General features: G+C 35.0%; 6 protein-coding genes and 1 pseudogene across 8 annotated transcripts in view; 4 read left to right on the top strand and 3 right to left on the bottom strand.

Moving 5' to 3' along the window:
• Positions 1–217, top strand: part of LOC127791961 (cellulose synthase-like protein H1) — a 4,544-nt pseudogene extending 4,327 nt beyond the window's left edge.
• Positions 218–23,837: 23,620 nt separating this feature from the next.
• On the top strand, positions 23,838–26,762 carry LOC127792697 (probable WRKY transcription factor 31). The gene is made up of 5 exons (XM_052323322.1): positions 23,838–24,434; positions 24,543–24,641; positions 24,744–25,280; positions 25,376–25,489; positions 25,963–26,762. The coding sequence occupies exons 1-5, from the start codon at positions 24,072–24,074 to the stop codon at positions 26,638–26,640; spliced, it is 1,791 nt and encodes a 596-aa protein (XP_052179282.1). The 5' UTR covers positions 23,838–24,071; the 3' UTR covers positions 26,641–26,762.
• Positions 26,763–31,283: 4,521 nt separating this feature from the next.
• On the top strand, positions 31,284–38,427 carry LOC127792423 (cyprosin-like). Its single transcript, XM_052322907.1, has 14 exons — positions 31,284–31,407; positions 31,992–32,362; positions 32,453–32,513; positions 33,481–33,575; positions 33,665–33,777; positions 34,073–34,241; positions 34,334–34,373; positions 34,498–34,562; positions 34,765–34,878; positions 35,022–35,086; positions 35,446–35,602; positions 35,680–35,799; positions 36,718–36,806; positions 38,073–38,427. The coding sequence occupies exons 2-14, from the start codon at positions 32,000–32,002 to the stop codon at positions 38,155–38,157; spliced, it is 1,536 nt and encodes a 511-aa protein (XP_052178867.1). The 5' UTR covers positions 31,284–31,407; positions 31,992–31,999; the 3' UTR covers positions 38,158–38,427.
• Positions 38,428–43,722: 5,295 nt separating this feature from the next.
• Positions 43,723–45,343, top strand: LOC127792247 (mitogen-activated protein kinase kinase kinase 17-like). The gene has a single exon (XM_052322694.1). It carries the CDS (start codon positions 43,787–43,789, stop codon positions 44,780–44,782), a length of 996 nt encoding a protein of 331 aa, XP_052178654.1. The 5' UTR covers positions 43,723–43,786; the 3' UTR covers positions 44,783–45,343.
• Positions 45,344–47,000: 1,657 nt separating this feature from the next.
• On the bottom strand, positions 47,001–50,393 carry LOC127791469 (S-type anion channel SLAH4-like). 3 transcript variants are annotated; one of them, XM_052321366.1, is made up of 2 exons: positions 49,401–50,392; positions 47,001–47,500 (listed from the first exon to the last, which is right to left on the bottom strand). In XM_052321366.1, the coding sequence occupies exons 1-2, from the start codon at positions 50,265–50,267 to the stop codon at positions 47,195–47,197; spliced, it is 1,173 nt and encodes a 390-aa protein (XP_052177326.1). In that variant the 5' UTR covers positions 50,268–50,392; the 3' UTR covers positions 47,001–47,194. The 3 variants fall into 3 exon arrangements, 2 of the variants coding, with proteins under 2 accessions (XP_052177326.1, XP_052177327.1); XR_008020948.1 differs by having other exon boundaries at positions 47,352–47,500; positions 48,358–50,393; XM_052321367.1 differs by having other exon boundaries at positions 47,378–47,500; positions 49,296–50,393.
• Positions 50,394–57,748: 7,355 nt separating this feature from the next.
• Positions 57,749–65,058, bottom strand: LOC127792640 (uncharacterized). The gene is made up of 2 exons (XM_052323229.1): positions 64,663–65,058; positions 57,749–58,469 (listed from the first exon to the last, which is right to left on the bottom strand). The coding sequence occupies exons 1-2, from the start codon at positions 64,937–64,939 to the stop codon at positions 58,108–58,110; spliced, it is 639 nt and encodes a 212-aa protein (XP_052179189.1). The 5' UTR covers positions 64,940–65,058; the 3' UTR covers positions 57,749–58,107.
• Positions 65,059–66,293: 1,235 nt separating this feature from the next.
• The window catches only part of LOC127792442 (DNA repair protein RAD16), a 10,754-nt gene continuing 5,356 nt past the window's right edge, over positions 66,294–71,691 (bottom strand). Inside the window, exons 9-16 of the mRNA XM_052322930.1 lie at positions 71,476–71,545; positions 70,185–70,313; positions 68,763–68,987; positions 67,892–67,996; positions 67,637–67,789; positions 66,989–67,077; positions 66,799–66,879; positions 66,294–66,693 (exon numbers count right to left, since the gene is read on the bottom strand). Of these exons, the coding sequence (XP_052178890.1) occupies positions 66,621–66,693; positions 66,799–66,879; positions 66,989–67,077; positions 67,637–67,789; positions 67,892–67,996; positions 68,763–68,987; positions 70,185–70,313; positions 71,476–71,545 (925 nt within the window). The 3' untranslated portion in view covers positions 66,294–66,620. The remainder of the gene's footprint in view (positions 66,694–66,798; positions 66,880–66,988; positions 67,078–67,636; positions 67,790–67,891; positions 67,997–68,762; positions 68,988–70,184; positions 70,314–71,475; positions 71,546–71,691) is intronic.

The raw sequence follows: 71,691 nt of genomic DNA, 5'->3' as shown, positions 1-71,691 counted from the left end.
GGCTGAAATGTCGAACCTTAATTGAGGCCCATTAGTTCTAGCCCGGCCTCTAGTTCAATTCTCTAAAAAGAGAAACCGTCACAGTAGGTCAGCCCAAGCTTAAAGAAGCTTGAGCTTAGGTAGACCTATATTTCTAGGCCCAATCCAATTGAGCCCAATCTAGTATAGTTCTAGTTGTAATCGTATAATTTTAATTTACATGATTTCTACGTCTGTTTAATATTGATATCTACAACCATATTTCACTTAAGGATTTTCTTTTATGAAGCTCTTGGGCCATCTACTTCTTTAGTCATAAATTTATTTCAATCTCCATTACTGGCTTTACATATAGATTTAATGGTCTAATAAAATCTCTAACGGGTGTTACTTTAATATTAAATAAAAGGTAGGTAATGACTAATCTAATTTCTTACTATTTAGAGGAGAAATCACATAATTTAGTAATCTATAGTTTTTTTATTGTGTTTTTAATTATATATTAAATTTTTAAGATTTTCTAAATGAGGTACGTATTATTTTCAGTCTTGACATAATTTAAAAAAACAAATTGGTCAAATAAAATGTTAGCTCGCTTCCTTTATATATGCTAAACACGAAATAGATTGAGTTAGACATTTAAGTGATGTTAATTAAGAATTTGGTGCCATCAACAAGATGAATATATATAGCATTTAAAATAAATTGAAAGACTGCTCCAAATATTAAACAAATTAAAATTTTAGTATATACTTAAAAATACGATAAAAAGATAAGTATTTTTTTTAATAATTAACCTTAATTTATATACAAAATCAGAATTAATATTGTTACCAAATTTGAAGGAAAATTTAATTATTATTTTAAAAAGTTTTAACTTGAAAGCTAAGCGCTCAAAAATAAGATCGTTATAATATTTTTTTTAAACATTTTTCATAGCAAAATTATTTTTTGATTTTGACTTCCTAAAACGACGTCGATGTGGGAGCTGTAGTTGTTCACAAATTTTCTAAAAGCAATCTCAAGGTTTTTCTTCGCCGTTTCATGGCTCAAACTTTGTTTTAGCGGTGACGACGTAGTTATACTTTTAGGAAAATTCACTTTCATAGAGACGATTTTCAATCTCTTTGAAATCTATATTTAAAAGCATTTTCAATTCTACTATGAATGCGTTGTTTTCGTTTTATTCAATATCTAATGAAAAATTTGCTAACCAAAAAATAAAATAACAGGAATTTGCTGGGCAATGAAGAGTCTCCATGGATTGATGTTTTGGTTAACCATATGGTTGTAGATTATTGTAAAGGGATACAATTTGTCTCAAAATTTGCTCCTCTAACTTTTCTCCATGATTTTGTCTTCTTGTATGACTTTCTCCTTCGTTGAGAGATTGATTGTGTATAAATAGTCATCACCAAAAGTAATACAAATAGTAGAAGATAATTAAATCATTTTTTTTGTTTTCTTTTTACTCTAACATGGTATCAGAGTCTTGTTGGCCTGAGTTTTGGATCCCATATTTGTTCTAACATGTACTGATTATGTGCAAAACCTATTGTTGTACTTGAATAACATAGGATCCATTATGGGTTTTGCACATAATTAGTCTCATGCTTGAAGAAGCATGGGACTCACAACTCAGACTAACAAGGCTCTAATACCATGTTAGAATAAGAGAAACACAATAGAAAATGATTTGATTGCCTTTTATATTTTCTGTTACAATTGGTGATGACTGTTCATACACATTACAATGGATCAATTAAGGAGACAATTATAGAAGAAAGAAGACACAGTCATGGAGCAAAGTTAGGCGAGCAAATTATAGGATACTTTGTCTCCAATTACCAATAATCTAGAATCATGTCAGTAACAATTCTTTAGGAGTGGAGGAGTGCTGATTTTGAGATCAAGGACCATGGTTTGGAGATTTCTCAGTTTGATTCTGGCTATAAAACTTTTTCCCGAGTAAGAAAATAAGTCTTTTCTTCTTGCTGGAATTTTACTGATCCGCTACTGTACTAAAAATAGTGTTACGTGGAATCTGACTTAGGGATGTTGTCTAATTTTGTATCAGAGTTTGAATAAGAAGAAGAATATTAGCTCATGTTTGCATTTGATGGAAATCCTCGCCTATTGTATGAATGGGAGATAGAAATTTGCTGTTTTCCCCCGAGTATGCTTAATTGCAAAAGCATTCCCAGATACTAGCTTGCTACTTAGAATCCTCTCTCTCGCTCTCTCTCTCTCTGTCTCACACACACACATTATATCCAAGTGTTTGCAATGTACCTAGATGTGCATAACTAAGTTTTGAATATATATTTTAATGTTATTATATTTAAGGTTTAAGGAGGAGGTTTGACTCTTGAGCATTCTAGCAAGGTGCTCCGAAGGATATTCCTGCTTCAGTGAACTGGCTCCAAGCAAATTGTTCACAGATGCTTTGTTGTTTTCCACCTTTCTCTGCTGGATAAGATGAAAAATTTAATCCTCTCATGAAGCAGTACTGCTGTTTCAAGTGCAAATATTGCCCAAATTCATACCTTCCTGCTTCGCCTACTCCATAGCCAGATCAATTTGAGAGTCGGGTTAAAAGGAACAGCTTATGTACTGCCCTGCACCCCCCCTCTACCACCATATTTTTTCTAAAAGACAATAAATTAATGGAAAAATGTCACTAGGGGCAGTCTTCTTTCTTTTTTCCCCAAGTCTCTGGCTGGAAAAAGAAAAAAAAAAACTAATTTCTATGTTGTTGACATGTTTTTCTTTTACAAGGAAGTATACTGCAAACTTGTTACGAAGACTTGACCTTGAAGTCACCTATATTTTTGTATTCTTCATGCATCAAATACTATTCTAAGCTTAAAATTTGTGGACTGACACCAATACTGTGGCAATTCTTATGAATAACTGGGACTGGTCACTGGCATGTAATTCATTGTAATTTTCTCTGTTGGATGTATTTTTATTCTAAAGCTCAAAAAATTAATTAAGCTTGCTGCTTTTTCTTGGATCTGACAACCAGAATTAGCTTTAGAAAGTTTAAGAAGATGCTAGTATTCTAAACTGACTATCTATTTCAGTTATATAGAAGTGATAATAAAGTGAGTGCTTAAACCTGTATTTGTCAATGGCTTCGTAGAATTTAGAAATCATCAATATAATGAATTGAGTGGTTTGGGGTTTTCAAACTAATCTCTTGCTGATAAGGTTTAGAAAGTCATTTTGTCTTACAGTAAATAAACTAAGATGTTAGCTAATATTTTCTAGTAAGGACTGTTGCTGTGGCACTAGAGATATAGGATTAGGTCATGCTTTTGGTCAAGTTATATATAGGCTATAGCAGGTAATGACGGGGGGTGGAATACTCAACATTTTAGCCCATTGTCATTGGACTAGAAAGGGGAAGAAACTCTCTAATTTTAATTTGGTAATTCTTTTTCTTTTTTTAATTGTTTTCCAATATCATTATTTTCTTATTTTATATTCTAGTTTGTGTGTGTTTTGCTTCCATTTTAGAACTTGAGCTTCCAGGTTCGCAATGTAGTTTGAGCTTTAAGCATGATGATAGCTACTTCATGCAAATGAAGCAGGGGATTGTGTTTCATTTATGGCATCCCAAAACCTGCACCAATTCATGGGATTCTGACATTTTTCATAAATTTATTTCTTTTGAAACATCAAGTTTTAACTCTTAAATATGAAAATAAATTTCATAATGGTTAGATTTAACAATGACTTTGTTGTTGCCAAGATACAACATTAAATTTTTAGTACGGGAGAGTGTCTCGAGGTGATAGCGAGTGACCCTCTGTCATGTGACCTAAGAGAGCGTTCGGGTGATGAAATACCTACTAAGAAAGAAGCAAGTTAAGGGTGTGGGTGAAGTCATCCCACAAATTCTCTGATGTTTAAATCAGTCTCGTGTTCAGAATAGGAATTAGCGTTTTAGTGGTGTAGTAGACATACATGAATAAAGAGGACGGCTATCCTATTTATAGAAAGAGAGGAGAATGACAGGTGGCAAGACACTTGAAATTTTTAGCAGGCATCTCGGATTTGAGTTGTACCGATTCAAATATGGCCTGTCGCCTCATCAGATTGCATGGTCGCACATGGGCATAGGTCTCTTAGTGCCCTACAGGGATCTCTTGATGCTGTATAAGGGTCAAGCGGTCGTGCGAGGGTCTCTCGGGGATATGTGGGAATATGGACGCGCATGGGTCTATCGGTACTCCCACACTACCACATGACTGAGAAAGTCTCTAGGTCCGTACTTGGTCGCATGCCCTTACTACCTACTGCAATGCACCTGTTATTGCGACAAGCCTTCATGGGCCTAGCCTTGCATGTGCCAAGCCTTGCAATTGGCTACTACTTGCTTGATTTTGCAACTTCCTCCATCACTTTTTCTAAGCCATTTAGCCTCTTTTTTTTCTACTCGCTTGATTTTAGCTTGTAATGGGATTACCCAATGTATTGTGGGCCTATTATATCATACTTTGGGCATATCACATGCCCTCCACTATTTCCTCTGGGTTTTCCAATGGGAAGAATATTTGTCGACCCATCTTTTATTGGAGACTTTTCCCCAGGTTCTTCCTTAGTGCCATTTTTTTTCTATTGCATGGATTATTTACTTCTCTACTATGTGGTTGAAGGAACTGTGAGGTGACTCATTTGTGGAATACTTGCCCAATTGAATAAGCTTTTGGGTATCTTGCTTTGGTGTCATAAAATAATTTTCTCCCTCGTTTCTTCTTGTCTTTCCCTTCTTGAGTTGAGTCTTGCTCCCTAATCACTTGAGATGACTTCGTTATGTCAAAAGGTCCCTAAACTTGGTACTTTCAGAAGGTCTTTGCTTTATGTAACCCATCAGTCATTCTAACTCCTTTTGTCTTAGACGATGGTCTCTAAATCATGTTTGTGCACTCTCACACTTTTGATGAAGGGTTTGCCTCGGATCATTATTGCATTTTTGCGTTTTGGCTTTCTATGTGGTTCTCACACTTTGTGTACTTCTGATTCTAGGCTTATGTTTGTTTCTCTATGCAACATGTTAGTAACTCAAAAAGTATATAAAATTTTGTAGTTTAGCTTTTGAATTATAAATCTTTCAAAGCTTTTACCACTTATATATACTCCGCTTTTGCTTAGAAGAGGGGCATCGTGCTTGCGCACTCCCTAGTTCTTTGTGAATAATGGATGGGTATTATGCTTGCTCCCCAATTCTTTGTTGATGAATATGTACCCTAAATCATTCTTGCATTTTTGCATTTTTAGTTTTAACTTGTCTCATGCATTTTGCGCTTTTGACTTTAGGTTATTCTTACGCATTTATCAATTTTGATATTGGCTTGTTCTAGATCATCTTTATGCTTTTGTACTTTTGGTTTTTAATCCTATCTCACACATCTTGCACTTTTGATGCTATATTTTCCCTTTACTATTCTTGCAATTCTCATGTTTTTAATTTTTGGACTGTTCACATGCTTTTTGCACTTCGATTTTTTGACCATTCTCACATTTTATGCATTTCGATTTTTGGATTGTTATCACGCTTTCGTACTTTGATTTTTGAACCATTCTCACACTTTATGCACTTTAGTTTTTGTAATAATAAGTCCCTAGATTGTTCTCACACATTTCGCGCTTCGATACTAGGTGTTAAATAATGAGCCCTAGCAAATTCCATGCTTCAATACTAGGCTTCGCTTGTTTATTGGAATTTTAGTCTTTTCTTGTGCATTCATCTTCTTGAAAAACAAAATACACAAAAAGGGAATTGCAACAAGACAAAATGTCACTTTATTCATGCATTATTGAATGACATATATAAATGTTAAGACTTTTAATCTTGCCCATGATACTTCCCTAAAGTGCACATATGGATTAGGAATTCTTTTGTGAGATTTAGGCCTTTGAGCGATGAAACGTGCTTCTTAGAAAAACTTTTATTCTTTTATTATTTTTCTCGCCTTGAATTATGCCCCTAACCTCTAGGGTAGTCAGTCTACTTTTCATTCCAAGCTTCTATGTCTAGAAATTCTGTCAGTTCCCCTTCACTAATCAGAGCCTATAATTGATTTATTAATTAAATTTTGACATTTTTCAGTTAAGTGGTCACGAGTATTGTGAAATTGGAAAAAGACATCCCTTTTTCTTTCCATAGGCTTGTTAGTCTTTTTGAGGAATTTAATAAGGCCCGATCCTCAATGATTGCCAAAAATATTGAAGTGTGACTGTGTGAACAAGGTATATTTATTAAATTGGAGTTGAGGAGTATCATCATATCTTGTGGCTTTCTCTTTCCTCTAGCTTGTCCCTTTATCAGGGTCTTTTCCTTTTCTTTTCTTGTCTTTATCTTTGTTCCCTTTGACTATTCACATTACTTTAGCCTATAATATATACTTGTTGGCTCGAGTAAACAAGCTTACCAATGATGTAGGTTGATCCAGAGCTAGGGATTCTTGCATTGGTGTTGATGTCGTCCATTGGAGCATCACAACAATTGCCACACTCATTTATAAATCTTGTACTTCCAATGTTGCGTTTTTAAAACAATCAACATATTGTCTTGAGGGTTTCTTTGCCACTTTGTCAGACACGAAGCATATATGTGTAGTTCTTTTTTCTAAGGTTGTTAATAATGAAGGCCTTGACAAATTCTGCCCTTAATTAATCAAAATAATAGATGGATTTCTTAGTAAAGCCATTAAACAAGGCACGAGCATGATTTGTTAAGGTTAGACGAAAATCCCAACACATGATTGCATCCACCCATCCATGAAGCAATATCAGAGACTCATAACTTTGAATATGATCATGAGGGTCGCCTTTGCTCGAGTATGTAGAAAGTTGTGACAGATTAAATTTTCTTGCTAGGGGTCTATCTATTATGGCCGAGGAAAAAGAGATTCTTCTTGAAGGATGATCTTCTAAGGTAGGTAATAGCCTCTTATGTTCCAAGACCTTTTCAATCATTTTCCTCATATCAACTACTTCTCGGGCACTGACTGCTAAAGGATTTTTTGTTTCGATATTCCTCGGTAAGCCCCTTGGTGGAATTCAGTCTTTTTTTTTTTTTTTTTGTATGTGGACGTACTCACTAGGTTTTTGGGTGCTTTCCTTTTCAAGGGGTAAGCCTATATCATCTCTCAATCCTCGATGGTTTTCCTCTTTCTCTCGATTTGGAATTTGGTAAGAAGGGGAAGCTTAAGGACATGTCCTTCAAAGAGAGGACAACGATTGAGTCTCCAGGATAGCTGCCTAATAAAAGTTGTCTTTTAGCACTTCTTCAAGAACCCCCCCATGGGGGATCTAATTTAGGCAAAAAAAAAATTTCAAAGTAAGTGGCAATGTAATGTGAGGGACCATGTTTTGTAGTAGCCCTACGTACCATTTCCAAAAGTGTTTGCATTCCCTCTATATGTTGTTGTTGCAAGGCTTTATGTTCTACCCAAGGGACCATAGACGAAATTGGTTCAAATGACCCAGGGCTTTATGTTGGTGAATTTTTAGACAATTTTTATTTCTGTTTCTCTCAATTATCATCCCTAAAACTTTCCTAGCAGGTCCTAAATCTTTCATATCAAAATTTGTGTTCAACATTGATTTTAGTTCATTAATCTTAGACTTAGATTTGCTAATCAATAAAATGTCATCAACATACAGAAGTATACCATTGATGTGGGGATTGTTTCAGACCATACAAAAACTTTTTTAACAAACAAACAAAATCTGGATGTTTTTTGTTAACATAACCAACTAGTTGTTTCATATAGATAAGTTCTTCTAAATCTCCATGTAAGAAGGCAGTTTTAACATCAAGCTGTTCTAATTCTAGATTATACTGAACTACTATTGCAAGCATCATACGAATAGTTTTAAACTTAACAACAAGTGAAAAGATTTCAGTATAATCAATGCCTTCCCTCTGTGTAAAACCTTTAGCAACTAATCTAGCTTTAAATCTAAGGGGATCAGAGGGTAACATACCTTCTTTGATTTTGAACAGCCACTTACACTTCACCAGCTTTTGTTTCTGAGGTCTTAGGACCAATTCCCAAGTGTTGTTGGTTATCAAGGATGCCATTTCTTCATCCATAGCACACTGCCACTTTGAACTATCTTGAGAGCTGACAGCCTCCTCATAAGAGGTCTCACTGCCTCTCAATTCCATGCTTGCCACCAAGGCACAATAAACAAGGTCTGAATAGGTATACCTAGCAGGGGGTCTAACTGACCTCCTACTCCTATCTTGAGCTAACTGATAGTCCCTTAAGTTTTGTTGGGGGGAGTCATGATGCTCCACCTCAACCTCAGGGACTTCAGTTGATTCCTCCTAATCACTTTCATGATTAGAGGATGAGTCACTTCTAGGGTTGAGACTGACAAAGGTTGGGGCAACTGGCACATCAGGCATTCCTGATGGCTGCTCCACCTGAAAATGGGTATTAGTTCCTATCACAAAGTCTTATGGGATACTAGGTTTAGGATCTGTTTCTATATTCTCTAGTTTGCAAGGGAAAACAATTTCACTAAATATAACATCCCTGCTAATAATTATTTTTACTCCTCCAGAACTCTTATCCCATAACCTATAGCCTTTAGTTCCTTCTTGATATCCTACAAAGACACACTTTGAGGACCGAGGGTCTAGCTTTCCTATAGATTGATGAACATAGGCTTGACACCCAAAGACCTTTAAATGATTCAAATTCAATTTTCTGCCTAACCATTTTTCTTTAGGGCATATTAAATTTAAAACAGTTGAAGGGCTCCTATTAATCAGGTAGGCAGCAGTGGATAGGGCTTCTCCCCAAAGGGTTTTAGGCATACCAGCTGTAAACATTAGACATCTAACCTTTTCCAGGAGAGTCCTATTCATTCTTTCATCTACCCCATTTTGTTAGGGTGTGTTCCTAACAGTCTTGTGCCTAGTGATACCTTGTGAATTACAAAATTCATCGAAATCTCTATTACAGAATTTTAACCCATTATCTATTCTTAAAAATTTAACCTTTTTATCTGTCTGATTTTCGACTAAGGCCTTCCATACCTTAAATTTTTCTAATGTCTGGTCTTTAGTCCTAAGAGGGAATACCCACACTTTTTTAGTAAAGTTATCAACAATGGATAAGAAATACCTATTGCCACCAAGAGTTGGTGTTTGAGAGGAACCCCATAGGTCTGCATGCAAGTACTCTAGGCATATCTTCGCCAGATGAGTTCCTCTATGGAAACTCAGTCTGTGTTGCTTGCCAAGAGTACAAGGCTCACAAAAATTTAGGGACTCTGCAGTCACTACATCAAGATAGCCTTGAGAAGACAGTGCCTGCATACCTTTCTGGCTCATGTGACCAAGTCTCAAATGCCAGAGATTTGTCTTCTCAATTTTAACAGTACATGCAGAAGATACAGGGTAAAGAGAACAACCATCTAACACATATAAGCCATGCCTTTTGGTACCAGTTAGGATTAGGTTATTATTTTAAACACATGCATGAAACCATTTTCAGCAGTATAAGAATAGCCTAATTCATCCAGAGTACCAAGTGAAATTAAATTTCGTTTTAGACCAGGCACATATCTGACCTTAGTGAGCATTCTGACTTTGTTATCATGCATTTTAAGGGTTATGTCTCCTATTCCTTTTATACTACATGATTGATTATTGCCCATATAAACAATGCCAGATTCTTTGTCACTAAAGTTTTGAAACCATGCAATATTAGGACACATGTGGAAAAAACACCCAGAGTCCATAATTCATTCATTAGTTACAGTTTCATTAGAAACAGTCAGAACTTCAGCTAAAGTGTTAGAATTACTTGCAGCTATGGTTGCATTACCTCCTTGTTTTTGTTTTCGTAAAAGGTCATAAGAATATTTTTTAATATGCCCCTCTTTCCCACAATGATAACATTTCCATTTAGGTTTTTGTTTGCCCTTCTTTTCTTTGTTTTTACCCTTATTCCCAAAACCACCAGATTGATCTCCATTACCCGAGTTATTTTTCTTTTCAAATTTGCCTTTCACAAACAAGTTATTAGCAGGCTTCTTAGATGTATTTAATTCAAGTTCCCTAGCATTAATTCCAGATATGACTAAATCTAGACTAGGTACAATTCCAGTATATTGAAGAGCATGCTTGACTACATTATATTTTTCAGGCAATGAGTTTAAAAGAATCATAGCCTCACTGGTATCACCCAGGGTTTGATCTGTTCCTCTTAATAATAAAGCAAGCTTGGTGACCTTATCTATGTTTTCATCCATAGATTTAGAAACATTCATTTTAAAGTTGAATAACATTCCCTTTAAATAAACTAAGTTAGGAGTAGACAATACAGAATATAATGATTCTAGTTTGTTCCACAGTTCAATAGAAGAATTTATGCCATCAACTTTACGAATAACACTATCACTAAGGTGTAAAAAAAGAAGATTAAATGCTTCTTCTCTTACCTCATCAATTCTAGCCAACTGATCTGCTGACCACTTTCTGTCGTCAGGCTCAAGTGCAATAAGCACTTTGTGATGAGAAAGCAGAACTCTCATCTTCTTTTTTCAACTACCAAAGTCATTTTTCTCGTCAAATGTACCAATATCATATCGGGTTGATGTTATCTTCGCTTTGCACGAAGGAACCCTAAAACCCTAGACGCCGACAGAGACTCACACAGCAAACCTTTGACTGACAAAGACTCATAGCAAACCCTAGAGCCTTAGACCAACACAAGTAAAAGAAAAATATGACTCGACAGATGAAATAGCAAAAGCTTCGAAAACCCTAACGATGATTACCAGAGAAATGGCTCTGATACCACTGTTGTGCAAAGATAAGCCTCGACCAAACACTCAAAGCAGCAAACACATGATATTCAATACTGTAAGCATGCAATAATCAAAATAAATCAAACACAAAATGCCAAAAGATTTACTGTGGTTCACCCGTTAACGAGGGCTACATCCACATTGAGCTCTGACAAAGAGAGCTCACTCCACAATTGGAACAAAAACAATTACAACCTCAGTATACACAGATTCACTCTCAACCTTCACTGTACAAAACAATTCTCACATTTAGATCGGCCCCATAACCACAGAGCTAAAGGTTAGAGGCCAAACCCTAGAGAGAAAATAAATATTCGTAAACTGTACAGAGAGAGAAAGGAATTACAGAGAATGATTAGATCAAACCAAACAAGAGGAAGGTAATCGGAGGCTGTGCGCGCTACTGATCTTGAGGCCACCGTAGAGGATATAAAGAGAGCACCAGCGGTGGAGATCGGGTCGTATAAAGTCATAGCAGAACATCGACGATTAGGCAAGTAGCAGGCAAAGCGACAAGGTAAGTACGCCAAGCAAAACAGCATAGGGGGTTGCCGTTTTGGCCATCCACTCAGAGGCCCAAAACACAGCCATTTTGGGTGGTTCTGAGGGTTGCCAAAATGACCCTCCAGCCCCTCCGTTAAATGCTGCTTTTTGAAGCTTCATAAGAATACAATAGAGAGTTTAGAATGTAAACTAGGCAACATTTGTGGACTTCCGTGGCCAAGTCCGTGGATTTCAAAGAAATGGTTTTTAATCAACAGTTGGCTGCCAGCTTTCGCTTCTTATGTCCAACAAAATGCACAAGATACAGCCAATGCACCTTCCAAAGATTTCTAGTATGAAAGAAGATGTCAACTGTTGGTAGGAAGATTTATGTAAGCTTTCAACTAAAGAAAAATCAAAAACACACATGCTAAGCTTTCAACTGCGCTAGACAATATTCATTCAGGATGTGTGATAATTTTGTGAAAAAGCTATCTATATTCTTGCTTCTGCATTTGCTCCAGTTCTTCCTCCGTTAATCAGTTGTGTAGATTTAAATCTTTTGTAGCATTTTTTATCACCTGTTGCCTGTAAAGTTTAAGCTAGTAAGAATGAGAACAACACCCATGAAGCTTTATTACAAAGAAGAGGGACCAGAGAAAACTAACAAGGGCATTTTGCTTCGTTCACATGCTTTTTTGGGGAAACTTATAGAAGGGTAACGGGTTCCTCAATTACCCATTCCAATAAGGTAAGCATTTGTAGAATGTCCAATTCATTTCAACCTTATAAGTTAACAATTCATCAGAATCTGAAACTAGAATAGCCAATCTTGAAGCTAATGGAAGACTAATTGCCCCAAGAGATAACATGGGAGGATTTGAACAGAAATCAATAGGGCTTGATTCTCCTGAGGCCTTTCCATCAAATGTTGGCTGTAAGCTACAGACTGAAATATTACTCATATAGGCAGTGCTTCTATCAGCTTGCTTGTGCAAATAATTGGTTAAATCATTAAAATGTAAGTTAGTTCAGTTCTTTCTGTTGGGGTTAAATTTTCTTCATTATTTCAACTCATTAACCGAATCATGCTACCAAAAGCTATTTATCAATTATAAGCATTGTGTATGTTAGGGAGTCTGGACAAACTGAATGAAATAGAATCTTCTGGAAAATTCAAAAATCTAGAACATGATGCAAAAACTTAAATTAGATAAGATGAGTTTAGGAATGGAGCTTTTTTTTTTTTTTTTCCCTACTTTTGGGGGCTTGGATAGCAGGGTTTGGAATTTGGATTTCGAATGAGTTTGGGATCGATTGTTAGTTTTTATGGGAAATATAGTTTTGGGATTGTTAAGGATTAGTTTGAAAGGGAAGAATAATTGGCAAAAGCCTAGAAGATATAGAGCGATAGTGAAATAAATTGATAGTTGAAGACAATAGTTGTATTTGTAGAAAGATGGAGATTGATGTTTGCAATAGTTGAAGACAATAGTTGTATTTGTTCACTGACAGTGCAATGCTACCGTCATTGACCTGTGGCTCTCATTTTGCTGCTTCTAGTTTCCAGATCTTTCTTACTTTAATTTACATAAAGCTGCTTCCAGATTTTTCTTCCTTTATTACAACCTTTCGCTTGCTTCCTATAGAACTCTCAAGAGAGAGAGAGAGAGAGAATTAATTTCCACGGATTTTTCTTTTTTATACAAAATTGCACATCTTTCAGTCTAGGCCAAAGCCAAATGGATTTCAGAGACCAATTGGATCGGTATGTTGATATTGGTGCACAAGTAGCACCTTCTATACGTTCAAAGGAGCTATCTTGTTCCATGATGGATGGCAACAGTTCTGTCCCCTATAGCTTGCAGCATATGGACTGGCATCCAAATGGCCCAGAAGACTTAATTTAACATTGGACGTAAAATTCTGCCCAATATTAGTCGGCTACAGAGTAAACCGAAAATTTTCAGACATTAGCCGCTCGTGTGATTAGTGTTAATTATGATCTTGTGCGAACTGGATTTTTTGTTAAATTATTAGTGTAGTCCTGTTGAAAGTTGATCTGAAGGTGCATGAATTGGTAGACAATTTGAACAGTCCCTTGCTTCTTTTGAGACATAAAAGTTACATATTATTGATTTTCTTTTGGGCTTTCAGGCTGTTAATGCTTTAGAGGTGAGAACATAAGCTGAAGGTGTTAGGAGGTCCATATGAATTGAAGACGTTTATCCTGGCAACATGTTATCTTATATGAACAGATGCCTCAAATTTCAACAATTAGGCATGGTCGAAAGTTCTAGTTTTTTTACTGTCCCAGATTACTATGACCTGGATTGAGCTTGACTCAAGTATTTGTCCGAACCAAGATGACCAAAAAAAAAAAAAAAAAAGAAGGGAGAAAACATTTGGAGCTCGGGTAACTGGGAAATTTAGACGTGACTTCCAGAGAAATTTGTAGCGAAGCATAACCATCCGTGATCGAGGACCCCAGGGGATGAATGGCGATTGAGGAAACAGCAGCTCATCGGGGAGTCGGCCTTATCTGACTAATGCGTACTTCTTCTTCTTCTTCTTTCTTCTTCTCAGGGAGTGTCATTTTCATTTTGATGGAATGGGTTTCCTGGTGGGGTTTGAAGTTGTAAGCATGTTCTTGTTCAATTGAATTGGTTGTCTGTGAGTGGGGTTGCATCCGTGACCCCTAATCCATTTATTTTTCTCTTACCTGTCAATTCGACCAATTGTACTGTTATAATAGGTCTCTGTGTGTGGGGCAAGAATGCTATAAATATCCCAAGAAGAAGAATACGCTTTGTTTGAGCCCAGCTTCTGGGTCATGGCTGGGAAGAAAGCGTTGCATTGATGGTGAAGATGGTTGAAATCTTGGCAATAAGAGCCTGCATTTGACCCTGTAGAAGATGTGGGCAATTGAATGCTTAGCTGTGGAGCTTCTTTATCATACTTTTTTCCATCAAAACAAATTAAGACCCTTTCCACAATGTCTGTCTATGCTGAGTCTTATTTTGTTAATCCCAAGTGAACATTCAATTCAAACCTCTTTAATTTCCACAATTGCGTGGTAAAATTTTGGGCCGTTAGCTTGTTTTGGCTGCACTTGGAATTGCCAGGAAAGCTTTTTAGTTGATAAATATTGTTTTCTTTTTCCTTGTACTTTTTGTGCTGCTTGGTTAATAATAATAACTATAAAGTATTCTATATGTGTTATCATGGCATTTTACCGAAAGTCAAGGCTTGAACAAGAACTAAAATTTTGAGTTTGAATGTCGTTGTTTCGAACGAGACTTGGATGTTCAACTTCAACATCATCAACGCACCTTGATATCTGGAGGGGTTGTGTAGAAAGTGCCACAAAGGCAGGCATCTGGTTAACTTAAGGCAGATTTGGTGAGGAGTTGGTTTTGATTTTTAATTAAGCAGCCGCCTGCAATTACTCTGTGCATGTGTGATGTTACTGTTTAGGCATGCATGTCAACCTAGTTTTACTTTACGTCTCCACTTAATTAAACCACTTTCATTGATTTTAATCTTATGTTACTTGCATTATTAAGCTTCTAGACTTCAATTAAATGCTAAACCCATCACCTCTTTCTAGAGCTAGCGCTATACATGTGTGTACATACAATCATACATACATACATACATACATATATCTATATATGCATATCCTTTATTGACATTTTCCACCCTAGTTTAATACTTTGCACAAATTGGACCAAATCAAAATATTTAATGACATCTTGAATTATGATTTTTGTCTTTCTTTTCGTTAACTTCATGTAATTTTTCTTTTCGCATGAAAGCAATTTCAAATTTGAAAAAAAAAAAAAAATACTTTTCTTTTGTTGTTTTTCTAAACTAGAGGTGTTGAGAGAAACTTTTGAAAAATAGTTTGTGAAATCAGTTCATTTGCAGTAAACTATTAATTACAGGTCTCTTTTAAAAATTTAATTAATGGGAGGGTAAATTCTACCCGAATTCTCCTATAATTTAAGTTTTGTAACATTAAACTTGAACTTAACATATGGGGTAGTTTGAAAAAATCAAAAAGAAATAAGAATCAATAAGGTTAGAACCTAGTGACATTAAACGTTGCTTGCATCTATATGTAGTCTTCCTTCACTAGTTGGGATTAGAAGATGAAAGAGTTCATAATTCTACCACTGAAGTCAAGTAGATAGTTAATTTCTTAAATGATATATTATATAAGCACAGATTGATCAAGGAAAGATCTTGAGTTTAAATATTAAGCATAAATTGACCAGGGAAAAGTCTTTAAGTTTGAAACATCCTCTTAAGAGATGATCCTCACTTTACCTATTGAATCTTGCAAGATCCTTAGATATTGCCAGTGGAGTTTAAGAGATAATAAAATTTATGATGTTATTTGAATTATTAGAATTAACTCACCCAACACTAATAAGAATCTCTTAATATTATATTATCCCTTTTTACACAATCCAAAAAAATAAAAATTGTAATCACCTTAAGTATTAAATTTAAATTAAGTGTGTATATATATATATATATATCTCAAACTCATGACATTAAGGTGTAATTAGAGCTATTCTTTGTAGCTTAAAAAATCTAGCTAATTATGTGAGGGCAAAAGGCAGCCAAACCTATGGAAAAAGAGCATGTGCGAGACAAGAAAACAACACCCCCCAAACTAATAAAGAATTAATTGTTTGATGGCCCAACTAACACTCTTTGGACTGCTGCTTAGAACCAACTTTTTTAGGGTTGGGTCTACCCTCCTTCAAGTTTGTGACAAATATCAAATTCGCCCCACTATCTTCCCAAATTTTCATCTAACGGCTTCCTCATTTGCTGCCTTTTTGTGCGAAGCTTGGCCACGGCAACTCACACAATCACATGTTTCAGGAGACTTGCTCCCTGTTCTTTGATTAAATAATTATTGCATGTGATGAATTAATTGGGAAGACTTCACAAAATTCACAACTAGAGAAAATAAAAAATTCCGAGAATAGGAAAATGTCTTGTTGGCCAAAATTCATGTAATCATGAACTTCATCTAGTAAAATTAAGATTTGGTATTGTCATTTTTTTTTTGTTGTATAGTGTATGGTTTGATAACTCAAGTTTGATCAATTTTGACTGATCTAATATCAAAAGTTGAAGGCATTAGTGTTACCTATATATCATTTAGATGTTGGGATATAGTTGCTTGATCAAACACAAGGGAAGATTTATTAAGGTGGTAGTTTAATAAGAGTTAGGCTTGAACAGAGATTAGGCCTTGCCCTCTATGAAATTTAGGTGGTCGCTTGCTAGCTATACTTACATAAAGTCTAAGAAGAAAAGGGGGGTTGACAATCTAATCACTATAATTTATTAAATGTTAATTATCTATAATAACCTAGACAAGACTTATGTATAAACTGAGCGATGAAGTTTTAATTAGGCCATAATGTCCATTAATACTAGCTTAACAAGAAAAAGCGGAAAACACACACACACACACAAGTGTGAACATTTAAATATAAAAAATTCAAAAAAATTCATAAAATTGCAAAATTTTCTGTACAATAAATACATGCCTTAGATGATGCGCAAATATATTTTTGTTCATTAACTACGTTAATATATGGTAACGTATGTATTAGAAAAGAAAAAAAAAAAAAAAAAAAAAGGTCCCTTTCTGATCCTTATTGATATTTACATTATGGGGCTAACTTTTGAAGTGCCATGTCCATGAAGAAACCTTTGAATTCCCTAAAATCAGAGGCAAACAGTCCCTCTTTCAATGCTTGAATTAATTTTTGGAGTAAATACTGCACCTTACACACCCATGAAACCTAGGCAGATAAACTTTTCTATTATATATATATATATGTATTATGAGTATATATATAAATTAAATACACACACATATATAATTATATATATGATGTTGCCATTTTATCATGGGTTTGTTGGATCATTCATCAGATCTAAATCTTCTTGGAAATCAGTGATTCTCACGTGGTGGGTGAAGATTTGTCAACTTTGTATGCCTACTAACCATGAAACTGGTCGTCTGATCATCCAAAGCAATCCCAAATGTGAAATGAAACTAAGTTAGTAAGTGTTTTATAGAATATAAGATTATAAATAAAATTAAGAGATAAATTAAATTAATTAATATAATTAACTTGCATAGAGAGATAAAAGTTTGATAGCTAGGTTGTTAAACCCAACACATATACTTTTATAGAAGTTAATTTTTAAGTAGATTATAACTGAAATTAAAAGTCATTAACGGAGCCATATAATTAACTAGAGTTACAGTTTAATAGTAATATTAATACACTCAAAATCTTTAGTTTAAGTTCCTGATTCTCAATTATTTGTAATTAAGTTTGAATGACACAACCTTATTTAATAAATAAATAAAAAAACATAAATAGCTTGGCGTGGGATCTAAGTTGGCTGAATTGTCACCCACAAACTTACAGGAACTTTCCATCCCACAGTCGACGAAGACTCGATTATCCTAATTCATGACTACATTGACTAAAATGTAGCAGTGGCAGTGATCCAATCCTAAAGGGCTATTTTGGGAATAAAATTTCATTTTATTTTATTTTCTCTCAAGTTGTGAATGATCAAATGGTCTTCATTGATTAAGGTGACTTTGGAAACCCATTATTTTAACAAATATCCCATATGATCACCACATTAAACTATAAATAGAGTGTTGAAAACAATGCAAGAGCTTGAGATTGTAGGGTTACACGTCCATGCCTCATTCAAATCAACATTTAAATTAAATTAAACCAAATTCAAATCCGTGTGAAACTATCTGTGGGTTTCTCTTCTACTCTGTCAAGCTGTCCCCTAACTATGCATGTTATTAAATACGAAAATGATATTTATACTTAGAGTTTACATTTTAATGGGTTTTTTGTTTTAGTACACGGATGTTAATCTCTCACATCATTCTATATAAAAGTGTTGTTTATCATCATTGATCTTCTGCTATAACAAGTAATGTATATGATATTTGGCTTATTCTACACATTAAGTTATTTTGATAGAATTTTTGTTTTTGATAAATTACTAAAAAATTTATAAATTTTATTTTGTGTATCAATTATATAAAGAACTTTAATTTTTATTAAATATACACTTAAACTTTCATAATCATAATGATTATATAAAGCAATTATATTTAAGCTAACGGGACAACTTTTTATCCAAAACTAAATCTTTTATTTTTATAAAAGTTCATCAAAACATAGAAAGAAAAAAAAATAAAAAATGATAAATTTCACTCAAACCCCCTCAATTACTAACTTTGTGGCTTAAACCCTAATTAAGCTAAATTAAATTAATTAAACGATAATTAACAAAAAAAAATAAAAGAGTCGTCCACCACTTGTTAATGAAACAAAATTATTTTATAATGGACATGCGTGTGTATTTATTTTAAGAATAATATAAATTAATATATTCCTGACTTTGTAGTTAAGTGAATATGCTTTTCATACATGTTATCAAAGATCAAACCTTTCTGAAAGTATTAGTATGCATAAATTAGGGACCATTATGTGTATGGAAATTTACTGATTGGGACTGAAATACAATTTTAATAGAATAATGGGCAACGAACTAGTAACAATTGCGAGGGGTTGGTTTGGTTGATTTTTAAATTGATAGAGATCGGGTGGTCCTGTATGAATTCTGATTTTCCAACATTGTTTTCTTCAAGCTAAGTATAATATCATTTTGTGGACTTTGATACGCGTCTGTGCGTCACCAGTATCCCAGTCTTCTTCAACCACTTAATACTTAATTCTTAATTTAATTATCAACCAATATATGTTGTGTGCAGCCATGTCTGAGGGCATGGGTATTGAGTGGAAAAGCGACTGTTTCGTCTCACAGAAGTCTCCTCTGAGGACTGAAACTCCACCCACCATTCGCGCTGCGGAAGGCTGGCCATATTATGATAGAAGAAGAAGAAGAAAAGGATGATGATGATGATGATTTAGTCTATTGTACAAGTAAATAATTAACTTCAACCAGATCAAAGTAGACCAAAACAAATTTTTCTGTTCCATAAGCCTCATCTTCATTTAATATTAGTCTAGAAATAAATAAACATTGAACTAGTATAGTACAGAAAATGTCACCACAAGACAGAGTAGAATTATAGCTAGTATAGTACTAAAAAAATACATGGGCGGATATATAATAATTAATTAATAAGAGTAAAAAGTCTAATTGCCAACTCCTTAATTAGGTGGCCCTATTGAATAATTTTTGTGGTTATTAGTTAAGACTTCAATATACGTCGACTTATATGTAGAGAAACCATTTTGTACTTGCATCTCTAACTAATAAATTACATCAAATTACCCTCATTGGAGCTAATTATTATACTACTTGTATTCCTAACAATTTTATTGTAATTTTTGCCAAGTTCATTCATACAGTTGCTATTCTAAGCTAAAGTCAAGAAAAATTATATAGCGTAAAATATATACTGGCATTCTTAATTAAACAGATCTCCAAGGCATGCACCAAAATTAATTGAAGTCTTAGTTTGCGGCTAGTTAATATAAATTATATATATATATGAGCAAGAAATGCCTACAAGCACTGTACAGCTTTGATCAGCACCAAAACAAACAATTAATCTAAACATTCAAAGCAAGGCATTGCACGTTAGCATATGTTCCCATTTAATCCGATATGTCAGAATTTCCCCCCAAACTTTGTCAACAAAAGCTAGCAACCAACCCCCCCCCCCCCCCCCCCCCAAAAAAAAAAAAAAAAGAAAAAAAATCAAGGTAACGCTATGGATTGCTTATTTTTTAAACTAGTTTGATTTGAGTACTTTTATAAGATCATTTAATGAGTTATAACATAGGTTATAAAAAGTTACCAATTAAGTAGTCGAGAGTATATAATAAACTCAACTCTTAAAGAGGTTTAGCCATGCTTGGGAGGTAATAGATTATGAATTTCAATAGAGCAACTTAGACCTAAACTTCTTTAGAGCTTTTGTAAGGATGCTTTGCTTTCTTCTCCTCATTGTTTTCCTTCCTTTCCCTTGAGCGATAGTAGTGCATGCTTGAAAGCACACTTGCATGTCCCCATTATTGCTAGTTCCACAATTTGAACTTTACTTTCAATGGGGAGATGCATGTTCAAATGATGCCAAAGTTACACTTCATGTCTCCAATTATTACAAGTTATACTTACAACAAGTAAAAAAGAAAAAAAAAATCACCCACAAAATTAACGGAAAATAATATAAAATTAATAATAAAATTAATTATCAATACCTAAAATGGCCTAAACGATCTTCTCAAAAATAGAACATAGTATAAAATCTTCTTTCACAAAAGAAAAAAAAAATGGCACTACTTTCACGATATAATTAAGCGCTCATTTTAAATATATAGTCAAAACATTAAAACAACGTGACAGTGATATTTTTTACGAGAAAGAATGAATGTTTTGACGCAACAGAAAGAAAGGGGCAATTAATTAAGCTTCAATTCATGAATTTGGCCACTGAGATAAACATGAAAAGAGGAATAAAAGTTAATGACACATAGTTTGCATCTAATTATGTAGGTTTTTAGAAAGGAGTCGCAGATGAATTGAACCACGTTTTAAAATATTTCCTTCGTTCACACTTCACACCAAAAGGCTAGCTCTTCTGCAACTGCCTGGACAGCAAATATTGGGAATCATATCTCATTTAGTTCCTCCTCTGTCTGTAGGCTTTGGCAGACCCCACTTGTTGGAGCTTCTCTCCTCCTTTCCCAGACAAAACAAGCTTTTAATTTCCAGTCTCTTTTCACCATCTTTGGATATCTTATTTTTTTTTTACTTACTAAAAATCAAAAGTAATTAGATTCATTATATCAATTCTAACTTGTCCATTATCTTTATCGTTGAAAAGGTTGCGAGGCGGTTAGAAAATTCATACCAATATATATTTTGTTAACTATGAGTGGTGATTGATCAAGTCTTTATTCTCTTTTTATCCTTTTTCTTCTTTGAGTTAACCTAAGCATCCGAAATTGCTCTTCAATGCTTATTTCAGGTGAAAATTGTTTAGAAAGGTATGAACTATTGCTATCTCGTTAGAATATCTCTGTGTCAATGATTTTTTTTTTTTTTTTATCCTCACTTCAATTGTCAATGAAGATAATGAACAAGTTAGACTTTGCCGCCATAACATAGATCAACTGGTAAAGAAAGAACCACTGGAGTGTTGCTCTTTGGGGCCACAGCTTTCGTGTTTGAACCCTACCTAGGAGATAGTTCAGCAGACAATGAACAATCTTAAAAAATAAAAAATATTTACTGCCCTCACATTTGTGATTGTGTTAGGAGTCAAAATCTGTCTTGTGGGTTATCTGATTTACCTCTCCTGCTAAATTGTGAAGTTGAACAGCGAGAACGCTCGTGATTATGTGTTAATAAAAATAAATAAATAAAATAGACTTATATGCATTTTATATAAGCCGGTGATACTCATTTTTACCAATCTACTTTTTATACCTTATTATATTATATAACCCTTGAGTGATATGATCGGTATTCTATCACCACCCACCAAAGTTGTTATAAGACAATGACAATATACTAAAATTTTGTTTGTATGGTACGTACATAAAAAGAATTGAGGGGTTATAATGTAATTAAAGATTATTTTTTTTTTTTAAAAAAAAAAAGGGGCGGGGGGGAACAGAAATCAATTAGTGATAACTCTTTCTAAATTTACCCTTGGTCATACTAATAATGAGTAATGACAAAAGTCTTGTAGCTCATCATATATGACAAAATTGAAACCTTAGCATAAACATTAATTCTACGACAACAGTAACAGTTTGAAATTAAAGGTAACTTCTTCAGAAATCATGACGGCAAAATAATCTCTCTTCAAGAAAGTTGGTTTTGGAACCAATGAGACTTATTTGCTTATGATTTTAAAAAATTACTTTTTTAGTTCTGAGACCAAATAAATGTAAGCAACTAGCTCTAAGAATTACTTTTGGAGAATTAATTTTAAATGCCACGTCACGTCAGAGAGAGAACAATGAAGATATCCCAAGCTTGCTTTTGCCCTTTTTGGTGGATTTCAAAAGAAGCGACCAAACCTTCAATGAGTCCAACTGATATTTCTCATAGAGACTACAAAATTGATGAGAGCTGAATGTGGGCCCCTCCCCCCCTTCTCTCTCTCCCTCTGCCTCATTAATTACTTTTGGAGGTTTCTTTTATTTTTTTTCCAAAATAATTGATAACCGATCGAGACATTTTGAAATTTGGATAGTGAAAATAAATCATCAAATGACCGATTCAACGGGGCTATCATTTTTCCTATTGTTTCTATATTTTATTTTACATCTAAGTTATAGCAATCTTTATTTATTAACTAATTTTTCTAGAAATGATGTGTAGTTTAACAGATGAAGGCTTAATTTAATTTTTAAATTACAAAATTAATATATAAAATAAAAAATTATGTAAATATTAATTTCCTCGCATTATTTGGTGACAAATTTTGATTTCTAGAATTATGCTGGGCTAAGCTAATTCCTGCGCCATGCATAACGCGTGGCGTCCGACGTGGCCGGGTCAATCGGGTGGGACCCAGAGGCGGTCACACGTGTGGGCGGTGAGTCCGTTGACTCGGACAACCTAGCCAACGTGTAGTGTATTCTAGTCTACGGGCTAAAATAAATTTGCGAATTTGTTGAGCCAAAATAAATGCCATTCAAAAATAAAAAAAAATAGTATAATAATTAAATGCAAATAAAGACAAACATTAAAAAATAATTTAAATAGATATATATACTATGTTGATTTAATTAATTATTATTATATAAAAGGATAAAGTGGCCGGGAAAACGGGGCGGTGATGAACACGGGGAACGCGTCAATCTACTCCGTTTTGTGTGCTGGACAAAAGAAAAACGGTGTAAAAATATTAATCTTTATATAAATGTATAAAAAATAATTTATATAATAAAATTATAAAAATACAATTAACAACATTAATTTTTTATTTGACAAAGGGAAGACGCAATCAATTCATTTAGCGCCCCAACCTTGAGCCCGGGCCCACCCTATTACCTTGCACGGTCCCATCGTCTAGCTGTCCTCTTGACCATCACTCCCCCCCCCCCCCCCCCCCCCCCCAGTCGAATTTTATTGAATTCTATGTTGGCATAAAAATATTAAAAAAACTTAGAAAAAACATTTCAGTGTGATATAATATTATGTGTGACACTCAATATTAATAGCTTATATATTTATTTTTATGAATATAATTCTACATATATATATAGGTGTATCATCATTAATTAATATATGAAGTGGAATTCTCTAAGAATGAAATCAAAGCGGGCATCAAAAGAGAAGGCAAATGGAGGGAAGTTGACAAGGAAGCGGAAGGAGTAGTTGTGGTGGAAAGGAGACCATATATAAGAAAACAAAGAAAGAACGAAAAGAGAAAATGAGAGAGAGAGAAAGAGTCGGGAAAGCAAAGCACGGAATCAAATCCCTTCATTATCTGGATGGATGGATGGATGGATCAGTGAAATTGAATCAAATCTAATTAATCAGGAGGAAAATTAAAACACCTTTTTCAATTAGCTTGTAATTGGTCTTCTTCTCCCAGTCTCCACCTCCCTTTTTATTGCCGGGTCCATTGCCGTTTCAGACCCATCTCTCTCTCTCTCCTCTCTCCTCTCTCTCTAAATCCCTTTCTCTCTTGATTTATGGCCAAAGGCAGTGGACTCTCCATTGATTTAGATCGGATCGGATTCTTCCTCCACCGCCCCAACGTCATCAACTCGTTTCCCGACGATTCCCACCACCACAGCCGCCGCCGCCACCACCCTCCCAGGCTGAAGCTCGAGCCCATGGACTCCCCGCCCAGCCGCTCCCCCGCCACCATCCAGTTCCCGGTCAACCTCAACTGCACCGCCCACGACCATGACAGCTCCACCGCAGCGGACGACAGCAGAACAGTCATCGGCGAGATGGACTTCTTCGCCGACAAGAAACCCGCCGATCACGACCCCGCCGCCGTCCAGAAGCACGTCCCCGCTCGACCACCTGAGCTCGATTTCAACGTTAACGTAATTCATCCCACTCCAAATTCTCATAAATTCAATTACTTTACTTCACTGAAACACAAAGGGGATCGCTTTTCTGTGAAACCATAATTTGTCTGTCTTTTTTTGTAGACTGGATTGCACCTTCTGACAGCCAACACAAGTAGCGATCAATCAATGGTGGACGACGGAATATCGCAGAATTCTGATGATAAAAGAGCTAAAACTGAGGTAACAACCTATACTTCGGTATTATAGAAGTTACGGTTATAGATAGAAAAGAATGGAGTGGATAACGATTTGGTATGTTAATTAACTTCTTGTCGGTTTCAGCTGGCGGTTCTTCAGGCGGAGCTGGAGCGGATTAAGTCTGAGAACCAGCGGCTGAGAGATATGCTGAATCAGGTGACAGCCAATTACAACGCTCTTCAGATGCATCTGGTGAATCTGATGCAGCAGCAGCAGCAGCGAAATGATCAGAAATCGGACGATCAAATGAAAGAAAACGATCAGTTGGTGGAAGGGAGGATGATGGAAGATAGTAACAGCAACAAGCAAAGTGCACTGGCGGTGCCAAGGCAGTTCATGGACCTCGGCCTGGCGGCGACGGCGGAGGCCGACGAGCACTCGCCGACGCTGTCAGAGGGGAGAAGCCCCGACCGGCCGCGGTCGCCGGCCACCAATGTGGAGGCGGCGTCTAAGGAGTTTTTTGATCATGGAAGAGAGGACAGCCAGGAAAACGGATCCGGCCATGGATGGGGCCCCGGCAAGGTTCCGAGATTGAACCCTCCCAAGAATGTTGATCAGGCCGCCGAGGCCACCATGAGAAAGGCGCGCGTCTCCGTCCGAGCTCGATCTGAAGCTCCCATGGTAAATATATTTATTCTAATATAATATGCAAACACAGTATTTGGTGTTACAGACATGAAGAAAAATCACAATTGATCTGACTTTCTTGTTGATAGATCACGGATGGATGCCAATGGAGAAAGTACGGGCAGAAGATGGCGAAAGGAAACCCGTGCCCTCGGGCTTACTACCGGTGCACCATGGCTGCCGGCTGCCCTGTTCGGAAGCAAGTATGTAAAAATTAATTAAAATCTCTGTCAAACCACACTGAACACCTTATTAATTGCCAAATTAGTTGCTTGTTTCTTTCGCTGATTTTTCAATTTTATAGTTGAGAGTTATTTTCCAGGGATCATTAAATCAAGTCGCTAGCTACCAACTAAAGGGTTTCAATCAATAATTTATGGGGTCTTGCCAAATTTAGAGACTTCTTTTACTTTCTGACCCAAGAAAGCCGCAGAGAAAACCATTCTTCATGGAATCTTTATATGAAAATTCTGTTCATATTAACAAAGCCTTTGTTATGCAAACCCATCTTTAATTGCTAATAATTTTAACATAAGATGATATAATCTCCTATATTTAATCTTAATTTAGAAACTAAAAAATTTACTTCTTGTTCTCACGTAACCCTATGAACTTATCTAATACACATTTAAATAATAGCTTTCTCTGCCTAAATTGGATGATGGTGCATGAACAGGTACAAAGATGTGCAGAAGACAGAACCATCTTGATCACCACCTACGAAGGTAACCACAACCACCCGCTGCCGCCGGCTGCCTTGGCGATGGCGTCAACAACCTCCTCCGCTGCCCGAATGCTGCTTTCGGGATCAATGCCGAGCGCCGACGGGCTGATGAACTCCAACTTCCTGGCCAGGACCCTAATACCATGCTCCTCAAGCCTGGCCACCATCTCAGCTTCTGCACCATTTCCTACTGTTACATTAGACCTCACCCAAAACCCTAACCCGTTACAGTTCCAAAGGCCGCCGGGCCAATTCCATGTCCCCTTCTCAAGCCCTCCGGCCACTCTACTGCCCCAAATATTCGGCCAGGCGCTGTACAACCAGTCAAAATTCTCCGGCCTTCAAATGTCACAAGATGTAGAGACTGCGCCACCGCAGCCGGCCGGGCCGAGCTCGCTGGCTGAGACCGTCACCGCACTCACTGCCGACCCGAACTTCACCGCAGCCCTAGCCGCCGCCATCACTTCCCTAATTGGGGGTGGCCATCCGAGCAATATCGCTAGTAACAACAATATTGGCACCAATGCCACCACCAGCAACAATGGCAGCTTGTCTACTAGCAGCAACAACGCCGGCACCGGCGGCAACGACACCGGCAAGATCAAAAACCCTAGTTTCCCCGGGAATTAAGATCAGCAAAGTACTCGGTTTCCTTTTTTCATCTTATTTTTTTTCTTTTTCTTTTTTTAAATCTGACTTGTTAAAATGGGTCTGATACGATTTTTATTACATAGAATTTTCATTAATTATCACTATATTCTTTGTTTTATTGTTTGAATAAACGCCATGGAGAGCGTCTGTCAATAGGCAAGCAATGAAAGGAGAAAGAGATGATGAACAAGTTAGGCTGTTTTTGTACGGATCTGGAATTGATGAGATAGCGCGGTGAGATTTATTCTATCCTTTTGGATTCATTCGATTTTCTCTGCATGGAGCCAAATACCATGAAACAAACAAAGCGACACAGATGACGAGAATGATGAAGCGAAGGCAAAAGAAGAAGCCTTGAGGAAACAAGCTTGAGTTTTGCTTCCATTCTCTCTCGTGATTTTGAACTTTGGACTCCTTTTTCTGCCGAAAACTCTCCCTAAAATGACATTAAAATCGTGGAAAAGAGGTCAACAAATACGTCTCTCAAAGTGGTTGGAAATGGTGGGCATGGTTTGACACGCCAGGACGAAGTGATGATCAGAGAGAGATATGAGAGGGGGAGAGAGAGCGAGAGAGAGAGAGAAAGCTTGCTTGTCTCATTTGATCTCCCCGACCCACTTCACATAAGGACATGCAATGGCTCTTCATCTTTATCTTCCCCTTTTTCTTTTCTTCTTTTAATTGCTGTCAATGAAAGCTCGCAGCAATTATCTCACTGGTAAGGTACGAGCATCTCCTAAAAATAAAATTATATTAATATAAGATTAAAATATTTTTTAAATTAATATATAAAATAATCAAAATAAGCCTCAAAACCATTTAAAGATTTTGATAAGATTATTTGTTAAAGTTTTTGAAATGTATTAGAGAACATATAAGTTATTTTTTTTATTACAAAATAAATTTATTTAATTAGAAAAAGAGAGATAAATTTATCTGAACAATTCTAAATAAGAAATTATGTGACTTTTTTTTTTAAATATTATCAGATAAATTTAACAAAAAAAATGAAAAATATTTTTATTTAAAATATTTTCTATATCTTATTTTTTTAATTTATATTTTAACTAACAAACACTATCTAAATATATAAAAATTTACTTGAGAATTAATTCGATTCCAAAATTGTGTTCTCTCCCCATCAACCAAGTTTAATTTAATTAATTAGACTACGTCCCTTGAACTTCAGCCCATTAATTCCAAGTTGATTGAACCCTAAACAACCCTTTCATGCTACAGCCATTTCCTCTTTTTCACTTTGCTACCTGTGACCTTCTTTTTCTTTCCTCCTTTCTTTTCCTTTTCTCTTTCGCCAAACACGTGCTGAAATTGTCGAGAATGTGAAAGAGAGCTCGACAATCTTGCATAACTCATACAAAGAATAAGGGCACCATATCGTTTCTTCCATTAAAAGTGGGCCTTAATTATATATGCACACACATACATACATATGTCTATTTTTAATGCAATTTGAATGCATAATTAATTCAAATTATGAAAACCAATTAAGTAAATACGTAGCAATTTATGTGTTAGTTTATCTTAAAAGATTTAGATTTTGATGTCATATGACATTATTGTAATCTTTTATAACTAACTACTTTTTTTTCTTTCTTTTTGTTAGGTAATAAGGTAGAGGTGAGATGATTGGTGTAACAACCGCCACTAAGGATAATTATAAGGGTTACCTCCAATCAAGGAAATTTAAGTTTGAACTATATAGCTGTTATCGGAAAGACAAACTCGTTACCTTACTTACACCATATTGTATGGTATCGAGACTCACCCATACGTGCCTGTTGTTAGGTTTACTACCGTGAATGAGTTAGCATTGTAACGAGACAACATGAGACGGGTGAATTAGATTTTCGAAAAATTTTATTTTTTTTAAATAACAATGTAAATTATGTGTGTAGTGAAAAAAATACAAAAGCAATATAAATTGTTTGTCCGGCTAAAGAATATTTGTGGCTCTAAGAGTTATTTTGGTGACATTTTACTAATATAAATAAATATTTAAAATTATTTAAAATTTACTTTATTTTTTTTGAGTTGCAAAATTATTAATTAAATTTTTGTATTCAAATTTAGAAAGCCATTATCTTTCAATTAACAATATAGACAAGAGGAAAATATCTGGAAACGTAAAGAGTTAAATAAACAAAAAATGTGGAGAGTCCATCGATAGGTCCTATAAATTAAAAAGTCATTAATTTATTTTATTTTTTTCTTTAATGTCCAGATCAATGCGAATTCTCCAGATGAAATTTCACTGGCCAAATAATCATTTTATCAATTTTTTTCCTAAATTAAAGTCACTTCCTATCTTTTTTTTTTTTTTTTGCATTATTAGTTTATACCTTATTATTTATTACTTAATATTGAAAAATGATCCGTGGACATGGTAAGTTGAGTGGCCTCCTCATCTAAATGACACATCACTATTTATTGTCTAATATTAGAAAATGATCTATAAAATTAAGAAATTTGAGGGTTTTCTCATCTAAATAACACCTTACTATTCTTTGCCTAATATTTGAAAATGTTTGAAAATGATATGTGGACTTTGGGAGTTTGGACGCCTTCTCATCCAAATAAAATAACAAAATAAATAGAGTATGAATTCAAACAAAAAAACCATCATGAAATGGAATTAGCAAATATAAAACAAGTGTTGAAATTTAAACAATAAGGGAAGGAATAAGCAAACTCATAGATTTATAATAGTTTGATTCTTCCTTGGACCTACATCCACTCCTTAAACTCTACTTGAAATTTCAATTCACTAGTTTCAATCTTTTTGGTAATTGAAGATCATACTTTTACAACCATCATTTTGTGAGTTCAAGATCACAACTTAATTCTTTTTCCAGATAAAGAATCACAACTTTCAACCCATTAATTTTCTTTCACTGGGATAGCTAGTAAGCCTAATATCCGAGAGCTATATCTTAACCTTTTTAACACATCACTCAAAACAATGATAGAAGTTCAGCTCAAAATATTTGCAACCTTTTCCTTACAACAAATTCTCTCAAGGATAGATTTACAAATGAAGTTCTAAAATTGATGAGAAAGACACTTGAAGTTCACATAAATAATTTTTCAATGCATTCTTGCATCTCATTATCTTTTTAGAAGGCAAGAGTCTTGTATTTATAGTCTTCAATCTCTTTAAAAAAATTAGTCGTTGGAGATCAAAATAGAAAAAATACAGTCTATAGAAAAGTGATCGTTACTAATTTCCTAAACATATCTAGTCAACTGTTTTATAAAACAATTGACAATTTGTTTGAAATATTAAACACACAATCGATAGTTTTTTTGAAGTGTAAAAAGGCAATCGACAATTTTTCCAAATTCGTCAAAAGCAATCGACAGATTAAGAGAGACAATTGACAGTTTACCCTTTCAATATTCAAAATAGTTTAATTAGTTTAGGCTCAAAATTCAAGTAATATGTGATTAAATTTTATGAAAATACTCATCATCAGAACATTAGCAAAATTAAGCCGAGCAGCTTAAGTTTCAAACTCTTAACCTAAAGAAGGTAAGAAAGCTATAGATTTTGTCACCAATTCAATCCTTAAAAGATCTAGCTCTTGTGGTTATTGCCAGTTGTTACAGTAGATTTTCTATGCTTATCACATACGCAATTATTTTGTCATCTAATTAGAAGAGAGGTGAGGGGAAAGAGATATGTTAGGCTGTAGATGGCCTGCAAGTCAATTATGAAGTCCATATCCTGTCTATTTTAAAAGACCTATTCATTGACCCAAGTCCCAGTCCACGAACTGTCATGGATCAGACCCTTCTTTCGTCCTTGCCAGTGGTGTTGTAAGCATCCCCACTCAACTACTAAAACAATTCAATGATGCCCATTAGCGAGTGGTAGTCTTAGCCACAAAAGTCTGGATGCATTAATTGAAAAATGTTTTTAACTTGGAGTTTGTTACCAGCGGTTTTACTTAGTCACTTAGATTATGAAAAGGAAAATTTGTGATTTATTAATGGAAGTCTGGATTTGTTATCTAAGTGCGAATGGATTAAAAAATAAACATTAATTATATTAACAAAATTTGTACTCATGTCTAAATAATGACTAATTTATTGAATTAACTTTACCATTATACTAAAACTCATTTTGTTGCTTAAAAAATTAAAAAGTAAACTGAATTTGTCAATTACTACTTAATAGATTTTCATTTAAAATTTTTATGTTGGAAAATATAAAAATGTCAATGCTACATTCTTTTGTATTAATTTTTAAATAAAAGTTGTATATAATATTCTTAGTGAGGAAGTAACACAGTAACATGGGACTATGGGCTGTAATGAGCCAATGGAGATTGGACTCAGATTTTATATTGGGCCTGAGGAGACTGGACGGGGCCTAATATTGGACCCAGAGATAGTAATTTGGGCTACCAATTCTGCATATATAAAATTAAGGGAAAATGCCAAGACGGGTAGTTTTGTCACGTGCCTGGGCATGACCGGCAGTTGAGGTGGGAAAGGCATCCATGCTGGTACGCCTAGCGTAAAACCGTGGATATTCTTCCCAATTCGATGCTGTTAGAAAGTCCTCCAATCATAAGAAGACACGTTGCTTAAGCAGTGTATCTAGCGTATCCTTACGCCACGGAATAAAAACCCCTCTGTATATCTTTCAAGTTTCCCCTTCCTTTTCCCCGCTGGTCCATTTCCCTCGCAACGACTTCACCTCTTCTCGGTATCGATACTCAGGTGAGCAAACTGAATCTCTCTCTCTCTCTCTCTCCACACACACACACATATGTATGTATTTTGCAGAGATGTGTTTGTTCAATCTTTTTCCTCAATTTTCTATGTTACCAAATAGGATTCAAGTTTGTTTCACTGGCTAGGGCTGTTCACTAATGAAATCACGTGCTCGGATAAATAGAATGATTTTGGATTCAGTTAGAAAGTTGTCGATGCTTTACCTGGAGTGTAATCGTGGCAGCACAGATTAATATTGTGTGTTTTTACTTTTAATTATACTGAGTACAGTATTAGTTAGAATTTTGTATTTGTTCACTTCTTCATTTTGAATGTTAGATGATAACAATCTCTGTTATTGTGCTTGATCAATCGTATTATGCATGCCAATGAGATTCTGTATTTGAAGTCAATGTCTATTAGTTTCTGTTTCTGTGTTCATTGATTTTGCATTCGACGGGAGGAAACTAGACGTATTTAAGAGGTGAAACACTGTATTGAGAGAACAAGCAGCTGGATTAGATATTTTACCGAGTTTAATTTTTGTTAGTACGTTTCTGAACGCGGATTCTTCATAATGGATTTTACAGTTGTCAACATGGGAAACAAATTTGGAGCCATTTTTATTGTACTTCTGGCAACTTTTCTTTCGTTCCATACAAGCTTTTCTGCGTTGAGTGACGGAGTGATTAGAGTTGGACTGAAGAAGAGGAAGCTTGATCAAATAATCAGGGTTGGTAGGCAAATTGACACTAGGGAAGGACTTTCTGGTGCTTCAAGAAAGCCTCGTCATTGCGGTAACATGGGAGACTCTGAAGCTGATATTATTACACTAAAGAACTATATGAATGCCCAGTACTTCGGAGAAATTGGCATTGGCACTCCATCACAAAAATTCAGTGTCATATTTGATACTGGAAGTTCTAATCTTTGGGTGCCCTCTGCTAAGTGTTATTTCTCTGTGAGTTTTGTTCTACTAGTTCTTTCAATTCTTTAATCGTGTTTCTTCCCTCCGAAGTTTGGTAACTCTCACTGTTGTATATGGATGCAGGTTGCTTGCTATTTCCATTCCAAGTATAAGTCAAGCCACTCAAGCACCTATAAGAAGAATGGTGTGGTCACTTAACTCCTTAGTTGCACCACTGCCTTCTTTTTTCTTTTTTACTTCTGTTTCATGTTAGAATCCAATATTCGTAGGAATCTGGATTCTTATAAGTCAAGGTTAAAATAAATGACTCATGGTGGTTCCAAATTATAAAATGGATAAAATATGTAATTCTCAATTATATTAATGCAGATCACTACATTGAAGCCCAAACCATGCATGCCGAAAGAGCAATCTTGGAATTAGAATGAACCAGATCAAACACATTATTTGCTCAACCTGGGTTAAAATTATTTGCATCCATGATTTACTCACCAAGAGTTCATAATAAATTTTCATGCCTATGCTTTATTGTTGAGGCAATTTTTCCTAAAGCTTGAGTAATTTTTGCTTCTCTGGTGTTAACTTGCCTTGTATGTAAAAAGGATGTTTATCCATGGCTTCTTCTACTTTACAGTTAAAGTTATCATTCATTGCGGACAATCCATTTCACTAATTCTACTCAATCTCTCCTCCACTGTCTATGTAATAGATTGCACACTGTCATATGTGTGCAAGGATGCATCTGAAGACATCCATATATATATATATATATATATCATTTATAGCTTTCATGACATTAGTCGCTAGATTTCTCCCTTAGGAGAAGTGATAATATTTATGTTGAGGGTAATGCAAGGGGAGATGGGAGGCCAAAGACTAAGTTAAATTCAGACAACAAGACTAGATAGGACATACTTAGTTTGACTGAAATTGTGACTATTGATAGAGCAGAATGGAAAAAATAATCCATGTAGTTACCCTAAGTTCTTGGGTGAAAGAGTTAGCTAGGTTAGTGGAGTGAGTCATGATTACTTCTTTCCATAAAACAAACACATAGGATTTCACCAAACTTAGGAAACCTTGATTGGCCAATTCATGAAATTTTCTGTCTCTGGGAATATTTTGACGTTCTAACTGCATTCTTGATGCAGGGAAATCTGCTGAAATTCATTATGGAACCGGATCTATTTCAGGTTTCTTTAGCCAGGACCATGTCGAAATTGGTGATCTCGTTGTAAAGAACCAGGTATATTTGAAGGCAGAGAGCATTTTTTTTTTTATCTTCATTTCATCATTTATATAGTTTTTTCTCCCTCAATTCTTTGTGGACATTAGGATTTTATTGAAGCAACTAAAGAGCCTAGTATCACATTCTTGGCTGCTAAGTTCGATGGCATACTCGGACTTGGTTTTCAAGAGATTTCAGTTGGTAAAGCCGTGCCTCTCTGGTAAGTCTATTTTGTCTTTCTTATCAATATTGTTAACTGATTATTACTCAACTTAATATTGGAAAGAGGTGCTTCCATATCAGTGGTGATCCCAACAACTGCTTCGTGTTTTAATTTTTTTTAATTATCCAAGGAAGACGTCAAAATAATATTTGAAATCTGAGGAACATGCTTGATTATTGTGCATGTAACATTCCTCTTTTCAGTAGACCTTTCCCTTCATGTAGTTAATTTTACTTTTCATGTTTGTCTAGGTGAGGGCATTATATGATTAAGGTGTCTGTAACTTGTATAGGTACAACATGGTCAATCAAGGTCTTGTCATGGAACCAGTTTTTTCATTTTGGTTTAATCGCAATGCCAGAGAGAAAGAAGGGGGTGAAATTGTTTTTGGTGGGGTGGATCCTAATCATTTTAAGGGTGAGCACATTTATGTTCCTGTGACTCAGAAAGGCTACTGGCAGGTTGGCTATTTAGATTTCCCGTTATTGTTCACTGAGCAAAGTTTTCATATTATACTTCAATTTTGAGGCTAATTTTTGCCTGTCATTTGCAGTTTGATTTGGGTGATATCCTAATTGGCGAGGAAACAACTGGTAACTATATGCAACTTCTTCTCTTACCCTTGTATTGACTCTAGGTTTTTCTTTTCCACCTGTCTTCAGAGATTGTAGTTCCTCATGCTTAGTAGTATTGAAAGAGAAATGTTGCTGTTTTCAGGTTTCTGTGCTGGTGGTTGTTCAGCAATTGCTGACTCTGGGACTTCTTTGTTAGCAGGACCGACTGTATGTAATATAAACACCATATAGAGAGAAATTGAATATTTTCATACCTGCACTAATCCTTCTCCCTCTTAAGACTGAATAGATGGGTGGTACATTGTCTGAGATTTTTGTGCATCTTCACTTCACTGATAATCTGCTATCAGATCCTCTACATATGCAGTTACCTATCATTGATACATTCAATAATATTATAATTCTGCAGACCATAATTACTCAAATTAACCACGCCATTGGAGCTTCTGGAGTTATAAGCGAGGAATGCAAGGCAGTGGTTGCTGAATATGGCAAAACCATACTGGAAATGCTGTTGGCAGAGGTATACCTGTCCAATATTGCTTTTCCTATTTTATGCATGAGCACTGATAGACATGCTGATATTGTGAATATTGTTTGCTTCTTGTCTGCTTAGCATCTCCCCATCATAACTGATTTCTCCTTTTCTCCAATCGTCATTTGCAGGCAGAACCCCAAAAGATCTGCTCTCAAATTGGTTTGTGCTACTTTGATGGTTCTCGAGATGTCAGGTTAGATCAAATTTGCTTATGCTTTTGTGATGGCAGTTAAATATTCTAGCAGACAACCATTAGCTCATAATTTAATTTTCTTTTTGAAGATAAATATAAAAAATATGTTTCTTAAATTATTATCTTCGTATTTTGTCATCATTATGAACGTGGCATCATCTTATGATTTTCCTTATTAACTCTTCTATTATTGATTGACTAGCTGCTAATGAAAAGCTTCTAATTCACCAATGCTTGCTGTTAATCCTTTGTCAGTTATACTATTTCCAGAGAAACAGCAGTTACTCTTGATACTGTTAACCTGTCTTGATAATATTTGTCATCTAAACCTTGATTTTTTTTTCAAACTGTCCGTGCAGCATGGGCATTGAGAGTGTGCTAGACAAGAACAGTGATGAGACACCTAGTTCTCATGGTAGTGCTATGTGTACTGCATGCCAAATGATGATTGTATGGGTGCAAAATCAACTTAAGCGAAACCAGACAGAAGAACAAATCTTGGAGTACATTAATCAGGTTAGTAGCATCTTAATCCTATTTTTTTTTTTCTAGTAAAAGGTTCCTACTTAGTCTCATGCTTTATTTAATTGCAGCTTTGCGATCGATTACCAAGTCCAATGGGAGAATCAGCAGTTGACTGTAGTACTCTGCCTTCCATGCCCAGCATTTCATTTACTATTGGTGGTAAAGTGTTCGATCTCGCCCCAGAGCAGGTAAAATGTTACCAGATTACTTTTGGCCTTTGGATTTGTGCATCCTTAGATAATTGTTATTTTGTCAATAGATTTTACGTTCTTGCTTAGCCATAATTTTACCATATCCAAGTATTGTCTTTAAAAACCTCTTTGTTATGAAGCCCTAATAACCGAGAGCTTCAATCTTGTTTATAGTTCTCTTCTTTATTCTAATAAATCTTGGTTTGCCTTTCTGATAAACCTTTCCACTTAATGCTGAGAAACTGAAAGGAAGATGCAATGAGTGGGCATGAAAGACTAACAACAAAATTTTCCGGATGCTTAATAATAATGATAATAATAATAAATAGAGATTAAATATCAAGGCATGAGACCAGAAAGAAAAAGAGAACCAGTTTGTTTGGCTGATATATTTTCATCTAACATAACTGCTATAAGTTCTACTTGCATAAACCACAAGTCAAATGGTGTATCATACTGTATTAGTATTGCCGCACAATTGCTCATTTTCAATGTCTTAAACATCAGAAATGAACTAGTAGCAATCAACTAAAATCTAAATGCAATAAAATTCTAGGACGAACCATCTGATCTTTTAAACAAAACTGTAGACAAGGAAACTGGCTTTGGCTGCAAAATAAGAAGATAAAAACTGACAATTCGTCCTTTTTTTCCTTTCTTTCCTTTAGCTTCCTGTTGTTGGGTTTATGCCTTCAACCAATCTGGTTAGTAATCTAACAATGATGCAATCTTTCAATAATTGCTGAAAAAAGAAAAGAAAAGAAAAGAAATTAGCGTTTTTATACTAAATGTGGTTTTTGTTGTATTCTCGTTATGCAATAACAAATTTCATAGATACTTGCATATTGATGTCCCTGATCACCAAACTAATTTCCTTTCCTTCTGTTTGCTAAAATGGTAATGTTGACTCATCAGTACATCCTCCAAGTTGGCATGGGAGATTCAGCACAATGTATCAGCGGATTTACAGCTCTAGATGTGGCCCCACCTCGCGGACCTCTCTGGTAATTTTCACTTGTTGCCAATTCTTCTATGCCTAACTTGAACTATTCTTCCACTAAACCACAAATCAAATCCCCCTTCAAATGAGAGTAGGGACAGTCGGAATTCCTGACTTTCTGAGTTCTTGATGCAAATCTATTTGATCATTCTGACCTCTTAGCATTTGTAATTCATATGGCATTGTGATCTTATGGTATTACTGGCCCCTAGTTCAAACTTGGAATTTGTAGAGCACGAGATAGATTTTTGTTGGATATAACTGTACTCTACCCAACTGGTAGTCCAAGTGACATTAGAGTTGAAGTGCGTAGAGAAAGATTTCATGTTTCAGTTCCCCCGTGAGCAGCCTTTCTCTCTGCCCTTGGGGTCCTGGTTGGTCACCCAGGCCTCACCACGGTTCCGAAAACGTCAGTTTCGGTTCCACTTTCTGGTGGAATCAAAACCAAACAGTCTATAGATGGTTTTAATTCTAGCTCCCTGACAGTTCAATTTCGGTTTTCAACAGTTTCAGTTTCAGTTTTAATTCAAACCGATTTAATTAAAAAATAAAACTTAGATTTAATTTATATAAATTAAGTTACCTATGTATTCTTTTAGAGTTTAAAGGAATCGAATTTTACGTAGTTCATTTACCATTTGAATTTATAACCCCCTTATCTTACTTGGAATTATTTTTTAAAATATCAATTATTGTGCATTGTATTATATATTATATATTTATATTTATTTAATTTATTTTTTAACAATTTAAACTAGTTTTGGTTCCAATTCCAATTCTAGTTCTTGTTCTAATTCCAGTTTCAGTTCTAATTCCTTATTTTTAAGAACCAAAATTGAATCGTAAGTCTTCGATTTCAATTTTGATTTTTGAATCAAAATCAAAAGAACGATTTTGATTTGATTTTTAAAAGAAAGATTCCATTTTAATTAACGATTTGAACCGAATCGTGATCAAGCCCATGGTCATCTACTATGTGGTTATTCCCAGTTTAAATTTAAAGACCTGATGATATTATCACTAAAGTCTATCAAGAAGTGTTACTGATCCCATGAACTAACCCAACTGAGTCTAACCTAATGGTGGACTAGAGGCTAGGCCTGCACATAGATATCATTTGGAATCTAGACTAACCCATTTTAGTTCAACAAAATAAATAAATATCTGTACTTTCGAGGTAATCATTCGTGCTAGAGTATCCCTTGTGAACAGTGTTTATGATTTATGATTTGAAGTAATTTTGTCATTTGTTGCTAATTATATGATGCAGGATTCTTGGAGATGTTTTCATGGGACAGTATCATACAGTGTTCAACTACGGGAATATGACAGTTGGATTTGCAGAAGCAGCTTGAAAGGATGCCTTGTTCGCTCTCAAGTTTGCATGTCCACTCTATCAGCAGCTGTGAAAAGCTCTTCATCTGTGTGGTTATATTATTAGGTCTCTGTCCAAGTGATACCTTACTCTCTGACTGCTATATTTGCATCTGTAAATATTCCCATACATGACTGCTGTAGCTTTCTTGTATCCCTATGAGGCAAGCCAATAATTTCTGAACAAAAATATCCATAAGGATTATGTAAACTTGACATCTGTATTTATTTAAAAAAGTTTAGGACTTCAACTTGATGTTATTTAAGCCCCCAAAGACCAATGGAAGTTTAGTTGGGGAGAGTAGATGGAAACATTGGAATGGTAAAAATCTGTATTAACAGATATAGAGGAAAACTATGAAACATTTGACACAAAACTATTAGGCATGACATGAATTGTACTAATTTTACAGAATATCATCATAGACGAAAATCATTAACAAGCAAGAGATTGAAAAGTAAAATCATAGATAAAAAAAATTGGAAAGATGTAATTACATAGTTGAGTTCACATACTTGAGATAGTTTGATATAATATTATTGTTTGTTGTTTAAGCCTTGAAAGGTTCTTGTTGCAGTTTGTGAACCATTTTGATGGCCTAAAATACTTTACCCAAAGTGGGGACCAAATTGGGGGCAAAAGTCCAATGGAGGCAGTGTTGGCTTGCAAGTTTGGGGCTGCTGCCGCCATCTTGCCTTTGCTTATAATCAACATCAAATCAGTGCCCTATGATTTGATTGTAGGCTGTTGCCGTCCCTCCCGGGCCGAAAGAATAAAAGTACAGGTAAATAAGTGGAAAAACAATGGCAGACTAATAAACCCAACAGAATTGAAGTCTAAATCAGCCTAATCAGCGAACTCCCACTTATCAATGCCCAACTAAATACCGCCATCAATCCAATTCATTGACAATTGCTTCGTGTACAGCTTCCAATATCCCAACCTCCTTCCATTCTATTTGGTGCTACTTCTAGAGACTAATAATCTCCACTGCTACCACCTTATGTTGGAGTAAATTTCGTTCTGTTATAGAGTCCACCGTTAGGAGGGTTAAAACTTTTGTATATACAATAATATTTACTACATATCCTTATATTTTAGTCCAATATGAGGACCTAATTTTGGGATAGTTTGTTGGCAGTCTTGCCTTGTTTTCGTCTAGATATGCTCAGTGGTTTTTGTACATGATTTTTTGGTCTATTATATTTTTACCGTTCATAATAAAAAAAAAAATCCATTCTGTTGTAGATTTAAATCGTTTGTGCTGCCAATTCTACATATTTAAATTTAATGACTGAGGTTCATGTATTTTTTTTTTCTTTTTTTCAAGCTCCTCCTTTTGTTAGATAACGTTTTATTGGAATCCCTGTAGTTTGGGAGGCTTATTTAAAGAAATACGCTATAATAAGTTTGTTAATATTATTTAAATTCTAAACTAAAGAAATGGACTATTTAAAAATTAAATAAATAAATAAATTATAATGAGTTTACTTAAAAATAATTGTAAATTGTTACATGCATCTAATAAATTTACTCAATATATGTTGGAAGAAGAGTCACCGCGAGTTCTTACATTAGCAAATAAAAAGGAAATTAAAAAACAAAAAGAGTCATAGAAGCAGAAACGTTGATGTGCCAACAACAGAATGAGGAAGTGCAAAGAAAAGGAAGGTTCGATCCAACCAATTAGCAGCATGCAGATGGAGAAAAAGATATATGGGCTAACTTAATTACTCACTCATCAATCACCATCCCCTTCCATAACGGAGTCTCAAAGCAACAACCAATACAACTGATGCTTCTTGTTGTTGCACACAAAGAAAGACACCCACTGCTGACTCATGTCAAAAGCAAAAGACAAAGCCTCTAAAAGTGCACAAACAACTCTCATTTTTTGGCCTCTGAAATGGAAAGCTAATGCTTTGTTTTGTAGGGAGAGGACTCCCCATGTGCCATCCATGTCTAGGAAAGCATCTTGTGTCAAAAAGCAATGTCGTGGAATGAGAATTTTACCTCAAAATGTGCTCAATTGGAGGAGGAGGAGGAGTTTTGAGTCATTTAGTATAAGAATTTGGGTTTGTACTGTTATATATTAGTAAGTGCATCTAAGATTTAAATTGGGTCTCAAATCTCTAATTTCAAACTTGTAGATTATCTAATTAGTTTGTTGAAAACCCAACTCACAAGTATTTCATTTTTCTTTAACAATTTTACTTCTTAAAAAGATTTTTTTTTTATTTTCCCTAAACTTATATTGATATAATGATAAATTCTTGTATTGGAGTTGGTAGAATATTGTAACATAAAGAATAAGGTTTTCTATGTTATATTGATGATAGAAATGGGGCTAAGTAAAGTCTTTATAGTTAATACTCTAATTTGGATCTAACTTGGTACTAATTAAGTTAAGAAAGTTAAATTCAGAATTAAATCAAATTTAAGAATTAAAATAAAAGGATAAAAGAACCGATCTAACCTAACCAAATCAAATGATCATAAATACATTTTATATGGCAGGCAAATGTATGTATTTTCAAGTTAATAAATGCAGCACGCTACGCTCTTGAACAGTTGAACTGAAGGCGTGCCCAATTCCCGTCCACAGCAACAGACATTCTACTCCACGAGATCCAAAACGTGTTAATTGAGGCTAAATCCACGGCAGGCGTGACAGCCTCGCATTGGCTGAGTCCCGACCCCACTTTGTGCCACACAGCAAAATTTGCTTGAGCCTTGAAGTCAAAACAGTACGAGAAAATATAGAAATAATAATAAAATTAAAGAAAAAAAAAGAATACACGTGACTTGCGTGTGAGGAAAGCCTCACCTCATCATAAGCAACCTTGCAAGCCACGCATGCAGATTGATGCCAAATTGAAATCAAATCAAATAGGAATCCCAATTAAATTTAGATTATAAAATTAAGTTAGATTTTTTGAGTATATAAATGAAGATGCATGGTTAAGTTAAGTGAGCCGCACCACCCCCCCCCCCCCCCCCCCCCCCCCATTCCACTTGGCTTTCTTGCACTTCACAACTACAAGCCCTAATCCTAATTTTTTAAGCAAGAAAAAAAGGGCCCATTTTTGGTATTAGCTTCACCTTCTCTAGCTAGCTAGCAGTGCCGCCCTATTATTAATTTCAACCTTTTCCTTGTGGATCTATCTTGTTCATCAAACCAAAGCAAACTCAACCCCTTTTTTTTATTCTATTTCTTCTTCATAATTTTGGGTTCTAGATGTAGGTGGGTAGTGTGTAATGGTAGGGTTTTTCTTTCTTCTTTCTTTCTTCTTCTTTAGGAGAACTCCAAATGAATTTTAATTAATTAGTAGTGAAAGGTTCATTAGGTTAATGGTGCAGAATAAATGTGTACTTAAAAGAATCATTCCTAATAAGTTATATGATCGAGAATGTTGAATAGTAGAGCATATATTAACCAAAAAATAAAATTAGCAAAAAAAAACTTGCAGGAGTGTTTTTATTTAAAGAAAAAACACTTTTTACCTTTCTCTAGCACTAGCAAACAGGCCCTTAGACATATAATATGTATTGCAATGAGTTTATATACGAATAATCATAAATATAAATAATTGATGAGTTAAAATTTATGCAATTAATAGAATTAAGATTTTTTTTTTTTTTTTTTGGTTGATTACAAAGTGTAAGATTTGATGTGATATTATAATTAATAAAATTCCTATTTCAAATTACTCTATATTAAGAGATATGAAATAATTTAATTTTGTTTTAAGTTAAAGGGTTGCATGAAAATAGAAATAAATTTCTTAAAGCATAGACCATGACACATGTCAAGTAGTTATGTCATATGATATAAGAGCTTGACTTTTTAGGCAACAAACCTCTAACTAAATGAACTTTTGGAACTTCAAACCAACCTGTCATGGACTATCCAATCAAGTTGTTTTGTGTATAGGACCAAACATTAGCGGAAATCACCAAATGTAAAGTCAGAATTAAACCAACCCCAATCTTCCACGACAGGTTTAAAAAGATGTTTTGTGACAGCCTATCAAAATTCACTACTAATTAACTTACACGTATTTAGAGCAATTATGCAGTAAAACTGGAGGTTAAATATAAGTGGAAGGGTTTAGGTGGGTTAGGATGAATCATGTATTGTTTGTTTTGGTGGGTTGGTTAGTAAGAAAGCGCCCAGTGAAGCTATTAGATTGAAGGCATCATTGCAGCTTCTTCTGGGCAGGCACTTTTTAATCAACATTTTTGCAATCCTTAGTTTAGAAGCCATTAACCACTGAGAAAAGACTCCAACAGTTATGAAATGATTTCAATCTTGAGATTTTGAAAGACAAGACTGAGGTGATCATAATTAACCAACCTTAATCTAGAAGGTAGCATGAAAGAAATTCTAGAAGTAATTAATTCGTCGTCTTTCACTTTGAGTGTACATATTTACAAATTAAGCATTTAATCTGAAACCCTTTTATATTATTATATATTTTCATTTATCTCTTAATTAAATTCATTGAATGTGCCACTGCCAGACACATCCAATTCATCTTTCCTAGCTACTTGCTTTGACTTCTGACCAAAAAATGCCCATTTTTGTATGGTAACACTCCATACGTTTTCCTAGCCCCAAGACTTCAATTTTTCCTCCCAAGGCTTGAGTTTCACTTATCTGACTTATACCCATAATAGTTCAATTTGTAAAAGAATTAATTGATTTTTATATTCATAGGTTGACCAATAAAAAATCCATTTACGTACAGTCAACAACAATTACAGAAATATGGCCGGCAATCCCTCTATATATTTTTCACAAAAGTTTGTATAAATGTCACCTTTTCTATCTTTAATTAAATATTAATGTTATAGAACCAACAATTACATGCAAAATGACTGACCATCATATATAGTCATAAATCTTATTTTGTTTGGGCTAAGATAAAAGTCGACTATATATTTATTCATTCTTGATCACATATTACTTCCATTTTATTTATCATTCTAACGTACATATTTATCATTTTATTTCATATATATGAATTATTTTATCTGCTTCTAGTACAAAAGTTTTGGAAGATTGTTGTTGGATCATATACCTAAACATTTACTGGTACTAAAATCAAGCATCTGCCAAAAAGTGGAATTCCCCCCCCCCCCCCCCCCCCCCCCCCCAAAAAAAAAAAAAAAATCAACCACTTTGGTGGTTCAACCCACCCCCCGCCACCAAATTCAATATTCAAAGTCAAATAACAGTCTCAAATGAATACACATGGAGAGAGAGAGAGAGAGAGAGAGAGCGATGACTATAAGAGTATTCCTCTGTTTGGCAGTCTGGATAATCCATCCAAATCTAACCATCTCCAACCCCAATTACCCACCAAATCACCAAACATTGCCTTCCCTTTCCTTTTCCCTTGATCCAAATCCGACCACGTGCTCACGTGCCCTTTTGCCATGTCACAACCACTCACCTTCAGCCACGTGGATAAACCCCCCCCCCCCCCCCCCCCCCATTCTAAGCTTGTCAGCCCCCGTGTCACCATATATTAGAGCTTTACACCCAACTCTCTCAACTCCAAAGCCAAAGCTTTCCTCTCCATTTCAGCTGTACTTTCCCTGAAATGGAGTGGACCAGAGGCCCCACCATCGGCCGTGGCTCCTCCGCCACAGTCTCCGCCGCAATCTCTCACGGCACCGGCGAGGCCTTCGCCGTCAAGTCCGCCGAGCTCTCCAAATCCGGGCTTTTGCAGAGGGAGCAGAGGATTCTGTCTTCCTTAGACTCTCCTCGAGTGGTTGGCTATGTCGGGTTTGACATCACTGAAGAGAACAACAGGCAGATGTACAATTTGTTCATGGAGTACGTCGACGGCGGCACGCTCGCGGATGAAATTCGCCGGCACGGAGGCAGGATGGAGGAGCCGGCGGTGGCGTTTTACACGGGGCAAATTGTGAAGGGCCTGGAGTATATTCATTCAATCGGCGTAGCACATTGTGACATTAAGGCTCGGAACATTTTAATCGGTGGCGGCGGGGCCAAAATCGCCGACTTCGGCTGCGCCAAGAGGGTGAGTGGCGGAGTGGATGACTTGGCGGCGGCAGGAATTGGCGGCACGCCGATGTTCATGGCGCCAGAGGTGGCGGTTGGGGAAGAGCAGGGGTGCGCCGCCGACATATGGGCGGTAGGATGCTCGGCGATTGAAATGGCCACTGGAGGCTCACCGTGGCCGGTTGTCGGCGACCCTGTATCGCTGCTCTACAGAATTGGGTTTTCCGGGGAGTCGCCGGAAGTGCCGGATTTTCTCTCCGGCGAAGGAAAGGATTTCTTGAGCAAGTGCCTGAGGAGAGATCCCAAGGAGCGGTGGACGGCTAAGGAGCTTCTGAAACATCCCTTTCTTGCAGAATCGGATTCAATTCAAAAGCAACTACCTGATTTCAATTCCACTTCTCCGACGAGTGTGCTTCTGGATCACGGTGTTTGGAACTCGTTAGAAGAGCCGGAAACTCAGAAAACCCGACAAAACTCGCCGGAGAAGAGGGTGGAACAGTTGGCATCATCTTCTCCGGTGCCAGACTGGAGATGGGATGAGAATTGGATCACAGTGAGAAGACATAATTGATTACAGGCTGTCGTAGATATAGAAATGTTAGTTGAATAGATTTGTACAGACCGTAGAATCGTAATCAAATCAACAGTCTCAAAATTTTTGAGAGATGCGTAGATTTCTTGCATGTTTCTTCAATGCGAATTGAATTCTTAATTAGAGAAGGTTCCTCTGATTAATTGTCTCCTAATTCTCTTCTGCAAATTATGCTTCCACTCCCATGTCCATGTGTTGCCCTGAAATCTCCTCCTTTTTTTAATCATTTTTCAAGTCATACGTACGTTGGGATATCCCAACCAGCGCGCAACTAATATTTATTTACAAGACTTGAATTTGAAGTCTTAATTAATATATGTTATCACTTATTACCAAATTACACTAATACTGTCGCTTATCACTAAGAGACGGGGAAGAGGAGAGTCACTGGTGAAAGGCAAGATGATGGTCACACGTGTAGCAGTAATTGCACACTCCCATGTGTGAAAGGAATTGAAGAAGAAGATGTTTCTTGAGAAGTCAACGTGTTGCTGGTCGGTTTCATGATAGATGGATAAGATCAAACATCATAGATACTTAAAAATTGTTCATTTGCTATAAAATTAAAAAAAAAAAATGGGTGGTCTTTTAGTTGGAGGGTTCATAAATTTATTTTATTTTTTTGATAAAATACCTTACTATATATACATTCTTAATTAACATGCAAAATAAAAATTAAAACCCTAAAAGAAGGGAAGTGGGTTGTGGAAACCCTGTTTTAATTTAGTAAAATATATATTAAGTAACTCATGAGAATAATGTAATGTTGATGACTTGATGGTTGCCTTGCTGTATTAACTATTTAAGTTAGCTTGTTGGCATGAGACGCTTTGCTGCCAACTTTAGGGTTTTATTTTGAGTTAGGAAATTGGGTCAACCCGTGAAAGTAGATGGACATTGAATGTTAATTCATCAATTTGGTGGGCAACCAATAACGTACGTAGTAGTCATATGTGGTTAACTAATATCCACTTATATTCTTATCACTTGTTTTAAATTAAATGTTCCCTAATTTTGTACAAAAATTATCTTTTTAACCATTAAAAAAATAGAGAATTTTGTGCATTAACTACGTTTACTAGACTTTCTCAAATAAATGAAGGCCACACTTTAGAATTAGCAAGTTTATGTTGATGGCTCTATTTAAGGCTTGTAATGATAATAATTTAATTATTTAGTTATTGAATACATTTTTTTTATTAATTTAACTTTGTTCTAATAAGCAAATTTTTATGTTTTTATACTTATAATAATTAAAGAGAAAAAAATTTCATAAAGAAAATATGATTTTTCTCTCAATTTGTTGGGTTTGTTTGTAGTGTTCATTTTTATTCATTTTGTATTTTTTTTGTTTTTTATTAAAAATAAAAATTAAATACTATGCTTGATAATTGTCTTTAACAAAAATTTAAAAATGGCATTTACTTATTAGATGATTAATTGAATAAAAATAAAAAAGATGAACACAAATATGCTTTTTTGAAGTTTTTGTCTTATTTAAAAAAATTAAAATTGTATTTACTGTTTTGGAAACCGAAACAAGTTACGAAACGCCATTTTCCAAAAACATAAAGCAGCAGTAAAATCAAATGGGCCCAAATTTAGGCCCATTTAAATGAGACCTATAAGTAGGTGCCCACTCTGGTCAGGCTTTGGGCCTAAGGCTATGAAAAATTGATTTCCCTAATCCCTAGGACGCTTTTAATTCTCTAGGACTGCCTTTGAAACCAAACCCAAATCACTTCAAATTCAAATTCATTATAAAAGATATTTATATAAAATAATAAAAAAAATATGTGACGAGTTTTGGTAACAATATAAGAGTTAATTTTTGTGATGAACAATCCCGGGTTCAAACTGTAAAAAAATAATAATAATTTCTTTGTCAAATAAAATTAATTTTACATACACACTGTATTTGTATAAAAAAGAAAGGGCGAAATGAAAATTTTACCCCATTTAGGATCCAAATTCTTCAAAAATTAAATAAGGGGATGGAGTACTGTTGATTTAATGAACTTAATCACCTCTCTCTCTCTCTCTCTCTCTCGTGTAATTTCTTTCTAACCAAAACAAAGGGAAGAAACACTTGCTTTCCCTCCCTTTAATTTACCTTTCCCTTCTCTTGCTTTCCCTTCATAAATAATTAACACTTTCGTTCCCTTTATTTTCCTTCTATGCAATGAAACAAAATGACAAGAAAACAGACCAAATCGAAAATTAAAGTTATATATATAAATATATATCCACAATTCTATGAATATTCTACTCTCCAGAGGATGACTTTGTTTCCCGGTACATGTCCACTTTACATTCGGCCAACGTCCAAAAGTTTCTAACTTTGAAGTTAGCATATGACACAAAAATCAGAAACTAATTAAGTGGTTGCGATCATACTGCAGAGCAATTAGCAGTAGCGACGCTTGCGGCAGCCGCGGGAGGATTGATGGCCTGAAAAGGGTCTTTGGGGGGCAGGAGGAGCAAGTTGGTATTGAGAGCAGTGAAGAGCAAAAGAGCGAGAGAAACGAGGACGGAGAGGGCGGAGAGGAGCAGCATGAGGACGTGGGCGGCGGCGCTGTTGACCTCCATGGCGTACTCCGATGAAGCGATTGCCAGAACCGTCAAGGGAAATGAGTAAGCCCACCATGCCACGTCGAACTTCTTCATCGATTTCCTGAACAGGGCTGGCCTTGATACCTGTTACAAAAAACATGAAACAGATTCACCACAATGGAATTAATTAAGACAACCGTTTTAAATGGGAAAAAAAATGCAATTTACTTACTTACAAGTCCAATTTTATTTTTAAAATTTTAAATTATATAAAAATTTATTATCTATTTTCATTTTTATTCTTACAGGCACCAAATTTTAATTTTTGTTAAAATTTAGCCTATCTTTTGATTTTTTATTAAATTTTGTTTAAGAAAACTGACATGGTATGCCTCAAATCATTTATTGTGGGGGTTTATGTTAATCTTTACATTAAGTGATTTTTGAGTTTATATTAATATATATAGTATGCCATCTTTTGTTAATAGAATTTAATGAAAAATAATAAAAGTGATTGAATTGTAACAAAAATTAAAATTTGTTATGAAGTGTAGTAAAGTTGAAAGATTAATAATATAATTTACTCAATTTTATTATATATGACATAAATTGTTGGATAGTAATATTAATATGTGTAACATAAGCATATACCTAATACGAGTGAGTTAAATAACCATATAAGAAAAAATAATTTAAGTTGAAAACAAGATTATTCATAATATGATTAGAAAAAAAATTTAATTTAAAATCCATAAAACATAATTAAGATTGATCTTATAATTTAAAAAAAAAAAAAAGCCCAATGAGAGATCAAGAAATAAAATAAATATCTAAAAAAAGAGTTAGAAAAAGAAAAAAATTAAATATAATATGAGTTATAAATGTTTTACGGAAGATAATTGTAGGTAAAAATTACTAACAACGTAAAATTTGCTAGGCACTTTATATGTTGTGAGTATATATATATATAACTAAGAGTCATTTTTGTGTCGGCAACCCACCTACAGAGATGAAACGAAGCATCCATGGAGCTTATTCTTTTATTCCATAGCTCAGGGAAAGGAGTGGTTTTGGCTTGTTCTTGAGTACATCACAGTGAACTATTCATATATATACATACATACATGGACCGAGTGATTGATCATGTATATATTGGTTTTTTGATCTTATATATGTCACTATATATATATATGAGTTGAGATATCTGAGGTGGGTAGCAGTTGTCAATTGTCAGCTTTGTTGCACTTCACTGTACTTTTTGTTTTGTTTTGCTTCCATAGATATCATGAAAATGACTTGCACGCATGCAAAAGATGACGAAGCCAACTTTTATTCTTCTTTTAACGAGGATCGCTCACAATTTTCTATCTTCTGCTGGAAAGTGACACCCTTGTTCCAACGTGAGAAAGAGATTAAGTTATGAAGAAAATTTTGAAAGATATCATTTCTTATAATACATTCATAAGCGACGTCGTACGCTGTCAAATATGTGTGTGCGTGTCTGTTAGAAAAATCATGAAGGTTCTATCTGTATATATATATGTGACTACAACATCTCTTGGTTTTTTCTGTTCTTTAAATGTTTTTCTAAGTCTTAAACTCTAAAACCACTGTATTCTAAATACCTTTCAAGTGTGCAGCACACAAACTACATAGATAACTAATTAAACACGTAAAAGAATAAGAAAATAAAAAAACTACACTATTAGAGTCACAGCCCAGATGATAAATAAGTTGATGGTTTGCCTAAGAATCTCAAATTCAGGCCGTAAGCATCTTTTTGTTTGTCTTTTGTGGTTTGGTAGTGTTTTTGTCATGTTGATCAAAGATATAATAAGTTAAGATCTTATAATATTATAGAGAGATTTTAGTAAAATATTATACTAATAAGGTGTTCGAGCCAATGGAAATGTAAATATATAGATCTGCAGTTACTTACCTCTCAGTAGTTCCTACTCTTGGGACTTTCTCTCTTTTTTTTTTTTTGAAAAAATAGAAGACAAGTCAAACTTTTGTAGACATTCTGAATTAATTTGGTGCTTACCAAGGAGAGGAAGAGGAAGAGAGAAAGAAAGAAGAGCATCTTGGACGGGTTATCGAAGCTTCCGGCTATGGAGTCCCAGGCCAGGCTCGCCACGCTTGGGGCCGCAAAGAACAAGAATAAAACCGGCCTTAGTATCGCCGGAAGAAGGCAATCACTCCCAGCCAATCTCTGGTACAGAGTCACAAACAATACCAAATAATGCGCCATCCCCAGGGCAAACAGCCCCACCGCCGCCTCTTTCCACCCCATCCTCGCCGCCGCCAGAGCGGCCACCAGGTTCCCGATCACTGACAGCTGGCTTGTCGGGTTCGCCACCCCCGACAAGAACCTCTTCCCCTTGGTGAACCACTGCCCGTAAATCTTCACGTCCATCACCAAAATGGGGACGATGAAAACCCACCAGAGAACCACGTACAAGGCCGTGTTTGGATTAAAGAAGGGCGAGGATTGGAGGAGGAGGAGCCATGAAATCCACGGGGCAAACAGGTAGTTAACTCCGATGCGGTTGGAGAACTCGTCTTTCACCTTGTTGAACTGGAGGAGACACTTCAAAGTGTAGAGGAGAGAGAGAGAGATTAATGTGAGCAAAGCCACCACCCAGAGGAGAACGAAGGCCTTCGCAGGCAGTCGCCGGAGCAGGGGGCGGAGGGAGTGGGCTTCCGGCATCGGCTCGCCCAGGGTCTTCCATAACAAGGCCTGGCTGCAAAGCGAGAGGCTTATCCGGAAGTAGCCGGCGTGGAATCTGGCCAAGATTGGCAATATTGTAGACTTGGAAACGCCGGCATGGCTGGGTTGAGTTGAGATGGGCGATGGCTCGATGACGACGAGCTCGATTTGAGTGTGGTGATTGGAAGGGTCTTTGGCCATGGGATTGGGGACTTATATCTATACTCTTTGTTGGATAAATGTTGAATTGTTGTCTGTATATATAGAGCAAGAGGAAGCTTCAACTAATGAAGTTCGTATGATAAATCGGCTGGCCATTTTAGACTAAAGAGCAATTTGAGTTGAGTACAGCTATATATGGCGTGCCCGGGGACCCATTTTAGGCTTCGGTTTGTATGGCAATCTAATCTCAAAACGCTAAGCTTCAACTCGAGTCATAGGTCCCATATAATAATAATTTTTATTAGTCATCAAAGCAATCTTATAATATATTTTTTGCATATATAATACACATGTTTTGTTAGTCGTTAGTATAATAGAAATTAAAAAAAAAAAAAAAAACTAAGCTTGGTTACATATATAAATATACATGTGATGTGGCATATGATCCATGTTGATATAAAATAATCACAAGATTAATTTGTTATGCTTTCATTTCTTTTTTTTTCTTTTCCATTTATTTATAGTAATTAATCTAACCGGTGTGACACACTATTCTTTATTCATTACTTTCTGTCATTTATGTGAATTAAAGGGAACACTTGCCTCTGCCTATGGGTCCTGTAAGATATGTGAATATATGCTTGTTGGTTTATTCTCTATTAAGTCTTAATTGACATATACCACACATGACCGATACCTATTATTCCTAGATTTATAGTACTTCCAAACTCAACACAATATAAAAGCTTCACAAATTGGTTCTAATAATATAGTGTTTATGATCATGGTATATATACCACCACCCATCACCACTATCTGTACCAATATACTATGATGATCATACTCCATTTATGGCATTTTATATAAGAAAGTTGTGTGTTAATGTTTTCCCTTTCCTAGAAACTAATCTCCCTTTTATGATCATCTCACAAATTAAGCTTCAATGGCCAAATGGAATAAACTTTTTTAAAGGATACAAAAGTGGATGAACAAGGAGGAACTTGAAATTGAGGGATTAAAGGTGATGCCGTCCAAAAATGGAAAGAGCATATATAAAGTACTGATAGTAAAATCCTATGACCTAACCAAAAAATATAAATAAATAAAACCTAACAAAAGAAAGTAAACTCTTAACCTAACAAAAAATAATAAAACCTAACAAAGGAAAGTAAAATCCTACGACCTAACCAAAAAAATAAATAAATAAATAAATAAAACCTAACAAAAGAAATTAAAGTCCTATAATATATATATCGAGAAAGTGCTTTGTTGTGATGGTTCAGTTGAAGTATATCAACTTAGATTGTAAAGTTGTAATATTGGCATTGTAAGCCAACCGCACAAAACATTAATATTAATCTGTGTTGATCATTTGTTTTCATCACTCATACTGTAATGTAATGTAGTGTAGTTCTACGCTACTCTAACTTTAATTATAAGTGAAATAAATCGAACCTAATCACCATTATAAATCTTCGCAAGATATAATTTTTCACTGATAAAATTATATATTTTTATAATTTGTCACATTCTTAAATTAATGATGCTTATGTTGTTGTGTCGTACGCTTTATTAAAGTGATCTAATCCTAATTAATATCCAACTTACATCATTGAGGTGTGAGCGTGCTAAAAAAAACAAACATTAAGAAGCCTATATGGGAATAGGAGAGTCCAAGCAAAAGCCTCTTCAAGTTATCTTATCTTATTTGTTTCTAATGCAACAAATGACGTGTTACGGAGAGAGTTTTGATAGCTATACTACTAAAGTGTCAAAAGGTTGATGGCAACCGATCATAAAATTTCAAAGCCTTTTGGGGTCTCTTTTTTGGTCTCCAATTTCTAAACGCTTGAAATTATGTGCATGTGAACGTGGACGTGCGTGACGGGTCAGTTTAATAATAGACAAAACAAGACTAGCTTTTGGCATTGAAAAGGGTATACATTTTGTGACCCATATGTTAGCAGCACTATGGGCTGCAATGGTTGAAAATAGAAGACGAGAGAGACGAGCGACGGGAGAGAGACGGCGGATCAAAAAGGTTGGGCTTTTAATGCATGCAAACCCTAAACCCATAACCAATAGCTTTTTAATTCAATTTCCAAGTCATTGCATGATACTAAGTAAACAGAACCAATTTGGTCTCTGTCCAGATGCAAAGAACCATCGGCTTTCACATGTGGTGGCACCCCCATGCGCCCACGTCCTCTCTCTTAATAAATTAAACAAAATTAGTCCAGAAATCAAAATTTTATTAATATATATATATATATAGTCAAATAATTAATAATTACTTTTGATCTTTATTTCTATGATTAATATTAATTCCACCCTCTTCTTGTTTTCCAGAGACAGCAATTTTCAATGTGGGCATGCGAATGCTCATTAGATCTGCTGCTCATCAGTTGAAAATAGAAAATCAAAACATTCAGTCTTATTTATTATAATAACAATAAATTATATCTTTGAGCTCTTCAAGTTGGGCTGCTGCTTGAATTAAAAATTTGACACTTATTTGAAGAAATTTGATACTCATTTGAATTTATTCAAAGGTTTTTCAAATTGGGTAAGCGATTTTTAGTCAATATATAGTTATTATATTCTAGAGAAGTAAGTAATTTTCTTATCCTATGAATATATACTATAATAAAAAATGAAGGAAGTCAAACAATTTCTTTTTCAACACTTTTTTTTTTGGAGATTTAGGTTACGTTTACGAATGAAATAGTTTTTAATGAAATAAAGAAAGAAAACGGATACATGAAAAATGTAATAAATGCACTACAAAATTAACATGAAAAATATAGTAAATGTGCCAAAAAATTGCAAAATCAAAGCAAATAGATGGATAAAGAACGAGGAAGACCTACTTGACAGCAATTTTCGATGCTGACTAGATCCATTTGGGAGGGATTTTTTTTTTTAAAACATGTAAAATAGAAAGATTTTTTTTTATCTATTTTGTAATAAAAAATTTATTCATTTAATTTGAGGAAATGGTTATTTCCTTGGAATGAATCATTCCATCAAAGCAACATTTTGTGAAAATCTATTCTCGCATTCATTTCCATTCCCTTGACTTTCGTTTTACTCGAATATCAAATTAGAAAAAAAAGACTAGTCTCCTCTAAAATTAAGATTAGGCAAGAAAAATTCACACTTAGATCATTAAAAAAAAAATAAAATGAAGGGGTTGTTTAGTTATAAAATAAAAAATTTATTTTCTATTTATAATTTTTTAGCTATAGAAAATTTAATTTTTAATATAAAATATTAAAATATATATTTGAAATAAAGAGATATGTTTTAATTTCTTTTATATAAATTTGTGTGAGAGGAGGAGATGAGATGAAGATGATTTATGTTAATTTTAAATAAAAAGTTCAGATGGTGTTCTTTTTATTGTTTTTAATTTTTTTTAATTTTTTAAAATAATAAAAATGCATTCTGTTTATTATTTTTGAAAACATATTTTTAAAAATATAAAAAAACTCTAAAATAATAAAAAATTATTTTAAATATTTTTATCCAAAAAAATCCAAACCCAAAACACGAAAAAGGCATTCGTTTTCTTCTTCGCGTGTTTTCTTCCTCTCTTCCTATTTTAATGTCTCTCAACGACAGCGACTCCCAAAACATAGACGGATTTAGAGGGGGGGGGGGGGGGGTGGGCCACCCAGATTTAGCTCTCTCCCAGATTTGCCTTGCAAGGCAAATCTGGCCCATTTATGAGAGGAGGGCTGAAATGGTTTATGGATCTGGGGCAGACGTTCCCCAGATCTGCTCCTAGATTTGCCCTGGACAGGTCATATACCATTACCAAGTGCTAAACGAAGCCAATTCTTTCAAGCCCTCCTTTTCATTCTCGATGCCGACCGCCACATCTTCTCTCCACGGTGCCCTGGAGCCCGGCCGCGCCGCCCCCAAGAAGCACTACAGAGGCGTCCGGCGCCACCCCTGGGGTAAGTTCGCGGCGAAGATTCGAGGCACGGCGCCAGGGTGTGGCTAGGCATGTTCGAGATGGCGGAGGAGGCGGCGCTGGCCTACGAGCGGGCGACTTTCAGGATGCGCGGGGCAAAGGCTTTGCCTAACTTTCTGGCGGAGGTGCGTAGGGTGAGCGGGAGGAGATTGGATAGGCGTGGATCCAGCTCGAGTCGAAGTTCGAATGAGGCTTCGACTGGGATTTCTCAGTCGGAATCCTAGATCACGGTGAAAGATTTACAGGAAATTCAATTTCAGATTGCGTAGGCAAAATCTCAAGAGTGGTTTAAAATCAATTCTACTGTAGAAGAAGATCGAAGGTGCGGTAATATTAGGGTTTTCATTTCCAAATTTTCAATTAACCTTTTCTTTTCTACTTTGTAAAATCATAATATTACTACCAACTCATTAAGAAAAGAAAAAAATACTATCAACTCATTGCACAACAATGTTTTCGCATATATATATATATATATATAATAGACTTTTTTACCATTAATCTATAAGAAAATATTATGTTGCTTTGGAATATAAATAGGAAGTATTAAAATAAAAAAATTATTTTAATATTTTTATTTTTTTATTTTAATATTTTCTATTTATAATCACAATGATCTTTATTTTTTTAAGTTAATTAATTTATTTATTTATTTAAATTTAAATAATTTTATTTTTAAATAATTAAATTTATTTAATAAAATTTTATTTTTAAACTTTAAAAAAACGTGTTTTTTAATTTTTTTTATTTTTAAAAATAATAAAAAGAACATATTTTTAACTTTTTAAAAATAAATTATCAAAATAAAAAATTAAGAATTTTAAATTTTAAAATTAAAAATTAAAAATTAAAAAATAAAGAGAACCCGCTCCACATTTTCTAAATCTTCAAATTAATAGGAAAAACTTAGAAAACTTATTTTAGTAACTTTTCAAAAAAAAAAACAACAATAACATATCCAACATTTATCCCATTATGTGGGGTCGGCTACATGAATTCTAGACTTTCATGTATTTCTGTCTTTTGTCATATCTTCATTGAGGTCCATACACTTTATATCAAATTTTAATATCTTTTCCAAAGTTTTCTTAGATTTACCTCTAGGGGCGGAGCTAACATAGGCCCAATGAGGGCCATGGCACGCCATTAATTTGGCCTGCACTGCCCAAAATTTGTAAACCCTCCCATGTCCCACCTTCATTTCCTCTTTCACTCAAACGCCCGCCTTTAGCCGCTGCCCACCCCCATGCGTCCTGCTCTTCGCTCTTGCCTCTGTTTGGCTCGGTGGCTCCATCGCTCACCGGTGCCACCTCAGCCTCGCTCTGACCGCCTCGGTCGTCTCTTCGCTCGACCTCGCCGGCCACCGGCACTCCCTCAGACCTTGGTCTCTCGCAGTCTCGCTCTCGCTTGCTGCTACCTCTCTGAGCTCTCTCGCAGCCTCACTCCATCGCTCGCCAGCATCACCGGCTCGCCCCTCCTCCGGGTTCCAGCCCTTAGTCGCTTGCTGCCGCCTACCTGACTGCCTCTTCGCCTCCGACTAGAGGTGTCAAAAGGGCCGGGCTAGGCCAAAGAAATTAGGCCCACGGCCCGGCCCGTGCCCTTATGGGCCAATAAGGCCCTTACTCAATTTTTTTTTTAATTTTGTTATTCTTTAGTAATTATTGATATTGGATACTAAAAAATTTAATTTCGCAATATATATAAATAATAACCATCAATTTATTTAAAATTTTTAAGTTAAATTTTTTATATATTTAAATTATAAATAAACATTCTCCTTTTTATATGTACATTATTTTTCATATCAATTCACAAAAAAAATTATAAGGCATATAGAATTTTGAAATATAAAATAATGAAATAATATTTAAAACTTAAGAATTAAGATAGAAAATATTTTTAAAAGAAAAAAATTAATTTTTATATATGTATTATTTTGATATTTATATATGTATATATTATATGTATTATTTTTAAAAAAATTATTTTAAAAAAAAAAGGGTCGGGCCCACCAGGCCCGGCCCGCTAGGCCCTGTGGGCTAAGGGCCTGGCCCGATCTGGCCCCTTTGTAGGGGGGCCATGGGCTGGGCCGAGCCCTATCCATGGCAAAAGGGCCCGGGCCCGGCCCGGCCCGTTTAAAAAGCCTGTGGGCCGACTCGGGCCGGGCCGGCCCTTTTGACACCTATACCTCCGGCTCTCCGTCTCAGCCCTGTTTCACATAAACGGTAAATTAGTGAGCAACACAGCATTAAGTTTCTGCTTCACTAATTTTTGTTGTAAAATCTTTTTGAACTTGAATTTTGTTAACTGATGTTGGGTTAATTGATGTTAGATTTCTCAAAAATAAGTTTATTAATGTGATGTTAAAAATTGATAAATAAGTTTATTAATTGCAGGTATACATAATTTGATATTTGATTGTTGGATCAATTACACATAATTTGATATTTTGATTATTGAATTAATTGCACAAGCACATATAATTTGATATTTTAATTGTTGGATCAATCACATAATTTGTAAATTTATGAATTTGTGCATTCTCTAATTTTCATTTGTTATATTAAATTTGAAATAGTTATGGAGAGATTTTTAAAACGAAAATCTCTATCAGTGGTAAAAGATGTTAATAGAGAGAAATTAAATAAATTATATTAATTTTTAATATATTTATATTATTTATTATTTTTTTGTTTAATAAATTTTGCCTTCACTGAAAATATTTTCTGGCTCCGCCCCTATCTACCTCTATCTCTTTTTTTGGCTAATTATTCCATTTCATCAATTATCCTCATAAGAGCGTCTCTTGGCCTCCTTTTCACATGACCAAATTATCTTAGTCTAGTCTCTCTCATCTTCTCCTCTATTGGCATTATTCCTACTTTATTACGAATAACTTCATTTCTAATTTTATCTTTTCTTGTATAGCCACACATCCATCTTAACATTCTCATCTCCGCTACGCTCGTCTTTTGCTCATGCTGATATTTGACTGTCCAACATTCTGAGCCATACAACAAAACTAGTCTTATAGCTGTCCTATAGAATTTTCCTTTCTGTTTTAATGAGATTTTACCATCACATAACACCCTCGATGCATTTCTCTATTTTAACCAATCTGCCTTAATTCTATGTGTGACATCCTCGTAAATTTATTTTAGTAACTTTTCAAATTTAATTCAATTTTGAAAATCATGTTTTTCAAATCTCCATTTTCTATTTACAAAATGCTATACTTAAATAATTTCTCTAATTTTATAACTTCTTAAAAAAATTAAGACTATTTTTCATAACTAAACAAGTCGTTAAGATTTTATTTTATTTAAATTTTTTAATAGCCTTAAAAAATGGTTGGAAAGAAAAAGCACAAAGCTGCCCTTTAGTGTCCGTTAATTCCCACTAACATTGGTGGGTGTTAATTTTGATACTGAAGTTAATTCTGTCTCTACTTGGCAAGGAAATAAAAAGTCCCTAAAAAATACTATTGTTAGCAATCACATCCACAATGCTAAAATTGGGTAAAACTATAACAAGCAAAATAGATTCACAAATGGTGGCCTTCCATATCAAAAATTGATCTTAAAAACGGCAAGACCAAGTAAAGCCCACCCTTTGTTGTCCTCAAATCTCCCACTGAATAATACATGAACAATGGAGAAAGATTATTTTAGACAGTCAACAGCTGGCACAGAACTCTTCCGTCAAATAACATAAATACTTGCGACCCATGTAATAAAATCTTGACATGTTCTAGGGGCTCTACCATCCCAAACATGGCCAGCACATATAATAGCCGAAAGACCCTTTCAGATAGCTGACAATTTACTTTACATGAACCATATCTTCCACTTCCGGTACCTATCATTTTAACCAAAAACATATAGCAAGCTCTTGTTCCCTTCAAGTGTTCTTCTTGCCATCAGAATGAGACAAGCTTCGCTCAGTTGACCGCAGCAGATCTTGGAGGTTTCGGTTCTCCTCCAGCATCTGGTCGTGCTTCAGTTGAAATCCCTGGGACTGACCTTTTAGAGTCTCTACATCGGCTTCTGCAGCCTTCACCCTTTTTGATTTCTCCTCCCGTTCGAATTCCAGATGCTTGATCTTCGCTCTGAGCTTAGAGATCTCCTCTGTAAAGGCGCTTTTTCCATCATCAGTGCCTCGGTTTTGCTTCTTAGCAGCCTCTGTAGTCTTCCTGAGCAAACGGAGTTCTCTGATGTAGTGGTGCAGTCTATCAATCATCAGCAAGAGAAATAGCAAGAACCCTGCATATCGCGTAGTCAGATCAAGTCGGGACTCTACAGGTTTACATTAAAGATAACCATTGGAGTACAAGACACAAGGAACATATGTTAGATGTGCCAGGTCTTTCAACTCTCTGTTGACTCACAGTTCTAACATTCTCATATTTGAAGAACCGGAACCATGAATATAATACCCCATCAAGCCAATCTTTCAGAGGAATAAAGAGAATTAGACACTGATGTGCAAGGATTATGCTAAAACATCTAAGGCTGACAAAAAGGAAAATGAACCAAGGTCTTAGACTTGCCAAATTGTGGGCGGCGCCATTTTGCTGGTGCATGTAAAAAGTTAAAGGTCAAAGGGGTCAACATGAGATAGAAAATGAGGAACATGGCTCTAAAATGCTAACTTTGGAGACTTGGAAGGGAAAAAAAAAAAAAGAAAGGTAAATAAGTAAAAGGAGATTTTCAAGTTCCTGAAAAAGTTTGATAGCAAGGAAAATTTTTTGAGGTTGTGTTGGGCTATGGAAGATAATTAGCACAAAATGAACAATTGAAATGCTTAAGACTCAATTCTCAGCAAAAAGTAAATAAATAAATAAAAGAAAAGAAAGAAATGCTTAGACTGCACAAGGGTCTTTTGAGGGCCTAAACCATTTTTGAAAAATCCATAAGAATAGGAAGCATATCCAAGATATCCTAAGGTTAGTGTGTACAAAATTTCAGAGGTAGAGAAACTGCTTAAGGCCTGAAAAGAGGCAAGCTGAATGCAAGCCAGCAATTTTCTGGTTTGCTCGAAGTGCAAGTTTCCAGCAGCCATCAAAAGGGGCAAAAATTGTCAGTACACGGTAAAAATCTGAAAATTTTTGAAAATGGCTTCTAATAATATGAAGTTTAAGTCTCGTTTGCCAATTTCCAGAAATTCTAAAAATCTGGAGATGGAAGAACTGGCAGATCAAAATGCTGCCAAGCTAGCAATTTCCTGCTATCTGGCAGTTTCGTAGCAATCAGCCCTCATGCATTTTGGTTATTCTATGGCCCACCATTCAAGGTGCCATCAACCACCAGAAGCCAGTCTACCACTACTTCCATCAGGCTTACCTATGAGGTCAGGCCAATCAATAAAGGGCATCAAAATGTTGGGCACACCTTCTGTCAAAAACATCAAATATAGAACATGGGCATGTGTGGAACTCATAGAAGCCTTAATGGACAAATTTAGTACACTTTTCAATTCTGAGTAATTTTAATGCAATTGTTTAGAAGATGCCATGATTGCAAGCCACAGTAGCAAAAGTAAGGTTACTCCTTTGTGAGTAAATGGTTGTGGGTTCAAGTTGTGGAAATAGCCTCTTTGTAAACAAGGGTAAGGTTGCATACAAAGATAACCCTCACTTGCACCCTGTAATGTGGGGAGCCTCGTGCAGTAGACACACTTTTCTTGTTTTGAAAACACCATTAGCATCTATGAGATACTCAAAAGTGATTCAAACAGAAAAGACCATCCATCTTGAATAGATAATACTGCATTATGAGCCCACAAGCACCAAATTAGAAGGGACTTGGCCTTGTCAAATTTTCAAGGCTACAAATTGCTTAAAAGGGTAACAAGCTCAGGATTTTATTCAATCAGCCAAAATCATCTTTTTCCAGTAATGATACCATACAAAGAAACTTTTATTTCTCATAACAAGGCCATATCTATCATGTATGCTTCTACATGAAGACAACCATTCGTTTTCCACCATTAAATACATCATATAATTAAGCCACAAACAGCTCAACAATGGGGAAAACATATGTCCTGCCAGCCATTTTTCTTCTCCTTTTCTAACTTTACTCTCTACAAATTTTACCTTTTCATAACAGAACCAAGAGTTTGGAGAAAGATACTCTCATAAAAAATAGTGTAAATTACACTGCTAGTCCCTGAGCTTTATACTCCATAACAAACTGGTTGCTGGACTTTAATATCTGTCACCACAACCATTAAACTTTGATTTGTGTTAAAATTCAACTCCTCTTTTGATTTTTCATCAATTTCTGTTAACGAAAACAGACTTGGTATGCATTAATATAAACCCAAAATTACTTGATTGCGGGATTTAGGTTAATTTTAACATCTAGTAATTTTTGGGTTTATATGAATGCATACCACGCCAGTTTTCATTAACAAAATTTGACAAAAAATCAAAAGAATGACTAAAATTTAACAGAAATCAAAGTTTAATGGTTGTAGTAACAGAAATTAAAATACAGTAACCAATTTGTTACCGTGTGAAGTTCAAGGACTAATAGTGTAATTTACCTTCAAAGAATCTACGCAATTTGTCATTTATAAACAATTTTCTATTTGTGTCCTATAAAGCATCCAAGTAGTGCTTTAAAATAAATCACTACCCCTTTTCCATTTTAACCAGAGAATTTGAGATTGGGCTAGCAAAAAATGAGAATAATTGTCAAGTAGAGGTCAGGTCATACAACGGACAAGTAGAAAAATAGCCTAAGCCTATAACATAACAAAACTGAAAACAAAAAGTTAGATTTGAGCCCCACATATAGTAAAACTGAACAGAGCAGTCCAAATAGAGTCTGTCAACAGAAGGAAGAATACTTAGCCACAAAAAAAGCAAAAAGAAGAAAGGTGATGAGTGCCATGCGCCCTACAACATGGCGTAGACCACCATTGATCAATCTTGGCTCACATCAAGAATATGAATACTCATGAAGAATAGAGTTGGAACTTCCAACATGGGCTCAAAGATACTGCACATTCCCAGACTTTGTTGTCCATCTGGAAGTGACAACTGGGGGTTCACAACAATTTATTTCCTTAATGGTATTTTATTTTTGTTTCAACTTGTCTACAATCTGCATGCAATTGTTGTATTTTCATGCTCCTGTGAATACAATCTAGCCCCTAGCCTTGAAAAACTTGGAAGATATATATATATATATATATATGTTGATAAAAAGATTTCTTGTAACCACTAAAAATGATATTTCTCAGTCTTGGGGATGGCAAATGGAACAAGGTTGGGTCCAACCTGACCTGACGGGACCTAAAATGGCTCATTTAAGCCTTTTAATTTGGTAAAAATGGGTTTGAGTCAAAAAGGGTATCAACCCATTCATTTTTGGGAAACCCATTTACCCGCTTATGAATCCATGCCTCAGTTTTGAGAATAACCTCAATCTTTAGATCTGTCTCAAATCTATAGATCTAGTGTGAGCACAAATTTTTTCTTTTTTTTAAAAAAAAAAAAATCTTAAGATATGTGTCCTTAGTCATTAGATATGAGTTTTGAGTACATTTTCGTATATGAAGATTTGCTCATTCAGTCATTCCCATATCTAGGCTGAGCACATTTTTGTTTAGGTAAATTGCATTTAGACCCCTTGTGGTTCGGGCCATTTGCAAAGATACCCCTTATGGTTTTAAAATGTCAGTCCTTGGGGTTTACTATTTTTTCTGAGACATCTGCTTCATCAATTTGAAAATGTCTTTGGATGAGTAATCCAAGAAAAAAAATTAAATTGCCAAGACCTCTAGAAACATTTTTAAACCACAAGGATATATAAATGTCTTTGGATGAGGTATTTGGACAAAAATAATAAGCCATAAGGACCTCTAGAGACATTTTTGAACTACAAGGAGTCTTTTTGCAAATGGCCAAAACCACGGGTTTGAGTGCAATTTACCCCTTTTTTTTTTTTGCTTGATTTATTTTATTTGTTTTTAATCCTCACCTCATATCTACTCATTCTCAAATTAGGATGCAAACTTGAGAGAGGAAGGGCAGAAAACTAGGCTGGCTCTTTAGAGTCTGGGAGTTTATTACTTACTTGACAGAGTAAGGAAAGAGGCGACCAATGGGAACAAGTGGAAGACTTTACGAGAGAGGGGGAGAGCAGCGAGGTCTTGCTAGAGCATGAAGATTTACGTATACGCTTAGAGAGAAAGAGCCGAAGAGAGGCGTAATTTGAGTTTAACTTGCATCTGAACTGGGAATCCTATGTTGTGAAAGAGTTGCCTAAAAGCTTTGCTTCGAGGGAAAAGAACTTCTCTATATATATCTTAATGGTACTTCCTGATCCTGATTCTGATCCTAATACTCTAGCTTGTGAGTTTAGCCATCAGAGTATCAATTATTTTCCTTTCAAATGCTCAAATGATTTGGTGGAAAGGCAACAATTGAATCCAATCTTCAATTTCTTAGTATTTCCAATTGAAGTTTATCATACAAACTAATATGTGATGCAAAAGCAAACAACACCCAATAAATGAAACTGGGAAATAAGCACAAAAGCCATGAACTCAATAAGGAAGAAACAAAGATGAGTTGTCATTAACAAAAGAAATATTTATCATACTGGATATAAATGGGATACCCTTTTTTATGGTTTGTTGCATAGAATTGGATATATTTTACATTTGTATGGGTTATATGGAAATCCTATGACTTAAATAAAATACTCTTCTCTATCATGGTTTCCATTATTTGGTCTCACTTATTTGACAGATTTTATGCAATTATTTTTTTGTTTTAGTTATGGAATCTTCATTCATATCTGAAGATTTTTTATTATATTAGTCATATTGAAGGAGTACATGTCCAAATATGATAAAGCAAGCACTGAAAAAGATGAAGTATAGTAAAGCAGTTGGACTAGGCAATATATTGATAGAAGTATGGAAATGCATGGGACAAAAGGGCATCTTTTTTATTGACAAAATTATTAATATGATCCTTAAATCAAAAGGGATGTCAGACAAGTGGACATAAACTGAGATAGAAATGATTAGCAAGCTAAAATCTGTGTATCCAACTCCATATAGTGGAAGAAAGGCTTGACATATTGTTGTTGTCATACTAGAGGAAACTTTTGGTTTCTCTTAATAGAAGATCTTGTTTTATATTTGCCTATTTTCTTTATAGAAAGCATGTGATTTAAAGGAGATTTTAATTTGTTTTTTTCAGGAATCTAGATACAAAGAAAGGATTTTGAGGTCAAGATTTTGACACGGGAATAGCCTTACAATTTTTTGTATATCGGGATTTTGATATATGATTTGCAACTTATATTAATATTTATGCTTCAATCAGATATATATTAGTGTATGCATCAAGAAAACTAGCTTACAACAAATCAATAATGGTGAAATAGGTAGTTTTTTAATCTTATAATATTGCTTTATTAATTTTACTTAAATATGATGGTTATTTAAAATTAAGGAATGTGAGCTATGGCTTTTATCACATATGGATGACTTCTAATATATATTTGGAATTGTGTAGATTTTTTTTGTAATTTTTCTAATCACTGATGACTAGCCAAAATGTTAAGTGCCATAATTATTTCATGTTTTATATTTTAACCACATTGGAAGTAACCAATTAAAATGTTAAAGCGGCAAAGCAGGACGATAATTAAATAATGTAAAGTATAATAGTTTGGTAGGCACAAATTTTAAGTGGGGCGGATAGTGGATTTTGGAGACGTGTAAAAGGAAAGGAGTGATGAATAGGTAAAATGGTTTGGGTAAGTTGGGACAAACTATAATCAGGTCTAGGAGTTAAATGGGATAATCTTAATTGGGTCGGCCAGGTCATGGTGTACCACACCATATACAACCCATGGCCATCTCACTCTTGGTGGTTAAACTTCATAACGGCTAATCTTTAGGTTTCCACTCATCACTCACACTGAATCAATGTCTCACAGGTTCATTCTCATTTTATTTTCTTCTCCAATTAAAGAAAAACATAGGCAATTCAAATCTAGACATTTTTACATTTACAAACTCTAAGAGATGATTAAGAAAGCAATTAAAAAACAACAAACAAAAACACTAAGAGAAGATTCAGAAAGCAATTGAAAAACACAACAAACAGAAAATTATGAATATAATAAAGAGCTTCAGTCATCTAGGACATTCACTGTAAAAAATATATATATCTTCTGTACATAATATAAATTACATACTTCCTAAACATAGATCGTCCGACCACTTCGGAGAAAAACCAGTTCAAGAAAAAAAAAAAAAAAAAAGTCCACAAGTAATTGAAATCAAGCCCTTGATGGTTTCAAATTTCACAATCAAATTGTAACATCATTCACGTCTTTGGCACAAAAATCCTCATTTCTCTTGCAGAGAAGGAAAGAACAACATGAAACATCGAAAAAAAAAAACAGCGGAAAAGAATTATACCCATTAGAGTGGCCTCGAGCATGTGCCTGGCGAGCAGAATCTGGTCCGTCGGATTACGGGAATCAATTGGACGGTTCTGGATTTCGGTGACGGTGTAAGCAGTGATGGACATGATAACGAAGATGACGCCGGCGATGGTCTTGACGACGAGAGGGCCGGTGCCTCTCTTGAGGCGGTCCAAGCCCATGAGCACGAGCTTTCTGAGAGGCGTCTTGAAGAGCAGGATCAGAATCACCGCCATTTCCCCCAAAATCGCGGCGAATAATAGTTGAAACATCTTCCGCGCGCGCGTGTCGGTATAGAGAGAGAGGGAGAGAGAGAAGGGTTTTTGGCTTTGGAATTGGAGAAGACAAGAGAGAGATTTTATGAGGGAGACAGAGGCGGGCGTTGTGTCATCTGCCAGTCTATTTCTGCAATTCTGCTGCAAGCAGATTGTTTGGGAGCGTGTTTTACTCTATCCTCCTTGTCCTTTCTATGCCAAATAAATTTAGGACGTTATTATTGTTTTCAATTTTCCTAAATAATATCATCTTCAGTAAACAATACATATATATTTTTTGAAAACATATACTTAAAAGGTTTCTTTATTTTATTCAAAAAAATAAAATGATATGCTATTTTTCATTTTTTTTTCCAAGATGGACTATACTTTTTTTTTCTTATATAAGTAATTGAATTTATTTTAGGCTTTTCAGAATTCCATCTTTCTGAAAATGTACATTTTTTTTTGTATTTGGAAATATTTTAACAGGAAATTTTTTTTTTTTCTTGTTTAGTTTCCAGTACTGTTTAAATAATAATAAAAACTTGTAAAATTGTTTGGCAACTCCCAAAAGTTATTATGAGGGTTCTCAAAATCAAACAACTAGATATATAGCAAGGTTGCCTATTCCAACAGATACCACTATAATAAACTTGTTCTGGTTAACTAATTCCTTCCTTAAATTTATATTCCAATTAGCTTGAAAGGACCGGCACCCCCAATAATCTTCATTTGCTAACAAAAACAGAGATAAAAACTTAACAAAACTTAAACAAAACGAGAGTAGAAATGGATAGAAAAAATATAAGGTTAAAAACAGAAATAGAATCCAAACTCGCCTCATATTGTCATTACCATCCATAATCCACGGCAATTCTTAAGGCACGTCATTTCAACATTTCCAAAGTGTCAAAAAATGTTTCTAAGCTACTTTTACAATTTTAAAAACTTCACGGCCATTCCATAATATTAACAAAATATCAAAAACATATTTTCAATTTAAAATCATATTTTCATCCACAAATAGAAATAAATTTTTTTAACTCAAAATCTTTAATTTTTTTAAAATTTATTTATAAAATTTGTTTAAATACATTATACTAATTATGTTTATTTTTAAATTAAATAACTAATTTTTAAAAATATATATATTAAAAAATATATTTATACAAAAACTCTATATTTTTTATTTATATATTTTTTATTTTTTAAAAAAATATTATTTTTCTATTTTCCATTTTCCTCCTAGAGCAACTCTCAAAGAAATTACCAGACAATGAGTCAAGCAGAAGAAAATGAATGGCTATGTTTGGGATTGGGAATGACCGTAAAAGTCACTCCCGACCTGCTATTTTTTTTTTTTTTCTTAAAAATTTTTGAAATCTCCAGATTTATACTAAAATGTCCAGAAAGAGAAGTTGTATATAATGCTATCAACTCTATATCAGTTTTAGGGCTCATCTTCTTAATTCAGCAGAGCCACTTTAGTAAGAACAAAACCATGCGCCATGGCATTCTAAGAAAAATAGTTAGTATCATGGCATGGCGCATGAACGACAACCGCCAAAACCTATACCAAATGGACCTTAATGCATCCCCTAAATGGTCAAAGGGGCAAAAACCGAACCCAGAAAGAAGTTGCTGCAGCTATGCAGCCGACAATGTACTAGTTCCTCCAAAAGGCCATAATCATCTGTTAGGTGATAAAGAGGAACCTCAGTTCTGCCTCAGTTAATTTCCCAAGAGCCTCCGACGATCCACCCACAGTCCTGAAAACCAGTCCAAGTGATGGAAGATGCTAAGTGCATTTAGACATATACAGATCCCGCAAATCGCAACTGCATAGTCCATATAATTAGGCGATTATAACGTACCCTTCAAAGACTAGTTCCTTCTTCTCCTGCAACTTCAAGATTCGTTCCTCAATTGTGTTCTCAATGACAAATCTCACAATCCTGCATCATATTTAGGAACGCAAAAGATTTGAGTTATTCTCGGGCTAAAGATTTCTATGGCGATGGATGATGGTAGTGAGTGAGAACAGAGCTGAGCCAAGAAGGCTACCTGATAGGTTTATACTGTCCTATCCGATGAATTCGGTCTTGGGCTTGTCGCTCCACAGCTGGATTCCACCATGGGTCCATCAAGAAAACCTACAAATCAATGGTTAAAAGCAAATTAGGCAAAGCAACAATACTAAAAAGCCAAAGGCAAATTAAGAAATCAACACTACAAAGAAAATAGAACCAAAAATAGACAACCAAGGGCATAATGCCAGTGGCATGGCAGGTCTTGGGCCCCAGGGCTGAATGAACACATCCTTAACCCATTTGAGTAGTAGTAAGTCTCCATTGCTTGACCACACGGCTATAGTCCCAACCATTGCACCAGGGCCACCCGCCATTGCAGACATTCAAGAGAAAACCAAAAAACAAAAAGCCATTCCAATATCATGGAGAGGGGCTCAAATGAACTATTCCGTCTAGCATCATCGGGGAAGAGATCAAGATAGAAAGGCACAGAGAAATGCTAACCAGATTCCAGCTAATAAACAAAACAAAGAAAAACGAAAAGATCTCTTCATGAAAACATTCTGTCAACCATATTTAGTCCAAACTGATTCCTTAAATGCACCAAAGAAATTCAAAACAAAAATACATAAAAACCTCAAATAAATGGACTGAATTTATTTTACAGGGACATGTGCCTTACATGTGATGCAACAGTGAGATTCAGAGCCACACCTCCGGCTTTCAAGCTCATGAGAAATATTCTACAATCTGAATCATCGGTAAATCTTGCAATTGCGGCATCTCTAGCATTCATGGACATGGAGCCTACTAATTTAACACAAGAAATGCCAGACTGCCAAAAACTTGACCACATTACTAATGTTTCACTTTGAGATGTATAAATAGAAAGGTCAGAACCAGTCAAAAGGCAGATCAAATTCATAGTATTTCTCACCTTCTCGAGGGAGAATTGAATCAGATCCAAGAAGGATGTGAATTGGCTGAAAACAATTCCTTTTGCAGAACCATCCCTTTCAACCATGAATCTGATCTCTTCTCTCTGGAGTCATGAAACTCAAGTCAGGAATAACAAGATAGAAAGAGGAGGAATAACAAGATAGAAAGAGGTGGAAAACCATGCAAGTAGCTCAATAAGTTGTCTAACAATTAAAACAGCTCTGTTAAGTCCTCAGAAACAAAAGCCCTAAACATTTCAATGCACATTAGCACAAATTTCACATTTGTATTACATAAACAAACTGGCAATATTTAATAGATATTTGCATATTTACAAACATGAAAGAAGTTCCTAAGGTTTTAAGTTTTGAGTATATAACATCAGAAGAACTTGAGTGCTGGACCAGAATACAGCTCAAGCTCAGTTGAGTAATAGTAAATAATGTCAGAGTGAGTTTGGCAGCCTTCACTTCGTTTTCACTATCTAAAGGCAATTAGCAAACAACGGCAAGATGCATTACTGATAAGGAGAAATGTTTTTCCATATTGAACCGGGGAAGACAACAAATATCATTTAATAACAGTCACCATTAACTGTCTATTACAGACATTTGAGATGGTTATAACATCTGGCTGGAGGTTCATTTCTTAGAGAATACCAACTAGGTGAAACCAGCTACATGGTTTTTAACTCATCATCATCTCCATCTATGAACGTATCTTAAACAAAAGTAATGAGTTAAATAGAAATACCTTCTAATTGGTCTAATAACTTCAAGAAAAACAAGTATTCGAGTATTGGTAAATGGAAAGATACTACTAGAGCACCTGTGGAACAGAAACTGAAGGAACAATTTAGTATTGCATACCAAAGCATCAATCTTAGTACTTGTCTGGAAATCATCACGCGGAATCCGGTTTAGAATGCTTGATGATTTGTATCCCTTAATGGTTGTTCTAGCATTCTGATCTCCGTCAATCACACTGAAGTCAACAGTAAGTGGTTTTGAACATGAAGGACACAAGACTTGCCCCGCACTAGCAGATAAATTGATCAAGCAGGATGCACAGAAGGTGTGTGAACAAGATGTGACCTGAAACAATTTAGCAATGTATAAAACATGAGGACAAATATATCAACCCAAATTTAGTGGGAAATAAAAAATGAAAATAGCATTATAATCAAAGAAGCATAGATATGGCATAAGACATCAATCGAACAGGGAAAAAAAAGAAGGGAGCAAAACAGGGGAACAACTAGACAACAGGTTAATTTATATGCATAACGTAATAAGAAATATTCTTTCATTTTTAAAAGTAAGATACATTTATAATAAGTGGTGAAAAATAGTTTCCATATTCTAGGTTTCTTGTCTTAACTCTTGACATGTTTCATGTGTATGTAAACAATAGGCATATGACCCCATTATGAACACAACTGTTCTCCAGAATTGGTTCTTGAAAATTTAACCAAATAATAGGGGACACAATCACACACGTCTCAAGCATGTGAAGGAGAGCAACCAACTGCAGCTTTCGTTTATGTAGTTCATAGACATCCATGCATGTATAACATATTTATGGGAAACTGAAATGCAATTCTTTCATCTAGGACCAAAATGTATATTTCATCATAATTTATACGAGTAGTTCATTACTTAAGAAAATTGAGCTCAATGCTTTGGACATCATACAACAAAGAAGACAATACTTTCCTCAGTTTTATAATGGCTAGTCACTAACCCAAGCCAAATAAAATTTCTGCATGTTGATATGCTAGGAAAATTGAGAGAGAGCATAGAACTTTTCTCCTTTATAAAATTGTCATTTATTTCTCAAGAATTGCATCAACTACAAACTTTGTATAATGAGTACGTTTTAAGCCACAACTCATAAAATTCACCAAAAATATTGTCACACCCACGAATATTGGAAGCATCCTTTCAAGAATAAGTAGAAAAATGAGTTAAACATAAAATTGGCATCTTTTTACATTTTTAAGGATCGTATTCCATTGCATTTTAGGGATACCATAAAACCACTTATCTACATAAAAAAAACCAATAAGAATATCAGAATACTTTGTAATCAATGAAATGCAAGCTAAATAAGGCTTCCCATGAGATGTTTGAACACGAACTAGCCCTAATTTGACATGTAATGGTCAAACACTACTTAGTAGCAACCATTAAGATCAAGCAGCTCACCCCCAAATCCATCCTCATCCCAAGAAAAGGAAGTAGAGGATAAGCTGAAGCAAGAGAGCCAAAAAGACAAATATGATAACTCACCACAGGATCTTCTGTCAATTCCTTACATAAACCACATGTTTTTTCATCACTGCCACCACTATCAACCACAGTTCCAATTCTTCCAGCAGCAGAACTAGAATACGCCACAAGGTAAGGGTGATCAACAGCCTGTGGGGCATTATCAGAGAGATCAGGCAGATTTCACATAAGATTTGATAATGCACAGAGCACCCAATGACAACATAAATGCATAGTTGGTGGGTTGCAGAAAGCCCCAATATAGATTAATAAAATCATGGCATCATTTGGTTTGTATTTAATTCTTAATATAAGAACTAATGCCATTAGAACTTTTCCCTCTCCCTGATTAAAACTCCAACTAAGTATTTCAACATTGTACTTGGACAAGCACAAACTAATTTATCATAACCAATTTAAAGCAATCATAACCTGACTCTTTATATTTAAATCAAAGAAGTATCATCAAGCAGTTAAATACTATACATAATCAATTCCGGAAACTCAAACTAAATTCAACACCCTGTTGGAATAATTTAAAGTATCAGCACTGCAAGAAAATGGGAACCGGTTAAAACATTAATAAAGTTGAAAAGAAAAAAGGACCAGATATGAATCAAAATTCATAATAAATAGAAAACTGAGTCTGATATGAAATTTATCAGGCTTTGGGGACAACAAGACTGTTAAAAGACAATATGTTAGCACATACGCCCAATTACAATATCAAAAAACATGGTACGCCACATACTCAAGTATGATATAATTGCCTAATGCATGCTTGATGAAAGAAATATATTGATAATGAGGGTGTAAATGAGCTGAATGTGCAAAAGTGCCTATATATGTGGTGAGTAAACAATTGTGCAAATAGGTTGCCGTGTTATGAGTTTTAGTCAGAAAATATACGAGCCAGGTCACATGCCATTTTTTATCAGCAAAGTTGGCAGTGCCCTCTCTCATGCGTGTGCATGTGTGTGTTTTGGGTTTCTTTCTTTTTCCTGGGAGTCAGGGACTTTCTGATGAAACATAACAAGAAGCCAATTTCCAGTCCATAAAAACAAACACCTATGAATTCACTAAGTTGTAATGATACAAGTAGTCAAAGAAGTCAGAACTCTAAAACAACTAAGCTAACTAAATGAACCAGATCCTAATATATTCAAGTTTCTAGCCAATCTTCTTTTTCTCCTGAAATGAGTCCTAATTTCTTGATCTATGTCCCTCTGTGCATCTCTATGAGCAATACATGACATTATCTCAGGGTATTGCCACGCATCTACAGTATTTTTAAGTAAGATAAATCCCTCACCTGCCGCAGCCTTGTAAGGAGGTCAAATATATGAGCATAATTATTCATCACTGTCCCTGCCTCAATGTATCTGAAAATGTGCAGCAGATTACATAGATTAGTTGAATACAAAATGACAATGACTCGCCAAAAAATGAAATTTTAAAATAAGCAAAGATGTGCTTAATTATTTTTAATATGAATCATAAAAACAAGATTTGTATGCAAAATCATAAG

This window comes from Diospyros lotus, chromosome 15 (assembly GCF_014633365.1).
Source record: "Diospyros lotus cultivar Yz01 chromosome 15, ASM1463336v1, whole genome shotgun sequence".
NCBI classification, from domain to species: domain Eukaryota; kingdom Viridiplantae; phylum Streptophyta; class Magnoliopsida; order Ericales; family Ebenaceae; genus Diospyros; species Diospyros lotus.
Note: the sequence above shows the minus strand (reverse complement) of the source record. Positions and strands in the feature narration are given on the sequence as shown.

Bases quoted from the DNA above. Each gene is read 5' to 3' on its own strand.
- LOC127792697 (XM_052323322.1), top strand. From the start codon at position 24,072: ATGGCCAAAGGCAGTGGACTCTCCATTGATTTAGATCGGATCGGATTC. The intron at 24,435-24,542 runs GTAATTCATCCC...CTTTTTTTGTAG, and splicing joins AGCTCGATTTCAACGTTAAC to ACTGGATTGCACCTTCTGAC. The intron at 24,642-24,743 runs GTAACAACCTAT...TGTCGGTTTCAG, and splicing joins ATAAAAGAGCTAAAACTGAG to CTGGCGGTTCTTCAGGCGGA.
- LOC127792423 (XM_052322907.1), top strand. From the start codon at position 32,000: ATGGGAAACAAATTTGGAGCCATTTTTATTGTACTTCTGGCAACTTTT. The intron at 32,363-32,452 runs GTGAGTTTTGTT...ATATGGATGCAG, and splicing joins CTGCTAAGTGTTATTTCTCT to GTTGCTTGCTATTTCCATTC. The intron at 35,603-35,679 runs GTTAGTAGCATC...ATTTAATTGCAG, and splicing joins TCTTGGAGTACATTAATCAG to CTTTGCGATCGATTACCAAG.
- LOC127792247 (XM_052322694.1), top strand. From the start codon at position 43,787: ATGGAGTGGACCAGAGGCCCCACCATCGGCCGTGGCTCCTCCGCCACA.
- LOC127791469 (XM_052321366.1), bottom strand. From the start codon at position 50,267: ATGGCCAAAGACCCTTCCAATCACCACACTCAAATCGAGCTCGTCGTC. The intron at 47,501-49,400 runs GTAAGCACCAAA...TTTTTGTAACAG, and splicing joins TCTTCCTCTTCCTCTCCTTG to GTATCAAGGCCAGCCCTGTT.
- LOC127792640 (XM_052323229.1), bottom strand. From the start codon at position 64,939: ATGTTTCAACTATTATTCGCCGCGATTTTGGGGGAAATGGCGGTGATT. The intron at 58,470-64,662 runs GTATAATTCTTT...CGCGATATGCAG, and splicing joins GCTCGAGGCCACTCTAATGG to GGTTCTTGCTATTTCTCTTG.